Source organism: Ipomoea nil, unplaced genomic scaffold (genome assembly GCF_001879475.1).
Source record: "Ipomoea nil cultivar Tokyo-kokei standard unplaced genomic scaffold, Asagao_1.1 scaffold2761, whole genome shotgun sequence".
Lineage (NCBI taxonomy): Eukaryota > Viridiplantae > Streptophyta > Magnoliopsida > Solanales > Convolvulaceae > Ipomoea > Ipomoea nil.
Window position 1 is genome coordinate 3,353,530 of NW_017619189.1, and position 63,440 is coordinate 3,416,969.

The window sequence follows — 63,440 nt, forward strand, 5'->3', positions numbered from 1 at the left end:
TCGGTCACATCAGTCAGATTTGCCATCTTTGCATATTCATCCAACTCCTCAAGTGAGAGAGTGGGTTCGGGTGACTGAGTTAAGGGCCGAGAGTGAACCATAGTGACATCTTTAGAAGATTGTTCACTAGGTTGAGGAACTTCATAAGATGTTTGCTCATTAGACCTTTTCATCATCAGAATTCTCTCTTTAGCAAGCCGAGTGGCTTGTTCCATGCAGTAAGCCTTCTTAGCCCTGGACTCGTTGACCAATTTGTCATGAGTTTCCTTGTCCTTTGGTGCTGTGTTGGGCATGGAGTAGGTTACGATGACCCTTTCCCCATCTTCTTCCAGCCTTATGATGGTGGCATTCGGAAGCTTGTTGGCTTCTTGCATATGATGTTTTAGACGTTTGGCCCTTTTTTCAACTTCGTCGCTCTTTTCCTTCCCCTTATCCATTCCTGCAATCTTTATCTTTCTCTAAGATCTTGTGAATGAGTAAAGCTCATGAAATAGAAGAATAATATATAGGCAAAAGATAACGTGCGAATCTTAACAAAATCTATTAGATACTGACATCATATTTGCATGATAGAGTCATAAACTAAAAAGATCATGAACAAGATAACATCACAATTTGTCACCGTGGCCTAACAAAGTTATTCAAGCTTTCTTTTTCTTGCTGCTTGCGGTGGACTTGAGAGGAGATGCTATCTTGGTGGGGGTGCCTGAGGGTGAGTAGTCAAAACTATCGCTTAGTTCCAGCACACTGTTTTCTTTGATATATCCAATGGGGTTGCCAACAGAGTAGAAGGATTCTCGTGACTCATTATCGGACGTGTTACAGAGAAGGCTTCGTATGTGTTGAGCGTGTTCAAGGAACTGATTGAGCTGTTGCTCAGTCACTAGTGGCTCACTGATAACTTCACTCTTTCCTTCTCGTGCCTCCGTAATGGTTCTTTCGCTTCCCGTACTCATTCCTGCACATGCAAAAACAAACACTAGAATTTTCGTTAGATGAGAAATTTATTCTCATAGTGTACTTCATTTATAAAGATCCTTGCGTGTGAGGATGAATCAAATCTTTTGATTTTCGAGAGCAAGAATCTTTGCAGATCTGATTCTCTTAGCTTTATGTCATTTCAATCATTCCGAGTTCATGCCTTAAAGAAGAGAATCTTGCTTCACTTAAGGGTTTCGTGAGTATATCTGCAAGTTGATCATCAGTATTAACATACTCAAGAGATATGTCCTTTTTCTCGACATGATCACGAATGAAGTGATACTTGATGTCAATATGCTTGGTCCGAGAGTGCAGCACAAGATTATTCGTAATGGCGATAGCACTCGTGTTATCGCATTTTATGCTCACTTCTCGTGCATTTATGCCATAATCTCTCAATTGGTGTCTCATCCATAAGATTTGAGCACAGCAGCTTCCAGCTGCTATGTATTCGGCTTCAGCCGTACTTGTGGCAATAGAGTTTTGCTTTTTACTAAACCAAGACACAATTCGTCCTCCTAAGAACTGACAGGTTCCTGAGGTACTTTTTCGATCAATCCGACATCCAGCGAAATCAGCGTCTGAGTATCCAACTAGATCAAATGATCCATCTTTTGGATACCAGAGACCGACACTTTGCGTTCCCTTAAGATATCTTAATATCTTTTTAGTTGCGCTTAGGTGACTTTCTTTCGGCTTAGCTTGAAATCGTGCACATACACCAACAGCAAACGAAATGTCAGGTCTGCTTGCTGTCAGGTATAGGAGAGAACCAATAATACCTCGAAAGTTTGTTTGATCAACATCCTTTCCTTCATTATCAATGTCCATTCTGAGGGATGTGCTCATTGGAATTTTAACCGAACTTTTTCCATCAATGCCAAATTTTCGGATTAAATCCTTGGTATATTTGGCTTGATTTATGAATATTCCATCTGGGCATTGTTTGACTTGCAAACCCAGAAAATAGTTCAGTTCACCCATCATACTCATCTCAAATTTGCCTTTCATAAGATTGGAGAACTTTTCACACAAGATTGGATTCGTGCTTCCGAAGATAATGTCATCAACGTAGATTTGTACCAAAAGAATATGGTCATTATCTTTTATACGAAAGAGTGTTTTATCAACCACTCCTTTCGTGAAGCCGCAATTGATAAGAAAGTATGAGAGAGTATCATACCAGGCTCGTGGAGCTTGCTTTAAGCCATAAAGAGCCTTTTTGAGATGATATACCTTTTTCAAGCTCATTATTGATTGCAAAGCCAGGTGGTTGTTCAACATACACCTCTTCTTCAAGAAGTCCATTTAGGAAAGCGCTCTTGACATCCATTTGATAGACTTTGAAGTTCTTATAGGCTGCAAAAGCTAGAAATATGCGAATAGGCTTCCAATCTAGGCTACAGGGGCGAAGGTTTCATCAAAATCAATACCTTCTTCCTGGCAATATCCCTTAGCAACAAGACGAGCTTTGTTCCTAACAATGAGCCCATCTTCACTCATTTTGTTTCTAAACACCCATTTAGTTCCAATGACATTCTGATGAGATGGTCTCGGGAACAAGTTCCCACACCTTATTTCGTTCAAATTGATGGAGCTCTTCTTGCATGGCTATTACCCAGTCTGGGTCTTTTAGAGCTTCTTCTATGGTCTTTGGTTCCATTTGTGACAGGAAACATGCCATCATACTTTCGTGCAAAGAGGCTCTTGTTCTTACACCTTCTTGAATATTTCCAATAACCTGATCTGATGGATGATCTTTTAACCATCGAAGGTCTGGTTCAAAAACATCTTGTTGATTTTGAGCATCCATTTCAGGAATATAAGGTAGATCAATGTAAATCATTGGTTCAGATGTTGTCGATAGATGTAGGATCATTCTGTTGAATTCCAACCTTTTCTTGAGACACAGGTTCGGGTTCATGAACCTTTAGATGATATTTCGTGTAAGACGAGAGTATGTCTTCTTCGTCTGAGGTATTTTCGTCAACAGGTTGCTGAGGATTTTGTTTTGATTTGATTGAAGTTTTACATCCTGATGGGTTCATCTCAGATTGTTCATCAAATTAAACTTGACATGAATGGATTCCTCAATTACCATTGTTCGTTTGTTTAGAACTCTGAATGCTTTGCTTACAGAGGAATATCCCATGAATAACCCTTCATCAGCTCTTTCGTCAAACGCTCTTAGATGATTCTTTCCGTTGTTATGTATGAAGCACCTGCAACCAAAGACATGAAAATAACCGATACTAGGTGTTTTACCTTTCCATAACATATATGGTGTCTTGTTGTGAGATTTATTGATCAAGGATCTATTTTGTGTATAGCATGCCGTGTTTATAGCTTCAGCCCAAAATCTCTTAGGTAGTCCAGAGTGAGAGATCATTGTTCGTGCAGCTTCTTTCAAAGTTCTGTTTCTTCTTTCAGCTACTCCGTTTTGCTGAGGAGTTCGTGCTGCCGAAAGTTGGTGGAAAATCCATTTTGCTGCACAAAATTCCTTTATGACTTTGTTGACAAATTCCGTTCCTTGATCTGATCTTATTCATATTATTATGAGCTCCTTTTCTGTTTGAAGTTGTCTCAAAAGATTTGGAAGAACTGTTTCTGTTTCACTCTTCTTTTTCAAGAAAAGCACCCATGTATATCTTGTGTAGTCATCTACTATAATGAGAGTATACTTTCTTCCACTCAAACTTGCTGGATCAACTGGTCCAAATAGGTTCATATGTAGAAGGCTTAGAGATCGAGAGTTTGCATCTGCATCTTTTGACTTGAAGGATGACTTGAATTGTTTTCCTTTTTGACATGCCTCACATATTTTATCTTTCGTGTAAGATGCTTCGAGTAGCCCTCTTACGAGATTTCTCTTGGCAAGCTTGTTTATCGTCTTCAAATTCAGATGACTTAGTTTGTTGTGCCATTCTTGATTGAGATCTGTATTACTTTTGGCTACAAGGCAAACGTTAGCATTAGAAGAATTTAAAGATAATACATACATATTCTTCTTTCGTTGTCCTGTTAAAGCTGTCTTGTTATCTTTCGTGTTCACGATTTTGCATTCGTCTTTGAGAAATTCTACTTTGTATCCTTTGTCACAAAATTGACTTGTGCTTAGAAGATTGAACTTCAGTCCTTCAACATAAGAGACATCTTGAATTGTTATTCCCTTGTTGATGATGTCCCCTTTTCCACGAGTTTTGCCGCTATTTTCACCTCCAAAGATAACCTTGGGTCCATCTAATTCCTTAAAGTTGCTCAACATTGTTTTGTCACCAGTCATATGTCTTGAGCATCCACTATCAATATACCATATGACCTGTTTTTCCTGCATCAAAGATTATGTGTTTTTAGGTACCCATTTAGTTTCGGGTCCTTGGGGGTTAGCAGTCAATTTTGGAACCCACATCAACCTAGAGTATCCACGACTCATCCTTGGTCCTCTATATCCATTAGATGTACGATAATCATAATGGATGCTGGCAAAGACTTTAGCATTATATTTCTTACGTTGATCTTCTTGAGGAAGATTTTCATAATGCTTGAGATGATTGGTTTGTTTACACAGATGAACCATTTCAAATACTGCTTTTGGGAGAGGTTCTGGGTAATCAAACCAATGTTCTTCTGATGGCCCAGTCCATCCATTGCCTTACCCAGATCTTTTGAAGGATCTTTCGGGTTGTCTGATTTGTCCGCTTCTTGTGATTCCTTGTGCAGGATTCTTTCGTGTGAATTTCGGACGATGTTGCCTCTGGTTAACATTCGTCTTTTTATTGGATTGAGTGTTCCAGTTAGGCTGACCCTTTTTATGGCGTAGATTCTGTTTATTGCCATTTGGTCCATTCCTTTTGACATAGACTTGTCTAGGATTGCCATTACTAGATTTCTTCTTTCCAGATTCCACAATTCGTTGTACAGCCATACCTTTCGGTTGGCTTGTTGATTGTGGTGTTTCGACATTGTTAGCTACCATCATAGGCTCAGACACCTGGGTGGGTCCTTGAACAAATGCGGCCTCGAAGCTTTCGTGTGAATATGCATTCGCGGATTTGTTCAATTCGACTTGTGAAGAGGAGCTGGGGTTAAAACCAATTCCAGTTCTTTCCCCGGGCAGTCTGGATTCATTCATCATTCTATCCATTAGGTTGGATGAATTATTGAATTTATCCAAAACTTCAAGCAGTTCTTGCTCTCTCTTATCTTTTGCTGTGCACTGCTCCTTTAGAGCGAGAACATCTTTCTCAAGCTGCTCCTTAGCAATGACTAGCACATTGTTCTCAATACGAACTTGCTTTAGTTCATTATAGCTAAGCATGAGCCGAGAGTTCTCCTCCTTGAGTTTGGAATAATTGCTATTTATCACATTGAACCTCCTTATCATTTCAGTGACAGATTCATTGGAGGTAAGACTTCTCACAGAACTCGATTCAGCTGAATAACAAGATGATGAATGAGAATTTACCTCGTCTTCATCTGCCATGAGACATAGTTCGTCTGACTCTTGACTAAATAGGCACAGCAGTCCTTTCTCCTCATCAGCGCTTTCGTCTTCTGAGCTAGAGCTTGAGGAGCTACTTTCGGTTGCGACTGTGTCAGAAGTTTCGTTCACTACCATTGCCTTCCTTCTTCCTTCCATTCTAGAGTTTGATGACTCAGGTTTGTCGCTTCTTTTATATTTTTCTCCAGTCTCTTTTGAAGGACTTGTGGTAGCATTGTTATCTTGGTGTTTGCTCACTAAGGGATGTGGACAGTTCGCCTTGAAGTGTCCTGGCTTTCGGCAATTGTAGCACAGCAGCTGAGAGTCCATGGTTTCAGTTTTTGAGGTTTGAGGAAAGTTCTCGTGCTTCTTTCGGTGGCTCGAACGTTGTAGGTCTTGAAAGTTGTTCTTTCTCATGAATCTTTTCATTTTCCTGATAAATAGTGCATATTGTTCATCAGATAAAAAATCACAAGTGTTAGATTTTGACTTGTTGGATGTTGATGCTGATTGATTTGCCACGAGAGCAATGTTTCTTGTTTCTGAATCTTCGGCATCTTTTGGTTCATGTTCGAACTCATAAGCTTTGAGATCACTGAAAATTTTGGCAGTGCTTGTTGTTTTCATGTCTCGACTGTCCCTCATTGCAATAACCTTCATTTCCCATGATTTAGGTAGACCACGAAGGATCTTCAGATTCATTTCCTTCTCAGTAAGTTCTTTTCCAAGATCTGATAAATCGCCCATCAGTCTGGTGAATCTGAGTTCCATATCCATGATTGATTCGTTTGGCAGCATTTTGAAATTTTCAAATTTTTTCATAGCCATTGTCAGCTTGTTGTCCTTTTCTTGCTCGTCTCCTTCTCCCAAACTCATTAGTACATTCCACACTTCCATAGCATTCTTGCATTTTCGGGCTCTGGGAAACAGGGAATCATCCAGAGAGTTGTAGAGAATATTTCTTGCTACATTGTCCAGATTCACTCTTGTTCTTACTTCTGAGGAGTACTGGTCTTTTGGCTTTAGTATCATTTGTGGAGCTCCTACTCCCTGTGCGGCTGCTTGAGCATTTGCCATCATGATTGTGATTGGTCCGCTTGTTATGACGTCCCACATTTCATCATGAATGGAGCATAGGAGAGCCTGCATTCTTAACTTCCAGTCATCAAATTTAGCAAGACTAAATGCAAGTTGTTTGGAGCGATGAGCATGTTCCTTTTCCATTTGTTTTAAAAAAAAAACGTGCAAAGAAAATATGCAAGATTTTCAAGAGATTTTTGAATAGAGATCTACCAGGCAGTAAATGCAAAGCCTTTACCGATCAAGGTATAGGCTCTGATACCACTTGTTGGTCCCGATAGAATGAGATGAGAGTCTAGAGGGGGGGTGAATAGACTCTTTTCGTTAGAAGCCCTAAACGTCACCTTTCGGTGTCTTGGCGCAGCGGATAAGATAGATTTGTTTTAGATACTTTGCACGAGTTTGTGTAATTAGACAAACTTTCGGTAATGATAATAAAGGAATGATAAGAATGCAAAAAGAAAAGCGTAAGTAAAGAGTTAGAGGAGACATGAGATTTTATAGTGGTTCAGCCAATGTTGCCTACTCCACTCTTCTTCCACAACTGTTTGAAGGATTGCACTATCACTCTTAGTACAAGTACACAAAGACTTCCTTGATCACTAAGCCGGACAACCTTTGTAGATTTTTCAATTCCTCGAGTTTACTCCGCCTCTATCAACTTCTTCTCCTGAGTTGAGGTTGGTAGAAAATGATTTCTTGTATTCTCCAACGATGAGGTCTTGACTCTGAGATATGATTGCTTCAACTGATATCAAGACTTCCTTGAGGTGTAAGACAAATGATTCTTCAAGTAACTTAGCACCTCAAAACTGGTTCACAAAAGCTTTTAGTGAATTGTAGACTTTTCAAGAGCTTTTGTAAGAGAGTAAGTCGAGTGATAATGAACCAGCACCTTCTTAGCTGATGAAGGTGGGCTTTTATAGGTGATGAAAATTCATCCGTTGGAGGGAGATGAAATTTTCAAACCCTTTAACCATTGGACAAGGACCGGGGAGCTTCATGCATTAAATGCTCCATTAATGAAGTTGTACCATGTAGCCGTTGAAGGTATGGTAAGCATTAGGGTTTTGTCCTTTAGCTCCAAGAGACGGTACATCTTCATTTAATGCTTCTTGAAAAGTGTGTCCCATAAGATGAAGTCCTTATTGTCCTAGGATGTTGTCAAATCAGACAGGTGAAACATTCTTCTCGTTGTTGAAGAGAAGTAATGCTTGATAAAGATCGTCTTTCACAAACACTGTCCTTTCGTGCTTGTTAACAACTCCTGCTTGACTCTCGTTGTTGTTCTTCATGTCTCGTGTCTTCTTTCGCCTTGGAGACCCTAACATCTAGTCATAACTCATTTTCGTGTGTTTGTCTAGCTTAACACGAATTACAGAGGAGTTATGGCAACTCTCGTCTAGGACGAAAGCAGCAAAACAAAAAGCTAATGGTTAGGGGTCTACTTTTCTACATTACATTGGTATCATCAAAATCCTAATACAATGTTCCTAACATTATACATATGTCCTCAATTAGTTTCTGAATTGTTTATTTAGTGGTTATTTTAGTTTCTCACCTCAAGTTTATGTTAAAATTAACAATTATATAATGAATCGTAAATTTACAAATTTATTATTAGCTACCCTCAAAACACAAAACAAATACGTTTTGAACTAATAATCATTTCTTGTATGTAATATATATTACTTTTCTTCTTTGCTTCAGTATAAATTCATGTCAATAATTCTTAATGAAATAAAATAATTCTATAGCTAAATGTTTATAAAATGATTAAAGGAAGCTAAGAAAATACCAGTAATAAAGTGAAGAAAAAAAATAACTAAGGGCTAATTTCATTGTTGGCCCTAGATTTATAGGTGACAATCCACTTTAAGTTTTTTTTTTTTAATTAGAACATCCACTTTTGGTCCTAGTATTATTGTGGCATAATCATTTTTTGTCCTTTATCGACAAAACAATTTAAATGTTGTGAAATACAAAGGCATTTCGATCTTCAATTATAGAATTTTTTTTCAACAAAATAAACAAAAAAAAAATATAACGGTTCAACCTACATTGTATAATGAAGATTGAAATGTCTTTATATTTAACAACATTTAATTTCAACGATTTTGTTAAAGGATAACTAAAAATGGTCATGACACAATAATAGTAGGACTAAATGGGGATGTTTTAATAAAAAAAATGACTACAAGTAGACTGCCACCTATAAATCTATGACAAACAATGGAATTATCTTTCAAAGTAAGGGGGGCTCCTTGTGCGCAGTGAGCACCGGTCTAGCCTCTGTGGTTCATGTTCAGTTGAGTAACCATGATTTACATCCTCCCAAATGCTCTGTCGGGCCGGGGTGTGGGGTGCCCTTAGGGTTGGGGTTCAGCCTTTTGGAAGAATGACAAAGAATGGAATTAACTCTACTTTTTAAGTCAAAATAATACATATGCATTTCTTTAATTTAGAATTATGTGTCTACAATGTCTTTATTCAAAAAAAAAATTATTCATTATCAATAAATTAAATAAGAGAATTAATTTCATTAGTTATATTGTCTTTATTTTTCTCCAATATAAAAATTCTTTACTGTTGGTCCCGATAGAATGAGATGAGAGTCTAGAGGGGGGGGGGGGGTGAATAGACTCTTTTCGTTAGAAGCCCTAAACATCACCTTTCGGTGTCTTGGCGCAGCAGATAAGATAGATTTGTTTTAGATACTTTGCACGAGTTTGAGTATTTAGACAAACTTTCGGTAACAATAATAAAGGAATGATATGAGAGCAAAAAGGAAAAGCGTAAGTAAGGAGATAGAGAAGACACGAGATTTTATAGTGGTTCAGCCAATGTTGCCTACTCCACTCTTCTTCCACAACTGTTGGAAGGATTGCACTATCACTCTTAGTACAAATACACAAAGACTTCCTTGATCACTAAGCCTGACAGCCTTCGTAGGTTTTTCAACTCCTCGAGTTTGTGAATAATATGTTTACTATTATGATTATATTCCTCTTGTAATAAAGTATTTAATATGTGGTGTTAGACTAGTCAGCTTAGAATAGTCTATTAGTCAGGAGACTTTTACGTGTAGCTTTTATCTATAGCATTAGTCTCTCTCTGTAACTGAATTGGAATAGAATCGCATTTCATCTGGTATCAGCTAAGCCGTAGGTTAGATCCTCCCCTTTTCTATCCCTCCCTATCGTTGATCCTCTCCCGACCGTCGACCACCCCTTTCCACCTCCGATGTCAACAAACTCCTCTGAGAGGACTGTGTCCGCCGGCGCACCACCGTCTGCCACCACTACAAACACCCTATCTACAGCCCACCACTTCGTCTCCATCAAACTCACCTCCCGGAATTTCCTCTTTTGGCGCACACAGCTCGTGCCCTTTCTCCGGGGACAGGGTCTGCTTGGTTACGTAGACGGAGAAACCCCCTGCCCACCGCCGACGATCGACTCTTCGCCATCCGACGCCTCCGGCGCCACCACGACTGTACCTCAGGAAAATCCAGCGTACAGGTTGTGGACACAGCAAGATCAGTCCATTCTCTCTCTTCTGATTTCATCCCTATCAGAAGAGGTGATGTACTTGGCTGTTGGTAGGAACACATCGCGTGAGGTCTGGCAGTCCATCACTGCCGCTCTCGGTTCGTCGACTCGTGCGCGTTGCCTAAATTTACTTGGGCAGTTCCAATCGTTGCGTCAGGGCAACAGCTCACCGGCAGAGTTTCTAGGCCGTGCGCAGCTTCTAGTCGAAGACCTCGCGCTCGCTGGCCGGCCGGTATCATTAGACGAACAGAATTTGTTCGTTTTCCGGGGTCTACGCCCGGAGTTCAGGGCCATTGCGGATGATTACCCGGCGCCGGCCTCTGGAGTCGCGCATTCCGGTCTGTACACTGCTCGTGGCGGACGCGGCAATGGCGAAGGGAATTCCCGTGGTGGACGCGGCCGAGGAGGTCGTGGCGGGAATGGACGTGGCGGCCGCAATGGTCGTGGAAATTCGCCGAAGTGCCAGATTTGTCGGGCTCTCGGCCACACTGGCGTACACTGCTTCAAGCGTTACAACGCTCCGGCACCGCCTGCCCAGGCCAATCTCACGGTCGCTGGAGATGAGTCCGCAACAAGTGCAGTTGGTAATTGGTTCCCGGATACGGGAGCATCCGCTCATGCCACGCCCGACGCGTCAATGATGTCTCAATCTGATGAGTACAACGGGAATGACGTTCTAAGAGTCGGTAATGGCACAGGTTTGATTATTTCACGCGTTGGTTCTGCATCTATTCCATCCGTGTCTAAGCCTCTTAAATTGTCTAATATATTACATGTTCCCGAATTATCTGTTCCATTACTTTCAGTTCAAAGATTCACTAACGAAAATAATGTATTCTTTGAATTTCACAAAGATTGTTTTTTTGTGAAGGATTCAATCACCCGGCAACCCTGCTTAAAGGACCCACTTCTGGAGGGCTATACACACTTCCGCTGTCTCGGTCACGTTTCGCATTCATAAGTTCCCGAACCACTCCGGACATGTGGCACCGCAGACTTGGCCACCCACATAATCGAGTCCTAAATAAAATTCTCCAAACGTGTCCGGTTGACAATAAACCCAAAGCTGTTGGCGTTTGCACCGCATGTCATCTCGAGAAATCTTGTCGATTCCCGTTAGATAGGGTCAATTCTAGTAGTGCAAATGTATTAGATTTACTTTACACAGATGTTTGGGGACCATCTCCCGTTATTTCTAGTACTAGTTTTCGGTATTTTCTCCTGTTTGTAGACGATTATTCCCGCTTTACCTGGTTTTATCCTTTACGGGTAAAGACGGATGTATACAAATGTTTTGAGTCGTTTCGAGTCATGGTAGAACGGCAATTCTCGCGTTCTATCAAATCCATTCAATCCGACCTGGGGGTCGAATATCGCAAATTACATAACACTTTTCAATCCCTAGGTATAAACCATAGATAGTCATGTGCTTACACGCACGAACAGAACGAAAGGGTAGAGCGCCGGAATAGACACATAGTTGAAATCGGGTTAGCTCTACTCGCTGAAAGTAAAGTCCCTCTACAATACTGGGACTATGCTTTTGAAACTGCCACCACTTTAATCAACTACATGCCGTCTGCCGTTCTACAGTTCCACAGTCCATACTCACGTCTCTTTAATATATCTCCCCCATACACCTTTTTACGAGTATTCGGGTGCCGGTGCTATCCCTATCTACGGCCCTATAATCGCCACAAGATAGAGTATCGATCCGCGCCCTGTGTCTTCTTAGGTTACCCACCGTCCTATAGGGGATATAGATGCATGGACTTAACAACTGGAAAAATCTATGTCTGTCGTCATGTCCGGTTTGACGAAACTACCTTTCCTTTTTCAGATAAAGTCGTGCAGCACACACCGCAACAAGTTGCAGCCGTTACACCTTGGGCAGCTGGCCCCATAGTAACGCAATCTATATCATCGGTTGTGGTTGCACCGGAACCCATACCCTTGGCTAGTGAACCCGCGCCCTTGGCTATTAGACCACCCGCAAGGGGACGGCGGAGAAAGCCACCGGCTCCACCCGTGCCTCTCACTGTGCGCCTTCGACGTATGACACATGGTACGGATGAAGAATTTCACGCTCTAAATGCAACTGTAGACCCAACCTGCTACTCTCAAGCCGTTGGGCACCCGCATTGGCGTGATGCCATGGACCAGGAGTTTAATGCACTCCTTCACAACAATACTTGGCAATTAGTCCCAGCAGAATCACATATGAACATAATTGGGTGCAAATGGGTATTTAGAACTAAACACAATGCAGATGGGTCCGTTGAGAGATATAAAGCGAGGTTTGTGGCCAAGGGGTTTAATCAGGTCGCGGGGGAAGATTTTTTCGACACTTTCAGTCCCGTTGTTAAGCCGACTACAGTACGGTTGTTGTTCTCTCTTGCTGTGTCATATAACTGGACTTTACGGCAGCTTGATGTTCATAACGCATTCCTGAATGGACATCTAGCTGAAACTGTCTACATGAAGCAGCTACCTGGGTATGAAGATCCCACGCACCCGGACCACGTTTGCCGTCTACAGCGCTCTCTTTATGGCCTCAAACAGGCACCTCGGGCCTGGTTCAAGAGGTTGCATGACTTCTTACTCTCTACAGGTTTTTTAGCATCCAAGACGGATGTCTCGCTTTTTTATTATACCACTGGTACATCTCGGGTTTTTCTATTAGTGTATGTGGATGATATAATCATGCTGGGAAATGATTCTGCACTTATTGACACTCTTCTCAAGCAATTGTCCACGACATTCAAGATTCGAGACTTGGGGACACCTGGATTCTTCTTGGGTATTGAAACGGTGAAGGTAGACGGGGGATTACTACTATCACAACGTCGTTACATGGGTGATATTCTCACACGTGCAGGTATGAGTGATTGTAAGCCGTTAGTCACACCTGCCGCGGTCACTCAAGCTGTTCCTCCTTCTGATCAACCGTATGACAATCCGACTCAGTATCGTCGTATTGTGGGGGCTTTGCAATATTTAACGATCACACGGCCCGACTTATCATATGCAGTTAATAGGCTGTGTCAGTTCATGCACTCACCGACAGACGATCACTGGGGTCTTCTGAAGCGAGTTCTCCGTTATGTTAAAGGTACTCAAGACTATGGTCTACGTTTATCTCCGTCTACGTCGACTGCTCTGCATGCCTTCTCAGATTCCGATTGGGCCGGGTGTCCAGTTGACCGAAAGAGTACAAGTGGTTATGCTGTGTTCCTTAGTTCCAACCTCATCTCGTGGTTATCCAGAAAACAGCGCACAGTTGCTAGATCGTCTACTGAAGCAGAGTACAAAGCTCTTGCAGATGTATCCGCAGAGGTTACGTGGGTTGTGTCTCTTTTACAGGAACTGGGCTTACACTCTGGTCAGCCGTCTACTCTGTGGTGTGATAATCTGGGCGCCACGTATCTCTGTGCTAATCCAGTTTTTCATGCTCGAACAAAACATGTGGAAATAGATTATCACTTCGTACGAGACAAAGTCACTTCTGGGGATTTTGTTGTCAATTTTGTGTCTACTAAAGATCAACTTGCAGACATCTTCACCAAGCCACTCCCGGGCCCGCGCTTCCAGCTTCTTCATGACAAGCTCAATGTGGTAGCACACCCACCTTGTGCTTGAGGGGGTGTGTGAATAATATGTTTACTATTATGATTATATTCCTCTTGTAATAAAGTATTTAATATGTGGTGTTAGACTAGTCAGCTTAGAATAGTCTATTAGTCAGGAGACTTTTACGTGTAGCTTTTATCTATAGCATTAGTCTCTCTCTGTAACTGAATTGGAATAGAATCGCATTTCATCGAGTTTACTCCGCCTCTATCAACTTCTTCTCCTGAGTTGGGGTTGGTAGAAAATGATTTCTTGAATTCTCCAACGATGAGGTCTTGACTCTGAGATATGATTGCTTCAAACAGATGTCAAAACTTCCTTGGTGTGTAAGACAAATGATTCTCAAAGTAACTTAGCACCTCAAAACTGGTTCACAAAAGCTTTTAGTAAATCGTAGACTTTTCAAGAGCTTTTGAAAGTGAGTAAGTCGAGTGATAATGAACCAGCACCTTCTTAGTTGATGAAGGTGAGTTTATATAGGTGATGAAAATCCATCCGTTGGAGGGAGATGAAATTTTCGAACCTTTTAACCATTGGACAAGGACCGGGGAGCTTCATGCATTAAATGCTCCATTAATGAGGTTGTACCATGTAGCGGTTGAAGGTATGGTAAGCATTAGGGTTTTGTCCTTTAGCTCCAAGAGACGGTACATCTTCATTTAATGCTTCTTGAAAAGTGTGTCCCATAAGATGAAGTCCTTATTGTCCTAGGATGTTGTCAAATCAGACAGGTGAAACATTCTTCTCGTTGTTGAAGAGAAGTAATGCTTGATAAAGATCGTCTTTCACAAACACTGTCCTTTCGTGCTTGTTGACAACTCCTGCTTGACTCTCGTTGTTGTTCTTCATGTCTCGTGTCTTCTTTCGCCTTGGAGACCCTAACATCTAGTCATAACTCATTTTCGTGTGTTTGTCTAGCTTAACACGAATTACAGAGGAGTTATGGCAACTCTCGTCTAGAACGAAAGCAGCAAAACAAAAAGCTAATGGTTAGGGGTCTACTTTTCTACATTACATTGGTATCATCAAAATCCTAATACAATGTTCCTAACAATTTCCCCCTTTTTGATGATGCCAAAACCTATACTCTTCTTATAAGGCTGATAAAAGTTCCATAAGGATTTTTTTTTTATAAAAACAGCCATACTTGAGAGTTTACAAGTCTTTTTCTAGATTAAAGCGTTAATAAGCGAGACAAGGACAAGTGACTCAAACAAGTGACACGAGATGTGTGACAATGAGAGTTTCATATATAAAGGTGTGATCATTACAAAAACTTTATAAAGAGAAACATAACGAAAGTTAACTTACATTTCTAAAAGCTTTGATTTCTGTTGTTCAGCTTCCTTGAGTTCTTGGTCATCCTTTTCCTTTTGTTGCTTTAGCATCCTGTTGAAGTCAATTTTCTCATTGATTTTTGCTCTGAAGACTTTAATAGGATTAATCCTGACAAGCTCTTCATGTTCTCCTTTGATGTTCAGACCAGTGTAATTGTTGTAGGCTTCCCGAATGTTGCTTCCTTCAACAATACCATACTTCCACCACGAGATCAGTTCAAACGAATTCATGCCTTCTTGGTAGCTCTTTCCTGATTCCTTGTGCACTTTGAAAGTTGCATTATGCATGACATTTTGTGGGGAGTCTTTGGTTACATTAGAAAGGTCTTCAATGAGATTCCTGATCCTTTCTCTTTCCTTTGCTTCATCTTCTCTTCTCTTTCTTTCTTCATCGTGCTTCCTCCACAGTTCTTTGTTTGCTCTTTTGATTCTCTCATTTTGAGTGCTCATGTGATTTTGTCTTGTATAATTGTCTTTTGTTTTCAACCAAATGGGATTATTGCAACCCTCGAATCGTTTGCCACTGCCTTCTTCATATGGGACGAAGTCCACAAAGTTTCCTATGCCATCCATAGTTACTTTGTTGTCTCTCAAGAGTTTCTGCCTAAATTTCGTCTGTTCTCTCTTTGGCAGTCCTGTGAAGATGTATTTGGCTTCAGAACCAAATGATTGTCGATGCTTAATTTGTTTGGAGGATTGGTATCGACCATGATATCTTGGCTTCGAGGAGTGGTAACCACGAGACTTGGAAGGTGGATGAGATGGATTCGCGTTCCTTTGGTCAAAGTCTCTTGGTGTCCGAGAGGGAGAATGTCGTGCTTCACGAGCTTGATCTTTTGTGCTATCTCTCGGCTGATCATCATCCTTTTCTTTGTCACCATTTCTCTTTTTCGGCTGATCATCATCCTTATCTTTGTCATCATTTCTCTTTTCCCCCTTTTTGGCATCATCAGCACAGGTGGTAGGAGGAATGGAGGAGACCTTGTTGATTGTAAGCAAGATATCCTGAGCGTACCCGAGAATTTGAAGTGCATATTCGCCCAGTAGTTACGAATTGTCCTGATATGTGTCAATCTTTGTACAGGCCAAATCCACACGCTCTTTGAGACCAAAGTGAGAGTGTTTGATTTCGTGCTGTTGTCGCGCAACTTTGTTCAAAGAAGCTTCGAGATCATAAAGTTTCTTTGTCATTCGCTCAAGGACCTTGTGATCTGATTGGCTTTGTTGCTGCGGTTGAGGCTGTGCTGGAGGTGGAGACCGAGGTTTAGATTGTGCTGCTATCAGAAAATCGACCTTCTTGCATAGATCATCCATAACTTTCGTGTCCTTTTCTCGTAAAGCAAGATATTGCCTATGGATGGTCTCGGCTGAATGAACAGTTCCTCTCATGATGTTCATGATAGTCCGTGGGGACTCTGCAGGGGATTCTTCCTCAATGTTTGTTGGTGATGTGTCCATGTGATCATCTTGAGGTGGTGCTTCCCGTTTTCCACCACTAGCTGAGCTAAGAAGAATTGGTGAAGCTTCCAGTTTGCCCTCACGCATACTTTCGTTTCCTCACTTGATTGGAGTCTCGTCTATGGGTTGGATATGCGGAACAATGGCACGAGACAGATCTTCGAGATGAGAAGTTGAAACTTCTTCCGAGTCATCAATGTCAGATGGTAGACTTCTTAAGGGAGATCTTTAAGGGTATCTTCGGGGTCGGTTTCTTGAGCACCTCCATTGCCCAACTGATCATCATTATCATCATCGTCATCATCATCATCATTCTCATCATCAGCATCGTCAACATCATCATTATTATCATCAACATCGTCATCTTCATTACTCTCGCCTTCTTCAATCTCTCGTCCAAGCTCATCTTTCGTGCCACTGACATTACAATTTGGATCATTTTGGTGTTCCTTCTCTAAAGTGGTCTTGATCTTTGAAAGAAACATGGCATATCGAAGTTGCTTCATTTCTTCTTCATAAACTGGATCCATGGGTGGCTTGTTGAGCTCGATGCAGATTGGAGCTTTATCTCTCCCGAGAGTGCAATTTGTCATCTTGTAAGAGAAAACGCGATTGATTTCTTCAATTCGAAGAGCTTTTGAAACATCATCAGTGCCAATCCATGCGAGTGCGAAGTCTTCTTCATCCTGCATTGCTTCAAAAGTTTCAAGAAAGGTCCGTAGGGGAGCAGTGCGCCACTTTTGCCACTGCAGAACTCGTTTGTAATCCCTTTCAATGGATGCTCTAAGCAATTGTTCTCGTGTACGGTGAGAAACCTTTACTTCAGGAGCTGGAGCTGACGGTTTTGGTATATCCGGAGAAATTACTTGCACAACGGCTACCTCGTCTACCAACACAGGTTCTTGTGTCAGAATTACCTGCTCTGTATTGGTAGGTTCTTGTGGCAAACAAGGCAAAGATATCAGAGCATCAGTCGCCTCTTTCGTCTTTTCTGGTGACCCAGGTTCTTGTGGAAGACTTAAGCGACTGGCCTCCAAGTCTACATTAGCAGGTTCTTGTGTCAGCTCTCGAAGGAGTTGATCTGCCAAAGTAGGTTCTTGTGGATGGTGGTCTTGAGGAGAACCGAGATCAGACTTGGGTTCTTGATCATCAGGAATTTTCTAAGGAAGAACACCTTTCGGTTGAACTTCCCCCTCAAAAAGTGCTTCATTCGTGATTATTCCCCCCTGTGGGGATGCATCTTTCGTGTCTTCTTCTTTCGGTGTAGAAGATTCCTTCGGGAAAGATTTCGCCTTGACGGGAGACCGAAAGTGACTCTTTTTGATAATTCTGGAGAGAATCAAATTATCTTCGTCTTCGGATGAGTCTTTGACAACGATTGTTTCTGGTAGAGGGGAGGATGGAATAGGATCGTTCTTCTCTTGTGGAGATTTTGAAGGGATTGGAACAGCTGAAGTTTCTTCCGCCTTTTTCGCCTTGCTCCGAGAGGAGTGCTTTTCTCGTTTTTGTCGTTTCGGCTTGGGTTGATCATCTTCTGAAACCCTAGGTGTTCTTGATTTTCTCTTGGCTTTGACTTGCTCAATAGGGATTCCCAACTCCAACGCCTTCTGCTTGTCATACCCCGACGGTTTTTGTTTCATGTGACATGCTTCCTGTCCAGGCCGAATTCCTGGGTGTAGAACGACTCCTTTCGTTGCCAGAAGATGGCTTATCACAAAACCATATCCTAACTTTTTCGCAATGTCTCCTGGACTTTTTCGATGAAAGGTGATGGTGTGAACAATATTGTTGAATATGATCTTCGACCAATCGACTTTAAATCCATTCAAGAAGGCATGCAGCATTTTCAACTTCTCCTTCGTCACATCATCAGTGCCCGAGGTCTTGTGATCGACGAGTTTATTGAAGATATCAACAGTGAACTCATAATCTAGCCGGAACCATTTCTTCTTCAACGGCCATGTGATTTCTGCCTTGGATGGTGCGTGTTTGTACTTGATGGATTCGTAGAACTCCTCTGGGTCGAGATGATAATAGATAATATCTGTCTTGTAAGACTCATCTCTTTGTGGAAACCCGTATGTTGATCGAACGTCCTCCGAGGTGAGAACCACATGATGATTATTGACTCTGGAAGTGATAGTCAGATAATCAGAAGATATTGAAGCATTCATATAAAACCGGGTTACATCAACCGGGTGCCAAACAGTATACAGGTGTGTGATGAAGCTATATAATCCTGTTTCTGTGAGGAGATGTATGATGTTTTCACCAAATTTTCTATCCAGGATATACTCAAGGAATCCATGCGCGTCCCACATATTTCCCCCTACGATGAAGGGTACTCTGGATTCAATGAATCTCAGGTTCTCAGTTGGAAAGCTTGGGACTTCCAAGTTGGTAGGAGTTTCTGGTTCAGGGTTAGATGGTGATGCTTGTGGATTTTCTGCCATAGTTGAGGATTCGAGAGAGACAAAGGGTTATGAAGAATGAGAGTGAGAAAGGTAGGGTAAAAGGATCAAAAAGGTTTAGGAGGGGTTTTATAGAACTCCGGGTATCCGGGTATGGATGATCCATTTAGAGATGAAAGGTTTAAAATTCAAAACACTCCCGGTTTTTCTTCTCCAAAAGGTAACTGATCATCATGGGAGAGTGATAAGATCGTGTGCAGATCAAAAACGATCATTCCCTCATTTAATGAGGTGAGAGAAAAACACTCGAGTGCTTATGGGTGCATTAAATGCACGTCACATCATGTATCAGACAAAGTGGGAGAGTGGACCACTTTTCTCGGCCACATGATCCCACTAGGATTCATCTGAACGGTTGGAAATAAAAGCTTAAAGCATTAAGCATGTTTAGTTATGATTCCAAACCCGAAAGAAGATAGAGATTTCATAACAACAGACTTGTAAGACAGATAAAATTCGAACAAGTCGTTTTTACATCAACAGAAATGCCTCTCCCGAGAGAATTATTACACAGAACAATACGCAACATAAATAATTACAATCTCTCGTGCATTTGAAGGCAGACTTCCCTTCTACACATTGCAACCCTTCTTCTTTCGTTCGTACTCAAGGTATTCCCTCTTTCGGATCTCATGAGCAAAGACTTCAGCAATGAGGGTCTCATGATCTGCTCCCAAGGATTCTCTAGAGAGACCTCGTCTCTCCATGTCATTTAGTTCAGCCATTGCCTTGGCCTTAGCAAAAGAGTACAGTGCACGATATTTCTCTTCGTGCTTTAGAAGAGGGGTATGTTCAATAAGAGAGTAGAACTCTGAAATTTCAGGTTCTTTCTCAGATGATGAGCCTTTCTCGACCGAAATCCCGAAATCACGGTGAGACATTTTTCCAGTCTCAGATAAGCTCTTGGATGAGAGTGTCTTTTCTTTTCCTTTATCCATGAGTTGAAGAAAGAGATGAGTGAGTTCATAGTAGATTGAGAGAGCCCATTAAATAGATAGACCGAACCTCTCAAAAGGTGTGTCCAACTGTCTTAACCAAGACACTGTTTAGGGAATATATTCTTTTTCAAGAATTTTGTCCTTGATTCGAGATTATTAGACAGGTGATAGATAAGACATATAAAGTCTCAATCAAAGGAAACCAGAGCCAGTTAAGTTTTATTCATCATAGACCCGAGAGAAGAAAGTACATAGGATAAGATACAACAGACAAAAGATCAAATTTTCTTCCTCTCGTTTTTCTTGACTCCAGATGGTTCACCTTTGCCCTTTTTCAAATCTCCCAGCATTTGCTTGAACCATTTCCCGGTTCGTGGGTAGTTTGAGCCAGAAGAGGATTCAGGTTCTTCCTCCTGATCATATTTCTCCATTAAGTCTTCTTGTGCCAGAAAAACCATATAGTCTGGGTCTGGAATCTTGGTAGGATCTTTCGAAGTCTTCTCTTCACTTTCAACAATAAAACCCGCCATATCATCATACTTAAGAGACGAGTCGGAATCAGAAGGAATTTCCACCGGTGCTTGTGGACTGTTACCAGGGTAGAGGTCACCCTGTTCCTCCCTGAGACGTCTGGCACCTTCTTTCAGCTTGTGGGAATCACCTCTGGTGAAAGGTTTCTTTGGAGCCATGGTAAAGAGAAGAGGAATGAATATAATGTGAAGAATTCGCCTCCTTTTATAGGAAGAAATCCACATAGCTCATGTGTCTGTTACACATTAATTTCAACGTTACAATTAATGCTCATAACTGTAGTCAAGAAGTTATCAGTTCCAAGCAGGACTTTGACTGTTAACTTGTTTCTTTATGAAACTCCAACTTCAATGAACTTTTAAAAAATAATGTAACGTATAAAATTATGGCCATTTTGACAAGAAACCGTATGAGTGATGAGCTTTCCTGTGATTTGAACAAGTAACGTATAAAGTTAGGCATAGACAAGATAAGCAGTCATTTTAAGTACGAAAAGATAGCATTTTCATTAGATCACGAGGATTCCAGGTCACGGGAGTACAGCATACAAAAGCTTAGAGAAAACGATAAGGCACGTGAAGTTCCAGACGTGTCATCTCTTCGGTCACCTCAGTCAGATTTGCCATTTTCGCATATTCATCCAACTCCTCAAGTGAGAGAGTGGGTTCGGGTGACTGAGTTAAGGACCGAGAGTGAACCATAGTGACATCTTCAGAAGATTGTTCACTAGGTTGAGGAACTTCATAAGATGTTTGCTCATTAGAACCTTTCATTATCAGAATTCTCTCTTTAGCAAGCCGAGTGGCTTGTTCCATGCAGTATGCCTTCTTAGCCCTGGACTCGTTGACCAATTTGTCATGAGTTTCCTTGTCCTTTGGTGCTGTGTTGGGCATGGAGTAGGTTACGATGACCCTCTCCCCATCTTCTTCAAGCCTTAAGATGGTAGCATTCGGAAGCTTGTTGGCTTCTTGCATATGATGTTTTAGACGTTTGGCCCTTTTTTCAACTTCGTCGCTCTTTTCCTTCCCCTTATCCATTCCTGCAATCTTTATCCTTCTCTAAGATCTTTGTGAATGAGTAAAGCTCATGAAATAGAAGAATAATATATAGGCAAAAGATAACGTGCGAATCTTAACAAAATCTTTTAGATACTGACATCAAATTTGCATGATGGAGTCATAAACTAAAAAGATCATGAACAAGATAACATCACAATTTGTCATCGTGGCCTAACAAAGTTATTCAAGCTTTCTTTTTCTTGCTACTTGCGGTGGACTTCAGAGGAGATGCTATCTTGGTGGGGGTGCTTGAGGGTGAGTAGTCAAAACTATCGCTTAGTTCCAGCACACTGTTTTCTTTGATATATCCAATGGGGTTGCCAACAGAGTGGAAGGATTCTCGTGACTCATTATCGGACGTGTCACGGAGAAGGTTTCGTATGTGTTGAGTGATGCGTAGTATATTTGCAAACAAATAATTCTCGGAGTACGAGTTATCGATCCACAGGGAAGTGGTTGTATCAAGCACTAGTTACTAACTTATTCATTAGAGCTAATCCTAACAATTACTTAGATGATTGATTGGCATAAAATAAATAAAATAAAACAGAGGTTCAGGATTTTGAAAACAATTAGAGAGAAGTTGAGATTCACGGGATTCAAGTATTTAATCACCTAGTGCCAATTATCGTTTGCAATATTTAGTTTGGAATTAAGATTTGTGTGGGAATGCAAAGTGGAATCGAATTACTCCCGTAATCTCTATTCCTAGTGAATTTCCACTCCCATGGCTTAAACACCCAATAAGATCAAAGATCAGCATTCAATTATTCCTAGTTACTACCATCTCCCAATGAGAAATAATCTAGAATAAACTTCCCCTAATAAGTTCCCCTTTCCCAAGGACCAACCATTAGGTGCAATCGTGTGTGCCCTAATTTATGCCCCAACTCCCATTGGTGACACAAACATGGCTATGAAGCTAGTAACTATGGCCATTAATTACATGCATCAAACAATATTATCACGATTGCAACACAAGTATTAAACCCAAATAATAATATTTTAAAGAAACTGAGAGCTCAGGCACATAGGTTCATAAACACTTTTACCCAAGAATCTCTAAAGAATTTAGCCAAGCATGACTAAATTATACATAGCAAATATAAATAAAGAATTACAAATCATCAAAAGAGTACAAGAATTAACCAGACGATTTTCCCAAATCTCCCTAGTCTTCTTCTTGCTTTCCAAGACAACTTGTGGCTCTTGATTTCTCTCCTTCTTGTCTCCAAGAATCTCTGAATTCTCTCTGTGTCCGGTACTCGTTATTAGGGTTGAGGAAGGAGGGATTTTATAGTGGGTACAAAGTTGAGATGAAATAGGAATCTTGTACCAAATTGGACTCAAATTCTAATTCCTATATTTAAATAAAGAAATTGTCGTCTTTAATGATATTTAGAATTTGGAAGATTCCTTGAATTGCTAACTTTTAATATGGGGATATGAGCCTTGAAATCCGCGCAATTGATATTAGGAAAAGAGATCTCGCGCTTGTATTGAATTTTGCCCAGCTGCGCCACTTTAAGCATCTGTTTTTTTATCCGCGTCACTTTAAGCGTCTGTGTTTATCCCAGAAACAGACGTATATTCGACGCGTCGAGACTTCCTGTGCGCGAATTGATTAGCTACTGGAAAATTTCGACGTGTCGAGCCCTTGGCTCGATGCGTCGAATCCACTGGGCCCCGAACTCATCCAAAATTGCTACAAACTCATCCTTGAACTCCCCTTGGTCATATCTTTGACCTAAAATGGTTCAAAAACACTAACAAACACCGTAAAATATTCAAAACAAGTGCGAACCATAATTAAATGATAATAGCAAGGAAAACATGTATTAAATAAGCAAAATTAAAGAGCTTAATTACTGTGATGATTCAAAATAACCATAAAAACAAGCACAGATGTGATTACATCATTGAGCGTGTTCAAGGAACTGATTAAGCTGTTGCTCAATCACTAGTGGCTCACTGTGAATTTCACTCTTTCCTTCTCGTGCCTCCGTAATGGCTCTTTCGCTTCCCGTACTCATTCCTGCACATGCAAAAACAAACACTAGAATTTTCGTTAGATGAGAAATTTATTCTCATAGAGTACTTCATTTATAAAGATCCTTGCGTGTGAGGATGAATCAAATCTTTTGATTTTCGAGAGCAAGAATCTTTGCAGATCTGATTCTCTTAGCTTTATGTCATTTCAATCATTCCGAGTTCATGCATTAAAGAAGAGAATCTTGCTTCACTTAAGGGTTTCGTGAGTATATCTGCAAGTTGATCATCAGTATTAACATACTCAAGAGATATGTCCTTTTTCTCGACATGATCACGAATGAAGTGATACTTTATGTCAATATGCTTGGTCCGAGAGTGCAGCACAGGATTATTTGTAATGGCGATAGCACTCATGTTATCGCATTTTATGCTCACTTCTCGTGCATTTATGCCATAATCTCTCAATTGGTGTCTCATCCATAAGATTTGAGCACAGCAGCTTCCAGCTGCTATGTATTTGGCTTCAGCCGTACTTGTGGCAATGGAGTTTTGCTTTTTACTGAACCACGACACAATTCGTCCTCCTAGGAACTGACAGGTTCCTGAGGTACTTTTTCGATCAATCCGACATCCAGCGAAATCAGCATCTGAGTATCCAACTAGATCAAGTGATCCATCTTTTGGATACCAGAGACCGACACTTTGTGTTCCCTTAAGATATCTTAATATCTTTTTAGTTGCACTTAGGTGACTCTCTTTCGGCTTAGCTTGAAATCGTGCACATACTCCAACAGCAAACGAAATGTCAGGTCTGCTTGCTGTTAGGTATAGGAGAGAACCAATAATACCTCGAAAGTTTGTTTGATCAACATCCTTTCCTTCATTATCAATATCCATTCTGAGGGATGTGCTCATTGGAATTTTAACCGAACTTTTTCCATCAATGCCAAATTTTCGGATTAAATCCTTGGTATATTTGGCTTGATTTATGAATATTCCATCTGGGCATTGTTTGACTTGCAAACCCAGAAAATAGTTCAGTTCACCCATCATACTCATCTCAAATTTGCCTTTCATAAGATTGGAGAACTTTTCACACAAGGTTGGATTCGTACTTCCGAAGATAATGTCATCAACGTAGATTTGTACCAAAAGAATATGGTCATTATCTTTTATACGAAAGAGTATTTTATCAACCACTCCTTTCGTGAAGCCGCAATTGATAAGAAAGTATGAGAGAGTATCATATCAGGCTCGTGGAGCTTGCTTTAAGCCATAAAGAGCCTTTTTGAGATGATACACCTTTTCAAGCTCATTATTGATTGCAAAGCCAGGTGGTTGTTCAACGTACACCTCTTCTTCAAGAAGTCCATTTAGGAAAGCGCTCTTGACATCCATTTGATAGACTTTGAAGTTCTTATATGCCGCAAAAGCTAGAAATATGCGAATAGCTTCCAATCTAGCTACAGGGGTGAAGGATTCATCAAAATCAATACCTTCTTCCTGGCAATACCCCTTAGCAACAAGACGAGCTTTGTTCCTGACAATGAGCCCATCTTCACTCATTTTGTTTCTAAACACCCATTTAGTTCCAATGACATTCTGATGAGATGGTCTCGGGACAAGTTCCCACACCTTATTTCGTTCAAATTGATGGAGCTCTTCTTGCATGGCTATTACCCAGTCTGGGTCTTTTAGAGCTTCTTCTATGGTTTTTGGTTCCATTTGTGACAGGAAACACGCCATCATACTTTCGTGCAAAGAGGCTCTTGTTCTTACACCTTCTTGAATATTTCCAATAACCTGATCTGATGGATGATCTTTTAACCATCGAAGGTCTGGTTCAAAAACATCTTGTTGAATTTGAGCGTCCATTTCAGGAATATAAGGTAGATCAATGTAAATCATTGGTTCAGATGTTGTGATAGATGAAGGATCATTCTGTTGAATTCCAACCTTTTCTCGAGACACAGGTTCGGGTTCATGAACCTTTAGTCGATATTTCGTGTAGGACGAGAGTATGTCTTCATCGTCTGAGGTATTTTCGTCAACAGGTTGCTGCGGATTTTGATTTGACTTGATTGAAGTTTTACATCCTGATGGGTTCATCTAGGATTGTTCATCAAACTTGACATGAATGGATTCCTCAATTACCATTGTTCATTTGTTTAGAACTCTGAATGCTTTGCTTACAAAGGAGTATCCCATGAATATCCCTTCATCAGCTCTTTCGTCAAACGCTCTTAGATGATTCTTTCCGTTGTTATGATTGCTTCAACGATGAGGTCTTGACTCTTAGATATGATTGCTTCAAACAGATGTCAAAACTTCCTTGAGGTGTAAGACAAATGATTCTCCAAGTAACTTAGCACCTCAAAACTGGTTCACAAAAGCTTTTAGTAAATCGTAGACTTTTCAAGAGCTTTTGTAAGTGAGTAAGTCAAGTGATAATGAACCAGCACCTTCTTAGTTGATGAAGGTGAGTTTATATAGGTGATGAAAATCCATCCGTTGGAGGGAGATGAAATTTTCGAACCTTTTAACCATTGGACAAGGACCGGGGAGCTTCATGCATTAAATGCTCCATTAATGAGGTTGTACCATGTAGCGGTTGAAGGTATGGTAAGCATTAGGGTTTTGTCCTTTAGCTCCAAGAGACGGTACATCTTCATTTAATGCTTCTTGAAAAGTGTGTCCCATAAGATGAAGTCCTTATTGTCCTAGGATGTTGTCAAATCAGACAGGTGAAACATTCTTCTCGTTGTTGAAGAGAAGTAATGCTTGATAAAGATCGTCTTTCACAAACATTGTCCTTTCGTGCTTGTTGACAACTCCTGCTTGACTCTCGTTGTTGTTCTTCATGTCTCGTGTCTTCTTTCGCCTTGGAGACCCTAACATCTAGTCATAACTCATTTTCGTGTGTTTGTCTAGCTTAACACGAATTACAGAGGAGTTATGGCAACTCTCGTCTAGGACGAAAGCAGCAAAACAAAAAGCTAATGGTTAGGGGTCTACTTTTCTACATTACATTGGTATCATCAAAATCCTAATACAATGTTCCTATTCAAAAAAAAAAATTATTCATTATCAATAAATTAAATAAGAGAATTAATTTCATTGGTTATATTGTCTTTATTTTTCTCCAATATAAAAATTCTTTACATTCAAATTCATCAATTAATTATATTCGCTACATTGTCCCTACAATGTCTTTGTTAAAAAATAATTATTCATTATAAATAAATTAATTAAGAGAAATAATTGTATTAATTATATTGTCTTTATTTGTATCCAATGTAAAAATTCTTTAAATTCAAATTCATCAATTAATTGTATTCACTACATTGTCTATTATCTTTTTTTGTACAATATTTTTTTTAATTAAATATCAAAGTTATAATATAAAATAATGATATATATTTATTTAACAAGTATTTTATTAATACCAAGGACTTCTTTTATCTAGGATGATTGCCCAACTGTGAGACATAGACAACATTCTATTTGTTTGTGCATTGAATGTGTGTCTAACTTAGACTTAATGGTCTTGAGGAAGTTACACGAAAGATTTCCTTTATCTTTCGTTGTTGTTGCGGATCAAAAAACAATTTCCTTATCATTCGAAGTTTACACGAGAGCTAGACCCTTCTATCTTTCGGTCTGTGTTGTTCTCTCGGTCTTCTCTTGTTCTTCACTTCTTTTCGTTGACCTAAACTAATGGTCACAACTCAGATTCGTGTATGTATGCTAGTTAGCCGAATCACATAGTGAGTTGCTAAATCTTTCGTCTAACACGAAAGATCAAATATAGCGAAAATAAAAGAGTTGTCTACGATCCTAGTAATATTGGTATCATCAAAATCTAAATACACTGGTTCCTAACAGTTTCATCACCGAAACCCTAATAAACTGTTGTTCTAGTTGAATATCCGTTGTTAGTTTCAGATGCACTAACATGACGAGTTCAGCAAGTATTTAATAGTGATCTTTTAAAATTTAGAGACATACTTGTCTTCTAATATAAAGTTGAAGTGTCCAGTTGACTATTTCCCGTGGATTTTAAATTTAGAAAGAAGAATAGGCTATGAAGTAGTCATGTGTGGCACACAATAAGCAAACCTTTTGGAGAAAAATTATCATTACCTTCATTGCAAAGTTATGAATTGCTTCACGAAACTAACAATCGAGTTTAGTGGTTTCGCCATTAATAGTCCTAAACTTTTGTTTTGAGCATCCGTCATCCTCCGAATTTCAAAAATGACCTCCGCTAGTCCTTTCGTTAAGTTTCTCCGTCTCAACCGTGAAATCTTAAGAGCACAATAGTCTTGTTGTTTTTATATTTGTGATTTTTTTTTTTGATAGGGAATATTTCTGATTTTTTTTTAAAGGGAATATTTGTGATTTTTTTTCTAAACCTTAGTAAAAAAACACTATAAAAGAACCTCCACATTTTCTTCTTCTTCTTCAATTCTTCTTCAAACCATCTATCTATCACACCTTTAATTTGCTTTGCAAAGCTTAGCTTAGCTTAAACCTCTAATCTAAACTAATCTACTTGACAATGCTTGTCCATATCCTCCTCATTGTTTTTCTTTACAACCTCCGTAACCAAAACCAATACCTCAGCCAGCCATGCCATCCCCTTTCCCCCCCACCAGCATTTCAACGTTAAAGAATCGGTTTCTCAGGCAATCAAACTCCATCCCCTGCCAAAAACCCAGGAGGAATTCATCAATGAAAGCCGCCATAAAGGGGAGGAGGGTAGTTGGAAGCTCAAGCTCCTGCACAGAGATAAATTGCCCTTTCCCCATTTTACCGACTTCCGCCGCCGATTCGGATCCCGGATGAAAAGGGACGCACACAGAGTTGCCGCCCTCATTCGCAGAACTCGCGGCGGCGGCAATGGGAGAGCCGCCGAGTATGAGGTGGAGGAGTTCGGGGCGGATGTGGTTTCCGGTATGGATCGAGGGAGTGGAGAATACTTAGTGAAGATTGGGGTCGGGAGTCCGGCAAAAAATCAATATATGGTGATTGACTCCGGGAGTGATATTGTGTGGGTTCAGTGTCAACCCTGTAAGCAATGCAAACATCAATATGACCCGCTGTTCGACCCGTCTTTCTCAATATGTTAACAAATATTGGGGCTAAAACCCACGAACCATTTGAGCTGTCAATAGAAATCTAGATGCCTTCTTGCTGGATGTTCCCTTAGATGGATAGTCTGGTTGGGGATGGAACAAATGCAAAGAAAAATGTGCCCCTTTCATCAACTGGTATTAAAACGTTCCTAGCTGGAATGGTCAGGATCAGGCCACCTATTAGGAAAAATGATACGGTTGGTACCAAAACCGTAACGAACCCATTTAAATCGTAGCATGTGTCTAATATTGAGACGCTGGGTGCCCGAGGAAGGTTGGCGGTTTGTGTCATAAATGCGTCGCCCAATGCTGTGTACGCCACTCGAGGTATAGAATCGGAGCCTTTATATCTATAAATATTAGATTTTTTTTTTTAAAACATAAATAATAGAACTTGAGAAGTAGTTTTTGTATTCTTCGGTTAGTTGTGTAATTGATTAACTAATTTTGAACCTTAACACCTTAGGTTAGGAGTAGTAGTCCTATGGACGTGATGAAGTGGTACTGATCTCTTACAGTACACATACACTTATATTCTATGCTGATCTGGACTGTGACTTGATTGTGTTTATGTTATTTGAAGAGATCTTCCTTTTAATTGTTTCTGGGCTTCTGTAATTTCAGATTGGGTTTGAGCTTTTGTCTTTTGAATTTTGTATCTTGGGGGTTTGTCTTAATTCTACTACTTGTGTGTCTCAGACGGTGGCATACGCGGCATTGCACGAGGCATTTATGACGAAACTGCCAGCCTTCCTCGGGCACGCCCAGCATCTCAATATTGGACACATGCTAGGACTTAAACCGGTTTGTTACAGTTCTGGCCAACCGTATCATATCTCCTGATGGGTGGCCCAATCCTGACCATTCCAGCTACGAACATTTTTATACAAGTTGATGAAAGGGGCACGTTTCGCTTTGCATTTGCTCCATCCCCAACCGGACTATCCATCATAGGGAACATCGAGCAAGAAGGCATCCAGATTTCCATTGATGGCTCAAATGGTTTTGTGGGTTTTGGCCCCAATATTTGTTAAACTATTGAGAGAGACGGGTCGAACACCGGGTCATATTGATGGTAGGCATTAGTTACAAGGTTGACACTGAACCCACACAATATCACTCCCATAGTCAATCACCATATACTGATTTTTCGCCGGACTCCCGACTCCAATCCTCACAAAGTATTCTCCACTCCCTTGATCCATACAGGAAACCACCTCCGCCCCGAACTTCTCCACCTCATACTCGGCGGTTTTCCCACTGTCGTCGCTGCGAGTTCTGCGAATGAGGGCGGCCACTTTGTGTGCGTCCCTTTTCATTCGGGATCCGAATTGGCGGCTGATGTCGGTAATATGGGAAAAGGGCAATTTATCTCTGTGCAGGAGCTTGAGCTTCCAACTACCCTCCTTCCCCTTATGGCGGCATTCATCGATGAATTCCTCCTGGGTTTTTGGCAGGGGATGGAGTTTGATGGCCTGAGAAATGGATTCTTTAACGTTGAAATGCTGGTGGGTGGGAAAGGGGATGGCGTGGCCGGCTGAGGTATTGGTTTTGGTTTCGGAGGTTGTGAAGAAAAACAGTGAGAGGGGGATATGGACAAGCATTGTCAAGTAGATTAGTTTAGATTAGAGGTTTAAGCTAAGCTAAGCTAAGCTAAGAATTGCAAAGCAAATCAAAGGTGTGATAGATGGTAATGAATAAATGTATTTGCTTTCAATGGAATCGGTTAGTTGTAATCTCTTAATTTTTAATGATTTCCGTGTTTTCAGATTTGTAATTTGTTTAATTTTAGTGATTTCAATGTCTTCAAATTTGTATGTGGGTTAATTTTTATGATTTCAATTACTTCGAATTTGTAAGGTTCATTTGAGGTTTAGTTTTACAATTCAAATCGTGGTATAATATGCACTCGGTTATATACCATACATAATACGAATAATTTCTTAAATTATTTTTTAAAAATAAATTCATTAAATTTAACGTGTCTAAAAATTATGTTGATATACATCCAGATATTGCCTTTGCGGTTAACCAACTCGGTAGACATACGAGTTTTGTGTTACGCACTAGAAGGCAATAGTGAGAGTTATGAGATACTTAAGGTATGCTCGTGACTTTGGACTGCACCAAGTGTGGATATCTAGCTGTACTTGGAAAGTATAGCACGTTAACGGGATATTAAAGGATGCTAAATCCATTAAAGGATACGTGTTTACGTGGGCCAGTGCAGTTGGTTGTATGGAAATTTGCAAAACAATTTGTGATAGCTATGATCCATGACGGGATCTAAGCTGAGAGCCTTAGACCCGTGTCGCGAGCGAGTAGGCCAAATGGCTATGCCATTTGTTCGGGAATGTTCCTAGAGGTAAACTCGTACTTCCAATTTGTGTGTGTTGTGATAGTCAAAGCCAAAATTGGTTAAGTACAGAGTTAGATGTAGAATGGTAAGTCTAGACTTATAAGTCATAGACATAATACCATTAAACAATTTCTCACAACATGCGTTATCTCTATTGACTAAGTGATATCAAAAGATAACGTAGCGGCCTCTTACTCGCTAACCCGAGGGTACGCAAATGGTTATGGAGAAGTTGGAACGAGTGATGGGTCTAAAGCCCTTGGACTAAAAGTTCTATAATGAATTTTGATGTTGGATTATTATTACTAGTTTTTTACGCGCATTGCGCGATTGGGATAATGCCTAATGTTTTTTTTTTAAATAAGTACTTTAAAGTATATCATGACAATATTATATTGGAATTGTTCATGCATAGATAATTGAGTGTTGAATTTGCGTATTTAAATATGTAATTCTAAGTTTACATATGCAAGATAATATAGTCAAGATTAATTATAATTGTCAATAAAATAATTGTATAGGTATGGTTGAAACCAAATACGGGGCATAAGGGAGGACAAATAAAAATTAGGGCATAAAATATTAAATATATACTAATATCAAAGAACTAACTGCTGATTGCCAAATAAGAACATTGCGAGGTAGTTTCCCACTTCAAATTGTTGTGTGATTTTAACACTCTTTTTGTCAATAAATCCCCAAGTAGTTAATATTATTGGCTTAATTATATATTTTGTATTTTTTTATTTTTAAAAACAATTATTATTATTATTATTATTATTATTATTATTATTATTATTATTATTATTATTAAATATATGTATACCCTTAGGTCATTTTACATGTTAATCTAACTAGCTATTTTTTTCAAATATCTTTTTATCAATCATTGATATAATTCACAGGTCAAATCCGCTAATATAATCAACTAACGCTAACCACTACTAACTGCTGATTGTCAAACAAGGATGTTGCGAGATAGTTCTCACTTCAATATGTTGTGTAATTTGAATACTCTCTTTGTCAACAAATCACTCAAGTAGTTAATATGATTGGCTTTATTATTATTTTTTTAAATTTTTTCATGGTATTAATAAAATACTAGGTAAATAAATATATAGCATTATTTTTTATTATAAATTTGATATTTAATTTAAAAAATAGCATAGAAAAAAGATAATAGACAATGTATTGAATATAATCAATTGATCAATTTGAATGTAAAGAATTTTTACATTGGAGAAAGATAAAGACAATATAACTAATAAATTTATTTGTCTTAATTAATTTATTGATAATTAATATTTTTTTTTAATAAAGACATTGTAGGGACAATGTAGCGAATATAATCAATTGATTAATTTGAATGTAAGAATTTTTATATTGGAGAAAAATAAAGACAGTATAACTAATGAAATTAATTCTCTTATTTAATTTATTGATAATGAATAATTTTTGTTTTGAATAAAGACATTGTAGACACATAATTCTAAATTAAATAAATGTAAATGTATTATTTTTTGTTGTAGCTAGTAAATTATTATTTACTTTAATAAGTGTAAAATAGAGATTATGCCAACTTTGATTGGGATGGGGTTCGAAACTAAGACCTTTCTCATTGAAATCAAATAATTCTAAATTAAAGAAAAGCATATGTATTATTTTTTGTTTTAGCTGCTAAATTATTAATTAATTTAATATGAGTAAAATATAGTAGTTATTATGCCAACTTGATTGGGATGGGGTTCGAACCTAAAACCTTTCTTATTGAAATCAATGAGTAAGTTAACGGTGAACTAACATAAGTTAACGAAAAAGTTAACGGATAATCATATTCATTAAGGATGAATTAGGAAATCTTATGAAAAAATTAAAATCTGATCAATCTGAGCCATTCATTTGATTAAAATGTTTGACCGTCATTGTTTCTACCCATTATAGGCCTTCTCTCTTGGGCTCTTATTAGTATAGTAGATTATTATTATTATTATTATTACTATTATTATTATTATTATTATTATTATTTTTAATTTTAAAAGTAAACTGTAGAAGATACCATACAATGTAAGAGCTATATAGTATGAATTTAAGTTCCAATAATCATAGACGACAAAGAATATGTTGTTTTTGTGGAGAGAAAGTTCGAGCCACGTGACTATGTTGTCCTAACTCTTCTCTTTTCAATCTCCTCTGTCTTCAATTCTCTTAATTTTTGCAGAATGTTTTCAACATATTCCATTCAGTTGCATCAACACAACCTACCTAGCATTCTAAATTCTTTCCAAATTCCCTTCCTCAGAATATTAATCTAAGGCCTCATCCACCCCAAATATCTTATCACCATCCCTTCAAGGAATTGGAACTTTGTGTAAAGTAAATATATCTTGCACTCTTCATTTGTTGTTCATATTCATTCTAATCAAACTTTTTAAATAACAGCAAGTAGTACGTCGAATTTAAATATAAAAATTTCCACCCAGATCACCTCAAAGTGCAATTCGAGTTGGGTGTGAATTGTGAGGTGTACATGCATTAACCAACACACATTTTGTGGATTAATATTTTTTTTATAAGGTATTTGTAGTAAAAATTAACTAAAATGACATTTAAAGTGATCATTTTGAGGTATAATTTTAAGTAGGTCTACTTCTTATTTGAATTAGGTCAAATTAGATTCGGGTTCTCCTAGTGGAGATGATGAATTTGATATATTATTAATTTATTATACGCACAAGATGAATAATGGATGAATTAGAAATTGATTCTCAAAGTATACGTACTCATTTGAGTTATGAGAAATGGAGTTAGGAAGAATTTTAAGTAGCATTATTCCCGCATTGGAAATGGATGTAGGTTTGCCCTAGTACAAGTACAATTCAACTTTTTCAGGATTTTGACCTTATGAAATTTTTGAATTTTAACATTAGATTTATTTTCATTAAAATTGTCAATCATGCATGCTAATGAATTCAATTGGGTAGAACGTCTAAGAACTTTTGACACCTCAAAATTCTTATTTTCTTCCCATAAAAAAGAAACTCATTCTACCCTTAAATTTCTACGAACAGTTTCGTATAAATTAAGTTCAAAGTGTTTATGTTTATCTTTGTTCAAGTTAGTTGAGAACATATACATTTTAGTGTTCAAATATAATTTTGTAATTCATTGTATTCTAGAAAATAAAAACTTCAACGCTTCTTGCACATACATTAGGAGGATGGTGGATGAAGCAAATCAGTTTTAAGGAAATCCGAACATTATTGCTGATGGTGGATGCTATAGAGAGCGCTATAACATAAATTTTTGTAGTTGTATGTTTTAATTTTCTTTCTATATATCTTTTTCTGGAGTAAAATAAATAAATATCATTTTTTTTTTATTTGCATGTTAATATTCGTTGTTATTCAAATCGTTGTTATCCAACATTTTGAATAACAACTAATGGGGCTGTATTCAGTCAAGACTTTTAAATACTTTTATAGTGATGGATTTTAAATGACTTTTGTAGAGTTTTTGTATTCCATAGCTATCTTTGATTTTGAGGTTTTTGTCCTAAATTTCAAAGTTATTCCATAGCAATCCGATATGTTGTGCTGTTTGCAGCAAAAAGCAACAGCGAGCAATGTTAAAAGTTGTTTTGTATCCTTTACCTAGAAAGGAATATAATGCAATTAACGATGGATAATGAAAGATTAAAATTTTGTGGCTCTTAAGATAATGATTCCATTTAGTGACAGCGATGTTTTGGTCCCAAACTCCCAAAGACAGCAAAGAGAGAAAAGAGAGCCGTGAGGTTGTTAGCCTCTTGTTTTACGGGGCAATCACCACAATTAAATTAATCCTACTGTTAGTTTAATAATTAAAAGGTTTCAATTTAATTTGATTATCAATATGAGCATCTTATTGGTCTTCTTAATTAATTAGATTTGGATAGTTATGAACGGCAAATTATACCGTGCAGTGTGTTTAAACTTTTGATTGCTATTTTGTTATATAATGTTTAGATTTTGGATTTTAACTATGTGAATATGTATTGTTTTGTACTATGTTTGGAAAAATAAGAAATGTTAAAAAATTGGGGTTCTTAAACTGAACCGAATTAATGTTAAACTGAATGATATCAATTTTTTTAAAATTGAAATACTGAAATCGGAAAAAATCGAATCAAATCTCAAAACGCCTACCCCTAGTGTACTACTTAACGGGAGAGTATTGTAACAATGTTGCATATATGAAATTTGCTTTTCACATACACTGCATGCAAATTGTAATATATACACTAAAAAGAAGGGGGTAATTTTAGAAAATTATATGTTATCTGCAACGTGAAAAAAAAGATTCTTATTTATTCGTAATTAAAATAGGTTGTAAACACCTTTCTAAAAGCCATTATATATATTTCATGTATGAATTCCAACATAGGTTGTAAACACCAAATTAAAGGTAGATCAGAGCCCCTAATGATTGTTTCACATGTCGACAAAGTTGTGGTGACTCCCTCTTCTCATCATTTCAACACACCAAACTTGTATTACTTAGAATAACTCTTCAATTCGACCTCACCAAAATACAGATTGATAATCTTAATCACATATAAACTATTTTATAGAGTCTATTAAAATCTTAGGAAAAATGGCACTTTTTCTCCTGAGTTATATATACTTATAGCACTTTTCCCCCTGAATTTTTCAAGTGGCTGTTTTTCCATCTGAAATGTTAAATCGACATATTTACCTTTAAAATAAATATTTCATTTATTTTTCTTATCCAATCCACAATTTGGTTCAAACCAAATAGACACGGTAGCAACCAAACCAAAATATTCCAATTACAATTTAGAACCGAAACCCGATATTTAGAGATTGTTATAATCGCGAACCGGAACGGCCGATTCATGTTTCGAACTAAAAAAATAAAATACATTTATTGTTGAATTTAGACTATTTTAAAATATAAAATCTAAAATTTTAAAATATAGACGGTTCAAAATCGCAAATTGAATCCGGAACTGTCGGTTCACGGTTCAGGATCTAGTTTTTTTTTATTTATAATTTTAATAAACTGAAATCCAAATATTGGGTTCTAGATCTGAATCATAATCGGAAACTTTTAATTCGATGGCAATAGTGTCCGGTTCAGTTCGAATCGGTCGTGGTCATTCCTACTGATTGTGGTCATTCCTACGTATATGCAATAATTTGTTGGAGAAGAAAAATAAATAAAATATTTTCTTTAAGGGTAGAAATGTCAATTTAATATATCAGGAGGGGGGAAACCGCCACTTATTGATTAATTGAGGGGGCTAATGTGCTTACAAAAATAATTAGGGGGCGGGGGGGGGGATGATATAAGTATATAACTCAGTGAGAAAAAGTGGTATTTTTCCAAAATCTTATATTTTATATTGTTTTTCTCTTCTTTCCTATTAGCGAGTTCCGACCCTTTTGTTCGAAATTTCTTCGTTTGTACTGAACCACTTATTTTGTACAATTTTATGGATTTTTGTTCATTACCAAGTACATGTATTTTGAATAGAGATAAAGTTACATATACATAATTGAGAAATTGACAATTTTAGTCTCTCAATTATGCTATATAATGGTAAACTTAACCCCTAATTATACATATGTCCTCAATTAGTTTCTGAATTGTTTATTCAGTGGTTATTTTAGTTTCTCACCTCAAGTTTATGTTAAAATTAACAATTATATAATGAATCGTAAATTTAAAAATTTATTATTAGCTACCCTCAAAACACAAAACAAATATGTTTTGAACTAATAATCATTTCTTGTATGTAATATATATTACTTTTCTTCATTGCTTCAGTGTAAATTCATGTCAATAATTCTTAATGAAATAAAATAATTCTATAGCTAAATGTTTATAAAACGATTAAAGGAAGCTAAGAAAATACCAGTAATAAAGTGAAGAAAAAAAATAAATAAGGGTTAATTTCATTGTTGGCCCTAGATTTATAGTGACAATCCACTTTAAGTTTTTTTTTTTTTTTTTTTTTTTTTTTTTTTTAGAACATCCACTTTTGGTCCTAGTATTATTGTGGCATAATTATTTTTTGTCCTTTATCGACAAAACAGTTTAAATATTGTGAAATACAAAGGCATTTCGATCTTCAATTATAGAATTTTTTTTTCAACAAAATAAACAAAAAAAATATATATAACGGTTCAACCTATGTTGTATAATGAAGATTGAAATGTCTTTATATTTAACAACATTTAATTTCAACGATTTTGTTAAACGATAACGAAAAATGGTCATGACACAATAATACTAGGACTAAATGAGGATGTTTTAATAAAAAAAAAAATGACTAAAAGTGGTCTGCCACCTATAAATCTATGACAAACAATGGAATTACCTTTCAAAGTAAGGGGCGCTCCTTGTGCGCAGTGAGCACCGGTCTAGCCTCTGTGGTTCATGTTCAGTTGAGTCACCATGATTTACATTCTCCCAAATGCTCTGTCGGGCCGGGGTGTGGGGGGCCCTTAGGGTTGGGGTTCAGCCTTTTGGAAGAATGACAAAGAATGGAATTAACTCCACTTTTTAAGTCAAAATAATACATATGCATTTCTTTAATTTAGAATTATGTGTCTACAATGTCTTTATTCAAAAAAAAAAATTATTCATTATCAATAAATTAAATAAGAGAATTAATTTCATTAGTTATATTGTCTTTATTTTTCTCCAATATAAAAATTCTTTACATTCAAATTCATCAATTAATTATATTCGCTACATTGTCCCTACAATGTCTTTGTTAAAAAATAATTATTCATTATCAATAAATTAATTAAGAGAAATAATTGTATTAATTATATTGTCTTTATTTGTATCCAATGTAAAAATTCTTTAAATTCAAATTCATCAATTGATTGTATTCACTACATTGTCTATTATCTTTTTCTTGTACAATATTTGTTTTAATTAAATATCAAAGTTATAATATAAAATAATGATATATATTTATTTAACAAGTATGTTATTAATACCAAGGACTTCTTTTATCTAGGATGATTGCCCAACTGTGAGACATAGACAACATTCTATTTGTTTGTGCATTGAATGTGTCTATTCAAGTCTAACTTAGACTTAATGGTCTTGAGGAAGTTACACGAAAGATTTCCTTTATCTTTCGTTGTTGTTGCTGATCAAAAAACAATTTCCTTATCATTCGAAGTTTACACGAGAGCTAGACCCTTCTATCTTTCGGTCTGTGTTGTTCTCTCGGTCTTCTCTTGTTCTTCACTTCTTTTCGTTGACCTAAACTAATGGTCACAACTCAGATTCGTGTATGTATGCTAGTTAGCCGAATCACATAGTGAGTTGCTAAATCTTTCGTCTAACACGAAAGATCAAATATAGCGAAAATAAAAGAGGTGTCTACGATCCTAGTAATATTGGTATCATCAAAATCTAAATACACTGGTTCCTAACAGTTTCATCACCGAAACCCTAATAAACTGTTGTTCTAGTTGAATATCCGTTGTTAGTTTCAGATGCACTAACATGACGAGTTCAGCAAGTATTTAATAGTGATCTTTTAAAATTTAGAGACATACTTGTCTTCTAATATAAAGTTGAAGTGTCCAGTTGACTATTTCCCGTGGATTTTAAATTTAGAAAGAAGAATAGGCTATGAAGTAGTCATGTGTGGCACACAATAAGCAAACCTTTTGGAGAAAAATTATCATTACCTTCATTGCAAAGTTATGAATTGCTTCACGAAACTAACAATCGAGTTTAGTGGTTTCGCCATTAATAGTCCTAAACTTTTGTTTTGAGCATCCGTCATCCTCCGAATTTCAAAAATGACCTCCGCTAGTCCTTTCGTTAAGTTTCTCCGTCTCAACCGTGAAATCTTAAGAGCACAATAGTCTTGTTGTTTTTATATTTGTGATTTTTTTTTTTGATAGGGAATATTTCTGATTTTTTTTTAAAGGGAATATTTGTGATTTTTTTTCTAAACCTTAGTAAAAAAACACTATAAAAGAACCTCCACATTTTCTTCTTCTTCTTCAATTCTTCTTCAAACCATCTATCTATCACACCTTTAATTTGCTTTGCAAAGCTTAGCTTAGCTTAAACCTCTAATCTAAACTAATCTACTTGACAATGCTTGTCCATATCCTCCTCATTGTTTTTCTTTACAACCTCCGTAACCAAAACCAATACCTCAGCCAGCCATGCCATCCCCTTTCCCCCCCACCAGCATTTCAACGTTAAAGAATCGGTTTCTCAGGCAATCAAACTCCATCCCCTGCCAAAAACCCAGGAGGAATTCATCAATGAAAGCCGCCATAAAGGGGAGGAGGGTAGTTGGAAGCTCAAGCTCCTCAGAGATAAATTGCCCTTTCCCCATTTTACTGACTTCCGCCGTCGATTCGGATCCCAAATGAAAAGGGACGCACACAGAGTCGCCGCCCTCAATCGCAGAACTCGCTGCGGCGGCGGCAGTGGGAAAGCCGCCGAGTATGAGGTGGAGGAGTTCGGGGCGGATGTGGTTTCCGGTATGGATCAAGGGAGTGGAGAATACTTAGTGAGGATTGGGGTCGGGAGTCCGGCAAAAAATCAATATATGGTGATTGACTCCGGGAGTGATATTGTGTGGGTTCAGTGTCAACTCTGTAACCAATGCAAACATCAATATGACCTGGTGTTCGACCCGTCTTTCTCAATATGTTAACAAATATTGGGGCCAAAACCCACGAACCATTTTAGCTGTCAATAGAAATCTAGATGCCTTCTTGCTGGATGTTCCCTAAGATGGATAGTCTGGTTGGGGATGGAGCAAATGCAAAGCAAAATGTGCCCCTTTCATCAACTGGTATTAAAACGTTCCTAGCTGGAATGGTCAGGATCAGGCCACGCATTAGGAAAAATGATATGGTTGGTACCAAAACCGTAACGAACCCGTTTAAATCTTAGCATGTGTCTAATATTGAGACGCTGGGTGCCCGAGGAAGGTTGGCGGTTTGTGTCATAAATGCGTCGCCCAATGCTGCGTACGCCACTTGAGGTATAGAATAGGAGCCTTTATATCTATAAATATTAGATTTTTTTTTTAAAACATAAATAATAGAACTTGAGAAGTAGTTTTTGTATTCTTCGGTTAGTTGTGTAATTGATTAACTAATTTTGAACCTTAACACCTTAGGTTAGGAGTAGTAGTCCTATGGACGTGATGAAGTGGTACTGATCTCTTACAGTACACATACACTTATATTCTATGCTGATCTGGACTGTGACTTGATTGTGTTTATGTTATTTGAAGAGATCTTCCTTTTAATTGTTTCTGGGCTTCTGTAATTTCAGATTGGGTTTGAGCTTTTGTCTTTTGAATTTTGTATCTTGGGGGTTTGTCTTAATTCTACTACTTGTGTGTCTCAGACGGTGGCATACGCGGCGTTGCACGAGGCATTTATGACGCAAACTGCCAGCCTTCCTCTGGCACCCAGCATCTCAATATTGGACACATGCTAGGACTTAAACCGGTTTGTTACAGTTCTGGCCAACCGTATCATTTCTCCTGATGGGTGGCCCAATCCTGACCATTTCAGCTACGAACATTTTTATACAAGTTGATGAAAGGGGCACGTTTCGCTTTGCATTTGCTCCATCCCCAACCGGACTATCCATCATAGGGAACATCGAGCAAGAAGGCCTCCAGATTTCCATTGACGGCTCAAATGGTTTTGTGGGTTTTGGCCCCAATATTTGTTAAACTATTGAGAGAGACGGGTCGAACACCGGGTCATATTGATGGTAGCATTAGTTACAAGGTTGACACTGAACCCACACAATATCACTCCCATAGTCAATCACCATATACTGATTTTTCGCCGGACTCCCGACTCCAATCCTCACAAAGTATTCTCCACTCCCTTGATCCATACAGGAAACCACCTCCGCCCCGAACTCCTCCACCTCATACTCGGCGGTTTTCCCACTGTCGCCGCTGCGAGTTCTGCGAATGAGGGCGGCCACTCTGTGTGCGTCCCTTTTCATTCGGGATCCGAATTGGCGGCTGAAGTCGGTAATATGGGAAAAGGGCAATTTATCTCTGTGCAGGAGCTTGAGCTTCCAACTACCCTCCTTCCCCTTATGGCGGCTTTCATCGATGAATTCCTCCTGGGTTTTTGGCAGGGAATTGAGTTTGATGGCCTGAGAAACGGATTCTTTAATGTTGAAATGCTGGTGGGTGGGAAAGGGGATGGCGTGGCCGGCTGAAGTATTGGTTTTGGTTTCGGAGGTTGTGAAGAAAAACAGTGAGAGGGAGATATGGACAAGCATTGTCAAGTAGATTAGTTTAGATTAGAGGTTTAAGCTATGCTAAGCTAAGATTTGCAAAGCAAATCAAAGGTTTGATAGATGGTAATGAATAAATGTATTTGCTTTCAATGGAATCGGTTAGTTGTAATCTCTTAATTTTTAATGATTTCCGTGTTTTCAGATTTGTAATTTGTTTAATTTTAGTGATTTCAATGTCTTCAAATTTGTATTTGGGTTAATTTTTATGATTTCAATTACTTCGAATTTGTAAGGTTCATTTGAGGTTTAGTTTTACAATTCAAATCGTGGTATAATATGCACTCGGTTATATACCATACATAATACGAATAATTTCTTAAATTATTTTTTTAAAATAAATTCATTAAAATTAACGTGTCTAAAAATTATGTTGATATACATCCATTTTTTTTTAAAGATTGATATACGTAAATTAAGCCAATTTCATTTACCGTGGCTTGAATCCTTGTAAAGGATGATAATCAAGTGGTTTGGACACCGTTAGATACTAACGTACAACTAGCCAATAATCACGAAGATTGTACTTCTCATGGAGAATACATTCAGATTATTGGTAGTTTAATTGTATCAAATGGGTTGTACTAGGCCAGATATTGTCTTTGCGGTTAACCAACTCGGTAGACATCCACTTTATGTTTTTTTTTTTTTTTTTTATTAGAACATCCACTTTTGGTCCTAGTATTATTGTGGCATAAACATTTTTTGTCCTTTATCGACAAAACAGTTTAAATATTGTGAAATACAAAGGCATTTCGATATTCAATTATAGAATTTTTTTCAACAAAATAAACAAAAAATATATATATAACGGTTCAACCTACGTTGTATAATGAAGATTGAAATGTCTTTATATTTAACAACATTTAATTTCAACGATTTTGTTAAACGATAACGAAAAATGGTCATGAAACAATAATACTAGGACCAAATGGGGATGTTTTAATAAAAAAATGACTAAAAGTGGACTGTAACCTATAAATCTATGACAAACAATGGAATTACCTTTCAAAGTAAGGGGTCTCCTTGTGCGCAGTGAGCACCGGTCTAGCCTCTGTGGTTCATGTTCAGTTGAGTCACCATGATTTACATTTTCCCAAATGCTCTGTCGGGCCGGGGTGTGGGGGGCCCTTAGGGTTGGGGTTCAGCCTTTTGGAAGAATGACAAAGAATGGAATTAACTCTACTTTTTAAGTCAAAATAATACATATGCATTTCTTTAATTTAGAATTATGTGTCTACAATGTCTTTATTCAAAAAAAAAAAATTATTCATTATCAATACATTAAATAAGAGAATTAATTTCATTAGTTATATTGTCTTTATTTTTCTCCAATATAAAAATTCTTTACATTCAAATTCATCAATTAATTATATTCCCTACATTGTCCCTACAATGTCTTTGTTAAAAAATAATTATTCATTATCAATAAATTAATTAAGAGAAATAATTGTATTAATTATATTGTCTTTATTTGTATCCAATGTAAAAATTCTTTAAATTCAAATTCATCAATTGATTGTTTCACTACATTGTCTATTATCTTTTTTTGTACAATATTTTTTTAATTAAATATCAAAGTTATAATATAAAATAATGATATATATTTATTTAACAAGTATTTTATTAATACCAAGGACTTCTATTATCTAGGATGATTGCCCAACTGTGAGACATAGACAACATTCCATTTGTTTGTGCATTGAATGTGTCTATTCAAGTCTAACTTAGACTTAATGGTCTTGAGGAAGTTACACGAAAGATTTCCTTTATCTTTCGTTGTTGTTACTGATCAAAAAACAATTTCCTTATCATTCGAAGTTTACACGAGAGCTAGACCCTTTCTATCTTTCGGTCTGTGTTGTTCTCTCGGTCTTCTCTTGTTCTTCACTTCTTTTCGTTGACCTAAACTAATGGTCACAACTCAGATTCGTGTATGTATGCTACTTAGCCGAATCACATGGTGAGTTGCTAAATCTTTCGTCTAACACGAAAGATCAAATATAGCGAAAATAAAAGAGGTGTCTACGATCCTAGTAATATTGGTATCATCAAAATCTAAATACACTGATTCCTAACAGGTTCATCACCGAAACCCTAATAAATAGTTGTTCTAGTTGAATATCCGTTGTTAGACTCAGATGCACTAACATGACGAGTTCAGCAAGTATTTAATAGTGATCTTTTAAAATTTAGAGACATAATTGTCTTCTAATATAAAGTTGAAGTGTCTAGTTGACTATTTCCCGTGGATTTTAAATTTAGAAAGAAGAATATGCTATGAAGTAGTCATGTGTGGCACACAATAAGCAAACCTTTTGGAGAAAAATGATCATTACCTTCATTGCAAAGTTATGAATTGCTTCACGAAACTAACAATTCTTTTTGAGATATATTTTTTAATTGAAATTTTTATATTTAATAAAGAGTAAATACTAGTCAAGGGTCCTCGAGTTTAGTGGTTTCGCATTAATAGTCCTAAACTTTTGTTTTGAGCATCCGTCATCCTCCGAATTTCAAAAATGACCTCCGCTAGTCCTTTCGTTAAGTTTCTCCGTCTCAACCGTGAAATCTTAAGGGCACAATAGTCTTTTTGTTTTTATATTTGTGATTTTTTTTATAGCGAATATTTCTGATTTTTTTTTTTTTGAAAGGGAATATTTGCGATTTTTTTTCTAAACGTTAGTAAAAAAACACTATAAAAGAACCTCCACATTTTCTTCTTCTTCTTCAATTCTTCTTCACACCATCTATCTATCACACCTTTAATTTGCTTTGCAAAGCTTAGCTTAGCTTAAACCTCTAATCTAAACTAATCTACTTGACAATGCTTGTCCATATCCTCCTCATTGTTTTTCTTTAAAACCTCCGTAACCGAAACTAATACCTCAGCCAGCCATGCCATCCCCTTTCCCCCCACCAGCATTTCAACGTTAAAGAATCGGTTTCTCAGGCAATCAAACTCCATCCCCGGCCAAAAACCCAGGAGGAATTCATCGATGAAAACCGCCATAAAGGGGAGGAGGGTAGTTGGAAACTCAAGCTCCTGCATAGAGATAAATTGCCCTTTCCCCATTTTACCGACTTCCGCCGCCGATTCGGATCCCGGATGAAAAGGGACGCACACAGAGTCGCCGCCCTCATTCACAGAACTCGCGGCGGCGGCAGTGGGAAAGCCGCCGAGTATGAGGTGGAGGAGTTCGGGTCGGACGTGGTTTCCGGTATGGATCAGTGGAGAATACTTAGTGAGGATTGGGGTCGGGAGTCCGTCAAAAAATCAATATATGGTGATTGACTCAGGGAGTGATATTGTGTGGGTTCAGTGTCAACCCTGTAACCAATGCAAACATCAATATGACCCGGTGTTCGACCCGTCTTTCTCAATATGTTAACAAATATTGTGGCCAAAACCCACGAACCATTTGAGCTGTCAATAGAAATCTAGATGCCTTCTTGCTGGATGTTCCCTAAGATGGATAGTCTGGTTGGGGATGGAGCAAATGCAAAGCAAAATGTGCCCCTTTCATCAACTGGTATTAAAACGTTCCTAGCTGGAATGGTCAGGATCAGGCCACCCATTAGGAAAAATGATACGGTTGGTACCAAAACCGTAATGAACCCGTTTAAATCGTAGCATGTGTCTAATATTGAGACGCTGGGTGCCCGAGGAAGGTTGGCGGTTTGTGTCATAAATGCGTCGCCCAATGCTGCGTACGCCACTTGAGGTATTGAATCAGAGCCTTTATATCTATAAATATTAGATTTTTTTTTTTAAAACATAAATAATAGAACTTGAGAAGTAGTTTTTGTATTCTTCGGTTAGTTGTGTAATTGATTAACTCATTTTGAACCTTAACACCTTAGGTTAGGAGTAGTAGTCCTATGGACGTGATGAAGTGGTACTGGTCTCTTACAGTACACATACACTTATATTCTATGCTGATCTGGACTGTGACTTGATTGTGTTTATGTTATTTGAAGAGATCTTCCTTTTAATTGTTTCTGGGCTTCTGTAATTTCAGATTGGGTTTGAGCTTTTGTCTTTTGAATTTTGTATCTTGGGGGTTTGTCTTAATTCTACTACTTGTGTGTCTCAGACGGTGGCATACGCAGCGTTGCACGAGGCATTTATGACGCAAACTGCCAGCCTTCCTCGGGCACCCAGCATCTCAATATTGGACACATGCTAGGACTTAAACCGGTTTGTTACAGTTCTGGCCAACCCTATCATTTCTCCTGATGGGTGGCCCAATCCTGACCATTCCAGCTACGAACATTTTTATACAAGTTTATGAAAGGGGCACGTTTCGCTTTGCATTTGCTCCATCCCCAACTGGACTATCCATCATAGGGAACATCGAGCAAGAAGGCCTCCAGATTTCCATTGACGGCTCAAATGGTTTTGTGGGTTTTGGCCCCAATATTTGTTAAACTATTGAGAGAGACGGGTCGAACACCGGGTCATATTGATGGTAGCATTAGTTACAAGTTTGACACTGAACCCACACAATATTACTCCCATAGTCAATCACCATATACTGATTTTTCGCCGGACTCCCGACTCCAATCCTCACAAAGTATTCTCCACTCCCTTGATCCATACAGGAAACCACCTCCGCCCCGAACTCCTCCACCTCATACTCGGCGGTTTTCCCACTGTCGCCGCTGCGAGTTCTGCGACTGAGGGCGGCCACTCTGTGTGCGTCCCTTCTCATTCGGGATCCGAATTGGCGGCTGAAGTCGGTAATATGGGAAAAGGGCAATTTATCTCTGTGCAGGAGCTTGAGCTTCCAACTACCCTCCTTCCCCTTATGGCGGCTTTCATCGATGAATTCCTCCTGGGTTTTTGGCAGGGGATGGAGTTTGATGGCCTGAGAAACGGATTCTTTAACGTTGAAATGCTGGTGGGTGGGAAGGGGGATGGCGTGGCCGGCTGAGGTATTGGTTTTGGTTTCGGAGGTTGTGAAGAAAAACAGTGAGAGGGGGATATGGACAAGCATTGTCAAGTAGATTAGTTTAGATTAGAGGTTTATGCTAAGCTAAGCTAAGATTTCCAAGGCAAATCAAAGGTGTGATAGATGGTAATGAATAAATGTATTTGCTTTCAATGGAATCGGTTAGTTGTAATCTCTTAATTTTTAATGATTTCCGTGTTTTCAGATTTGTAATTTGTTTAATTTTAGTGATTTTAATGTCTTCAAATTTGTATTTGGGTTAATTTTTATGATTTCAATTACTTCGAATTTGTAAGGTTCATTTGAGGTTTAGTTTTACAATTCAAATCGTGGTATAATATGCACTCGGTTATATACCATACATAATACGAATAATTTCTTAAATTATTTTTTTAAAATAAATTCATTAAAATTAACGTGTCTAAAAATTATGTTTATATACATCCATTTTTTTTTAAAGATTGATATACGTAAATTAAGCCAATTTCATTTACCGTGGCTTGAATCCTTGTAAAGGATGATAATCAAGTGGTTTGGACACCGTTAGATACTAACGTACAACTAGCCAATAATCACGAAGATTGTACTTCTCATGGAGAATACATTCAGATTATTGGTAGTTTAATTGTATCAAATGGGTTGTACTAGGCCAGATATTGCCTTTGCGGTAAACCAACTCGGTAGACATACGAGTAACCCTAGTGTTACGCACTAGAAGGCAATAGTGAGAGTTATGAGATACTTAAGGTATGCTCGTGACTTTGGACTGCACCAAGTGTGGATATCTAGCTGTACTTGGAAAGTATAGCACGTTAACGGGATATTAAAGGATGCTAAATACATTAAAGGATACGTGTTTACGTAGGCCAGTGCAGTTGGTTGTATGGAAATTTGCAAAACAATTTGTGATAGCTATGATCCATGACGGGATCTAAGCTGAGAGCCTTAGACCCGTGTCGCGAGCGAGTAGGCCAAATGGCTATGCCATTTGTTCGGGAATGTTCCTAGAGGTAAACTCGTACTTCCAATTTGTGTGTGTTGCGATAGTCAAAGCCAAAATTGGTTAAGTACAGAGTTAGATATAGAATGGTAAGTCTAGACTTATAAGTCATAGACATAATACCATTAAACAATTTCTCACAACATGCGTTATCTCTATTGACTAAGTGATGTCAAAAGATAACGTAGCGGCCTCTAACTCGCTAACCCGAGGGTACGCAAATGGTTATGGAGAAGTTGGAACGAGTGATGGGTCAAAAGCCCTTGGACTAAAAGTTCTATAATGAATTTTGATGTTGGATTATTATTACTAGTTTTTTGCGCGCATTGCGCGATTGGGATAATGCCCAATGTTTTTTTTTTTTTAAATAAGTACTTTAAAGTGTATCATGACAATATTATATTGGAATTGTTCATGCATAGATAATTGAGTGTTGAATTTGCGTATTTAAATATGTAATTCTAAGTTTACATATGCAAGATAATATAGTCAAGATTAATTAAAATTGTCAATAAAATAATTGTATAGGTATGGTTGAAACCAAATACGGGGCATAAGGGAAGACAAATAAAAATTAGGGCATAAAATATTTAATATATACTAATATCGAAGAACTAACAGCTGATTGCCAAATAAGAACATTGCGAGGTAGTTTCCCACTTCAATTTGTTGTGTGATTTTAACACTCTTTTTGTCAATAAACCCCCAAGTAGTTAATATTATTGGCTTAATTATATATTTTGTATTTTTATATTTTAAAAAACAATTATTATTATTATTATTATTATTATTATTATTATTATTATTATTATTAAATATATGTATACCCTTAGGTCATTTTACATGTTAATCTAACTGGCTATTTTTTTTCAAATATCTTTTTATCAATCATTGATATAATTCACAGGTCAAATCCGCTAATATAATCAACTAACGCTAACCACTACTAACTGCTGATTGTCAAACAAGGATGTTGCGAGATAGTTCTGTTGGTCCCGATAGAATGAGATGAGAGTCTAGAGGAGGGGGTGAATAGACTCTTTTCGTTAGAAGCCCTAAACTTCACCTTTCGGTGTCTTGGCGCAGCGGATAAGATAGATTTGTTTTAGATGCTTTGCACGAGTTTGCGTAATTAGACAAAATTTCGGTAACGATAATAAAGGAAAGATATGAAAGCAAAAAGAAAAGCGTAAGTAAAGAGATGGAGAGGACACGAGATTTTATAGTGGTTCAGCCAATGATGCCTACTCCACTCTTCTTCCACAACTGTTGGAAGGATTGCACTATCACTCTTAGTACAAATACACAAAGACTTCCTTGATCACTAAGCCGGACAGCCTTCGTAGGTTTTTCAACTCCTCGAGTTTACTCCGCCTCTATCAACTTCTTCTCCTGAGTTGAGATTAGTAGAAAATGATTTCTGGTATTTTCCAACGATGAGGTCTTGACTCTGAGATATGATTGCTTCAAACAATTGCCAAGACTTCCTTGAGGTGTAAAAAGATTCTTCAAGTAACTTAACACCTCAAAACTGGTTCACAAAAGCTTTTAGTAAATTGTAGACTTTTCAAGAGCTTTTGTAAGTGAGTGAGTTGAGTGATAATGAACCAGCACCTTCTTAGTTGATGAAGGTGAGTTTATATAGGTGATGAAAATTCATCCGTTGGAGGGAGATGAAATTTTCGAACCTTTTAACCAGTGGACAAGGACCGGGGAGCTTCATGCATTAAATGCTCCATTAATGAGGTTGTACCATGTAGCCGTTGTAGGTATGGAAAGCATTGAGATTTTGTCCTTTAGCTCCAAGAGGTGGTACATCTTCATTTAATGCTTCTTGAAAAGTGTGTCCCATAAGATGAAGTCCTTATTGTCCTAGGATGTTGTCAAATCAGACAGGTGAATCATTCTTGTCGTTGTTGAAGAGAGGTAATGCTTGATAAAGATCGTCTTTTACCAACACTGTCCTTTCGTGCTTGTTGACAACTCCTGTTTGATTCTTGTTGCTGTTCTCGTGTCTTCTTTCGCCTTGGAGACCCTAACATCTAGTCATAACTCATTTTTGTGTGATTGTCTAGCTTAACACGAATTACAAGGGAGTTATGGCAACTTTCGTCTAGGACGAAAGCAGCAATTGAAAAAGCTAATGGTTAGGGGTTTACTTTTCTACATTACATTGGTATCATCAAAATCCTAATACAATGTTCCTAACAATTTCCCCCTTTTTTGATGATGCCAAAACCTATACTCTTCTTATAAGGCTGATAAACGTTCCATAAGGATAATTTTTATTATAAAAAACAGCCATACTTGAGAGTTTACAAGTCTTTTTCTAGATTAAAACGTTAATAGGCGAGACAAGGACAGATAACTCAAACAAGTGACACGAGATGTGTGACAATGAGAATTTCATATAATAAGATGTAATCATTACAAAACTTTGTAAAGAGAAACATAACGAAAGTTAACTTACATTTCTAAAAGCTTTGATTTCTGTTGTTCAGCTTCCTTGAGTTCTTGGTCATTCCTTTCCTTTTGTTGCTTTAGCATCCTATTGTAGTCAATTTTCTCATTGATTTTTGCTCTGAAGACTTTAATGGGATTAGACCTGACAAGCTCTTCATGTTCTCCTTTGATATTCAGGCCAGTGTAATTGTTGTAGGCTTCCCGAATGTTGCTTCCTTCAACAATACCATACTTCCACCACGAGATCAATTCAAACGAATTCATGCCTTCTTGGTAGCTCTTTCCTGATTCCTTGTGCACTTTGAAAGCTGCATTATGCATGACATTTTGTGGGGAGTCTTTGGTTACATTAGAGAGGTCTTCAATGAGGTTCCTGATCCTTTCTCTTTCCATTGTTTCATCTTCTCTTCTCTTTCTTTCTTCATCGTGCTTCTTCCACAAATCTCTATTTCTCTTTTGATCCTCTCGTTTTGGGTGCTGATGTGATCTTGTCTTGTATGATTATCTCTAGTTTTGAGCCAGATGGGGACATTGCAACCCTCAAAACGTTTGCCACTGCCTTCTTCATATGGGACAAAGTCCACAAAGTTTCCTATGCCATCCATAGTTACTTTGTTGTCTCTCATAAGTTTCTGCCTTAAGTTCGTCTGTTCTCTCTTTGACAGCCTTGTGAAGATGTATTTGGCTTCAGATCCAAATGATTGTCTCGGCTTGATTTGTTTGAGGATTGGTATTGACCATGATATCTTGACTTTGAGGAGTGGTAACCACGAGATTTGGAAGGTGGATGAGATGGATTCGAGTTCCTTTGGTCATAGTCTCTTGGTGTCCGATAGGGAGAGTGTCGTGCTTCACGAGCTTGATCTCTCGGCTGATCATCATCCTTATCTTTGTCAACATTTCTCTTTTCCCCCTTTTTGGCATCATCAGCACAGGTGGTGGGAGGAATGGAGGAGACCTTGTTGATTGTAAGCAAGATATCCTGAGCGTACCCGAGAATTTGAAGTGCATATTCGCCCAGTAGTTACGAATTGTCCTGATATGTGTCAATCTTTGTACAGGCCAAATCCACACGCTCTTTGAGACCAAAGTGAGAGTGTTTGAGTTCGTGCTGTTGTCACGCAACTTTGTTCAGAGAAGCTTCGAGATCATGAAGTTTCTTTGTCATTCGCTCAAGGAGCTTGTGATCTGATTGGCTTTGTTTCTGCGGTTGAGGCTGTGCTGGAGGTGGAGATCGAGGTTTAGATTGTGCTGCTATCAGAAAATCGACCTTCTTGCATAGATCATCCATAACTTTCGTGTCCTTTTCTCGCAAAGCAAGATATTGTCTATGGATGGTCTCGGCTGAATGAACAGTTCCTCTCATGAGGTTCATGATAGTCCGTGGGGACTCTGCAGGGATTCTTCCTCAATGTTTGTTGGTGATGTGTCCATGTGATCATCTGGGGGTGGTGCTTCCCGTTTTCCACCACTAGCAGAGCTAAGAAGAATTGGTGAAGCTTCCAGTTTGCCTTCACGCATACTTTCGTTGTTGTGGCTTGATTGGAGTCTCGTCTATGGGTTGGATATGCGGAACAATAGCGCGAGATAGATCTTCAAGATGAGTAGTTGAAGCTTCTTTCGAGTCTTCACTGTCAGATGGTAGTTTTCTTTAGGGAGATCTTTGAGGGTAGGTGTCATAATCAGGACCGATCAAGATGGTATGACTGTCTTTGGGATCGATTTCTTGAGCACCTTCATTACCCAACTGATCATCATTGTCATCATCATCATCATCATCATCATCATCATCATCATCATCATCATCATCGTCAACATCATCATCATTGTCATCTTCATCTTCATCTTCATTCTCTCGTCTTCTTCAATCTCTCGTCCAAGCTCATCTTTCGTGCCACTGACATTACAATTGGATCATTTTGGTGTTCCTTCTCTAAGGAGGTCTTGATCTTTGATAGCAACATGGCATATCGAAGTTGCTTCATTTCTTCTTCATAAACTGGATCCAAGGGTGGCTTGTTGAGCTCGATGCAGACTGGAGCTTTATCTCTCCGAGAGTGCGATTTGTCATTTGTAAGAGAGAACGATTGATTTCTTCAATCGAAAGCTTTTGAAACATCCTCAGTGCCAATCCATGCAAGTGCAAAGTCTTCTTCATCCTGCATTGCTTCAAAAGTTTCAAGAAAGGTCCGTAGAGGAGCAGTGCGCCACTTTTGCCACTGCAGAACTCGTGTGTAATCCTTTCAATGGATTCTCTAAGCAACTGATCTAGTGAACGCGAGAAACCTTTACTTCAGGAGCTGGAGCTGAAGGTTTTGGTATATTCGGAGAAGCTACTTGCAACGGCTGCCTCGTCTACCAACACAGGTTCTTGTGTCAGAATTACCTGCTCTGTATTGGTAGGTTCTTGTGGCAAACAAGGCACAGATATCAGAGCATCAGTCGCCTCTTTCGTCTTTTCTGGTGACCAGGTTCTTGTGGAAGACTTAAGCGACTGGCCTCCATGTCTACATTAGCAGGTTCTTGTGTCAGCTCTCGAAGGAGTTGATCTGCCAAAGTAGGTTCTTGTGGATGGGGTCTTGAGTAGAACCGAGAACAGACTTGGGTTCTTGATCATCAGGAATTTTTTCAAGAAGAACATCTTTCGGTTGAGCTTCCCCCTCAGAAAGTGCTTCATTTATTATTTCCCCCTGTGGGGATGCACTTTCGTGTCTTTTCTTTCGGTGTAGAAGATTCCTTCGGGAAAGATTTCGCCTTGACGGGAGACCGAAAGTGACTCTTTTTGATAATTCTGGAGAGAATCAGATTATCTTCGTCTTCGGATGAGTCTTTGACAACGATTGCTTCTGGTAGAGGGGAGGATGGAATAGGATCTTTCTTCTCTTGTGGAGATTTTGAAGGGATTGGAACAGCTGAAGTTTCTTCTGCCTTTTTCACCTTACTCCGAGAGGAGTGCTTTTCTCGTTTTGTCGTTTCGGCTTGGGTTGATCATCTTCTGAAACCCTAGGTGTTCTTGATTTCCTCTTGGCTTTGACTTGCTCAATAGGGATTCCCAACTCCAACGCCTTCTGCTTGTCATACCCTGACGGTTTTTGTTTCATGTGACATGCTTTCAGTCCAGGCCGAATTCCTGGCGCAGAATGACTCCTTTCGTTGCCAGAAGATGGCTTATCAAAACCATATCCTAACTTCTTCGCAATGTCTCCTGGACTTTTTCGATGAAAGGTGATGGTGTGAACAATATTGTTGAATATGATCTTCGACCAATCGACCTTAAAACATTCAAGAAAGCATGCAGCATTTTCAACTTCTCCTTCGTCACATCATCAGTGCCTGAGGTCTTGTGATCGACAAGTTTATTGAAGATATCAACAGTGAACTCATAATCCAGCCGGAACCATTTCTTCTTCAACGGCCAAGTGATTTCTGCCTTGGATGGTGCGTGATTGTTCTTGATGGATTCGTAGAAGTCCTCAGGGTCGAGATGATAATAGATAATATCTGTCTTGTAAGACTCATCTTTGTGTGGAAACCCGTATGTTGATCGAATGTCCTCCGAGGTAAGGACACATGATGATTATTGACTCTGGAAGTGATAGTCAAATAATCAGAAGATATTGAAGCATTCATATAAAACTGGGTTACATCAATCGGTGCCAAACAGTATAGAGGTGTGTGATGAAGCTATATAATCCTGTTTCTGTGAGGAGATGTATGATGTTTCACCAAATTTTCTATCCAGGATATACTCAAGAATCCATGTGCGTCCCACATATTTCCCCCTACGATGAAGGGTACTCTGGATTCAATGAATCTCAGGTCCTCAGTGGGAAAGCTTGGGACTTCCAAGTTGGAAGGAGTTTCTGGTTCGGGATTAGATGGTGATGCTTGTGGATGTTCTGCCATGTTGAGGATTCGAGAGAACAGAGGGTTAAAGAGAATGAAGAGAGAAAGGTAGGGTAAATAGATAAAAAAAGGTTTAAGAGGTTTTATAGACTCCGGGTATCCGGGTATGGATGATCCATTTTAAAATTCAAAACACTCCCGGTTTTTCTTCTCCAAAAGGTAACTGATCATCATGGGGGAGTGATAAGATCGTGTGCAGATCAAAAACGATCATTCCCTCATTTAATGAGGTGAGAGAAAAACACTCGAGTGCTTATTGGTGCATTAAATGCGTCACATCATGCATCAGACAGAGTGGGGGAGTGGACCACTTTTCTCGGCCACATGATCCCACTAGGATTCATCTGAACGGTTGGAAATAAAGCTAAAAGCATTAAGCATGTTTAGTCATGATTCCAAACCCGAAGAAGATAAATTTCAAACATTGGACTTGTGAGACAAATAAAGTCAAACATGTCCTTTTACCAACAAATGCTCTCCCGAGAGAATTATTACACAGAACAATATACAAAAAACAGTTACAATCTCTCGTGCATTTGAAGGCAGACTTCCCTTCTACATATTGCAACCCTTCTTCTTTCGTTCGTACTCAAGTATTCCCTCTTTCGGATCTCATGAGCAAAGATCAGCAATGAGAGTCTCATGATCTGCTCCAAGTTTCTCTAGAGAGACCTCGTCTCTCCATGTCATTTAGTTCAGCCATTACCTTGGCCTTAGCAAAAGAGTACAGTGCACGATCTTTTCTTCGTGCTTTAGAAGAGGGTAATTTCAATAAGAAAGTAGAACTTTTGATTTCAGGTTTTTCTCAGATAGATAGACCGAACCTCTCAAAAGTGTATTCAACTGTCTTATCCAAGACACTGTTTAGGAACATATTCTTTTTCAAGAATTTTGTCCTGAATCGAGATTATTAGATAGTGATAGATAAGCATATAAGTCTCGATTAAAGGAAACCAGAGCCAGTTAAGTTTATTCATCATAGACCCGAGAGAGGAAAGTACATAGGATAAAATACAACACACAAAAGATCAAATTTTCTTCCTCTCGTTTTTCTTGACTCCAGATGGTTCACCTTTGCCCTTTTCAAATCTCCCAGCATTTGCTTGAACCATTTCCCGGTTCGTGGGTAGTTTGAGCCAGAAGAGGATTCAGGTTCTTCCTCCTGATCATATTTCTCCATTAAGTCCTCTTGTGCAAGAAAAGCCATATAGTCTGGATCTGGAATCTTGGTGGGATCTTTCAAAGTCTTCTCTTCACTTTCAACAATGAAACCCGCCATATCATCATACTTAAGAGACGAGTCGGAGTCAGAAGGAATTTCCACCGGTGCTTGTGGACTATTACCAGGGTAGAGTCACCCTGTTCCTCCCTGAGACGTCTGGCATTTTCTTTCAGCTTATGGGAATCACCTCGGTGAAAGGTTTCTTTGGAGCCATGGTAAAGAAAAGAAGGATGAATGTAATGTGAAGAATTCACCTCCTTTTATAGCAAGAAATCCGCATAGCTCATGTGTCTGTTACACATTAATTTCAACGTTACAATTAATGCTCATAACTGTAGTCAAGAAGTCATTAATTCCAAGCAAGACTTTGACTGTTAACTTGTTTCTTTATGAAACTCCAACTTCAATGACTTTTTTTAAAAAAAAAATTGTAACTCATAAATTATGGCACTTTTGATTGGAAAACGTATGAGTGATGAGCTTTCCTGTGATTTGGACAAGTAACATATAAAGTTAGGCATAGATAAGATAATCAGTCATTCTAAGTACGAAAGGATAGCATTTTATTAGATCACGAGGATTCCAGGTCACGAGAGTACATCATACAAAGGCTTAGAGAAAACGATAAGGCACGTGAAGTTCCAGACGAGTCATCTCTTCGGTCACATCAGTCAGATTTGCCATCTTTGCGTATTCATCCAACTCCTCAAGTGAGAGAGTGGGTTCGGGTGACTGAATTAAGGACCGAGAGAGAACCATAGTGACATCTTCAGAAGATTGTTCACTAGGTTGAGGAACTTCATAAGACGTTTGCTCATTAGAATTTTTCATCATCAGAATTCTCTCTTTAGCAAGCCGAGTGGCTTGTTCCATGCAGTAAGCCTTCTTAGCCCTGGACTCTCTGACCAATTTGTCATGAGTTTCCTTGTCCTTTGGTGCTGTGTTGGGCATGGAGTAGGTTACGATGACTCTTTCCCATCTTCTTCAAGCCTTAAGATGGTAGCATTCGGAAGCTTGTTGGCTTCTTGCATATGATGTTTTAGACGTTTGGCCCTTTTTTCCACTTCGTTGCTCTTTTCCTTCCCCTTATCCATTCCTGCAATTCTTCTCTAAGATCTTGTGAATGAGTAAAGCTCATAAATAGAAGAATAATATATAGGCAAAAGATAACGTGCGAATCTTAACAAAATCTTTTAGATACTGACATCATATTTGCATGATAGAGTCATAAAAAAAAAAATCATGAACAAGATAACATCACAATTTGTCACCGTGGCCTAACAAGATTATTCAAGCTTTCTTTTTCTTGCTACTTGCGGTGGACTTGAGAGGAGATGCTATCTTGGTGGGGGTGCCTGAGGGTGAGTAGTCAAAACTATCGCTTAGTTCCAGCACACTGTTTTCTTTGACATATCCAATGGGTTTCCAACAGAGTGGAAGGATTCTCGTGACTCATTATCGGACGTGTCACGAAGAAGGTTTCGTATGTGTTGAGCGTGTTCAAGGAACTGATTAAGCTGTTGCTCAGTTACTAGTGGCTCACTGAAAACTTCACTCTTTCCTTCTCGTGCCTCCGTAATGGTTCTTTCGCTTCCGTACTCATTCCTGCACATGCAAAAACAAACACTAGAATTTTTGTTAGATGAGAAATTTATTCTCATAAAGTACTTCATTTATAAAGATTCTTGCGTGTGAGGATGAATCAAATCTTTTGATTTTCGAGAGCAAGAATCTTTACAGATCTGATTCTCTTAGCTTTATGTCATTTCAATCATTCCGAGTTCATGCCTTAAAGAAGAGAATCTTGCTTCACTTAAGGGTTTCGTGAGTATATCTGCAAGTTGATCATCAGTATTAACATACTCAAGAGATATGTCCTTTTTCTCGACATGATCACGAATGAAGTGATACTTGATATCAATATGCTTGGTCCGAGAGTGCAGCACGGGATTATTCGTAATGGCGATAGCACTCGTGTTATCGCATTTTATGCTCACTTCTCGTGCATTTATGCCATAATCTCTCAATTGGTGTCTCATCCATAGGATTTGAGCACAGCAGCTTCCAGCTGCTATGTATTCGGCTTCAGCCGTACTTGTGGCAATAGAGTTTTGCTTTTTACTAAACCAAGACACAATTCGTCCTCCTAGGAACTGACAGGTTCCTGAGGTACTTTTCGATCAATCCGACATCCAGCGAAATCAGCGTCTGAGTATCCCACTAAATCAAATGATCCATCTTTTGGATACCAGAGACCGACACTTTGCGTTCCCTTAAGATATCTTAATATCTTTTTAGTTGCGCTTAGGTGACTTTCTTTCGGCTTAGCTTGAAATCGTGCACATACACCAACAGCAAACGAAATGTCAGGTCTGCTTGCTGTCAGGTATAGAAGAGAACCAATAATACCTCGAAAGTTTGTTTGATCAACATCCTTTCCTTCATTATCAATGTCCATTCTAAGGGATGTGCTCATTGGAATTTTAACCGAACTTTTTCCATCAATGCCAAATTTTCGGATTAAATCCTTGGTATATTTGGCTTGATTTATGAATATTCCATCTGGGCATTGTTTGACTTGCAAACCCAGAAAAGTAGTTCAGTTCACCCATCATACTCATCTCAAATTTGCCTTTCATAAGATTGGAGAACTTTTCACACAAAGATTGGATTCGTGCTTCCGAAGATAATGTCATCAACGTAGATTTGTACCAAAAGAATATGTTATTATCTTTTATACGAAAGAGTGTTTTATCAACCACTCCTTTCGTGAAGCCACAATTGATAAGAAAGTGTGAGAGAGTATCATACCAGGCTCGTGGAGCTTGCTTTAAGCCATAAAGAGCCTTTTTGAGATGATATATTTTCAAGCTCATTATTGATTGCAAAGCCAGGTGGTTGTTCAACATACACCTCTTCTTCAAGAAGTCCATTTAGGAAAGCACTCTTGACATCCATTTGATAGACTTTGAAGTTTTTATAGGCTGCAAAGGCTAGAAATATGCGAATGGCTTCCAATCTAGCTACAGGAGCGAAGGTTTCATCAAAATCAATACCTTCTTCTTGGCAATACCCCTTAGCAACAAGACGAGCTTTGTTCCTAACAATGAGCCCATCTTCACTCATTTTGTTTCTAAACACCCATTTAGTTCCAATGACATTCTGATGAGATGGTCTCGGGACAAGTTCCCACACTTTATTTCGTTCAAATTGATGGAGCTCTTCTTGCATGGCTATTACCCAATCTGGGTCTTTTAGAGCTTCTTCTATGGTTTTGGTTCCATTTGTGACAGAAAACATGCCATCATACTTTCGTGCAAAGAGGCTCTTGTTCTTACACCTTCTTGAATATTTCCAATAACCTGATCTGATGGATGATCTTTTAACCATCGAAGGTCTGGTTCAAAAGCATCTTGTTGATTTTGAGCGTCCATTTCAGGAATATAAGGTAGATCAATGTAAATCATTGGTTCAGATGTTGTGATAGATGAAGGATCATTCTGTTGAATTCCAACCTTTTCTTGAGACACAGGTTCGGGTTCATGAACCTTTAGTTGATATTTCGTGTAGGACGAGAGTATGTCTTCTTCATCTGAGGTATTTTCGTCAACAGGTTGCTGAGGATTTTGATTGATCCTGATGGGTTCATCTCAGATTGTTCATCAAACTTGACATGAATGGATTCCTCAATTACCATTGTTCGTTTGTTTAGAACTCTGAATGCTTTGCTTACTGAGGAGTATCCCATGAATAACCCTTCATCAGCTCTTTCGTCAAACGCTCTTAGATGATTCTTTCCGTTGTTATGTATGAAGCACCTGCAACCAAAGACATGAAAATAACCGATACTAGGTGTTTTACCTTTCCATAACTCATATGGTGTCTTGTTGTGAGATTTGTTGATCAAGGATCTATTTTGTGTATAGCATGCCGTGTTTATGGCTTCAGCCCAAAATCTTAGGTAGTCCTGAGTGAGAGATCATCGTTCGTGCAGCTTCTTTCAAGGTTCTGTTTCTTCTTTCGGCTACTCCGTTTTGCTGAGGAGTTCGTGCTGCCGAAAGTTGGTGGAAAATTCCATTTTGCGCACAAAATTCCTTTATGACTTTGTTGACAAATTCCGTTCCCTGATCTGATCTTATTCGTATTATTTTGAGCTCCTTTTCTGTTTGAAGTTGTCTCAAAAGATTTGGAAGAGCTGTTTCTGTTTCCTTCTTTTTTCAAGAAAAGCACCCATGTATATCTTGTGTAGTCATCTACTATAACAAGAGTATACTTTCTTCCACTTAAACTTGCTGGATCAACTGGTCCAAAGAGGTCCATATGTAGAAGCTTAGAGATCGAGACTTTGTATCTCATCTTTTGACTTGAAGGAAGACTTGAATTGTTTTCCTTTTTGACATGCCTCACATATTTTATCTTTCTTGTAAGATGCTTCGGGTAGCCCTCTTACGAGATTTCTCTTGGCAAGCTTGCTTATCGTCTTCAAGTTCAAATGACTTAGTTTGTTGTGCCATTCTTGATTGAGATCTGCATTACTTTTGGCTACAAGGCAAACGTTAGCATTAGAAGAATTTAAAGATAATACATACATATTCTTCTTTCGTTGACCCGTTAAAGCTGTCTTGTTATCTTTCGTGTTCACGATTTTGCATTCGTCTTTGAGAAATTCTACTTTGTATCCTTTGTCACAAAATTGACTTGTGCTTAGAAGATTGAACTTCAGTCCTTCAACATAAGAGACATCTTGAATTGTTATTCCCTTGTTGATGATGTCCCCTTTTCCACGAGTTTTGCCGCTATTTTCACCTCCAAAGATAACTTTGGGTCCATCAAATTCCTTAAAGTTGCTCAACATTGTTTTGTCACCAGTCATATGTCTTGAGCATCCACTATCAATATACCATATGACCTGTTTTTCCTGCATCAAAATTATGTGTTTTTAGGTACCCATTTAGTTTCGGGTCCTTGGGGGTTAGCAGTTAACTTTGGAACCCATATTAACCTAGAGTATCCACGACTCATCCTCGGTCCTTTATATCCATTTGAAGTGCGATAATCATAATGGATGCTGGCAAAGACTTTAGCATTATATTTCTTACGTTGATCTTCCTGAGGAGGATTTTCATAATGCTTGAGATGATTGGTTTGTTTACGCAGATGAATCATTTCAAATACTGCTCTTGGAGAGGTTCTGGGTAATCAAACCAATCTTCTTCTGATGGCCCAGTCCATCCATTGCCATACCCAGATCTTTTGAAGGATCTTTCGGGTTGTCTGATTTGTCCACTTCTTGAGATTCCTTGTGCAGGATTCTTTCGTGTGAATTTCGGACGATATTGCCTCTGTTAACATTCGTCTTTTTATTGGATTGAGTGTTCCAGTTAGGCTGACCCTTTTTATGGCGTAGATTCTGTTTATTGCCATTTGGTCCATTCCTTTTGACATAGATTTGTCTAGGATTGCCATTACTAGATTTCTTCTTTCCAGATTCCACAATTCGTTGTACAGCCGTACCTTTCGGTTGGCTTGTTGATTGTGGTGTTTCGACATTGTTAACTACCATCATAGGCTCAGACAACTGGGTGGGTCCTTGAACAAATGCGGCCTCGAAGCTTTCGTGTGAATATGCATTCGTGGGTTTGTTCAATTCGACTTGTGAAGAGGAGCTGGGATTAAAACCAATTCCAGTTCTTTCCCCGGGCAGTCTGGATTCATTCATCATTCTATCCATTAGGTTGGATGAATTATTGAATTTATCCAAAACTTCAAGCAATTCTTGCTCTCTCTTCTCTTTTGCTGTGCACAGCTCCTTTAGAGCGAGAACATCTTTCTCAAGCTGCTCCTTAGCAATGACTAGCACATTGTTCTCAATACGAACTTGCTTTAGTTCATTATAGCTAAGCATGAGCCGAGAGTTCTCCTCCTTGAGTTTGGAGTAAGTGCTATTTATCACATTGAACCTCCTTATCATTTCGGTGACAGATTCATTGGAGGTAAGACTTCTCACAGAACTCGACTCAGCTGAATAACAAGAGGATGAATGACTATTTACCTCGTCTTCATCTGCCATGAGACATAGTTCGTCTGACTCTTGACTGAATAGGCACAGCAGTCCTTTCTCCTCATCAGTGCTTTCGTCTTCTGAGCTAGAGCTTGAGGAGCTACTTTCGGTTGCGACTGTGTCAGAAGTTTCGTTTACTACCATTGCCTTCCTTCTTCCTTCCTTTCTGGAGTTTGATGATTCAGGTTTCGCTTCTTTTATATCTTTCTCCAGTCTCTTTTGAGGGACTTGTGGTAGCATTGTTATCTTGATGTTTGCTTACTATGGGATGCGGACAGTTCGCCTTGAAGTGTCCTGGCTTTCGGCAATTATAGCACAATAGCTGAGAGTCCATGGTTTCAGATTTTGAGGTTTGAGGGAAGTTCTCATGCTTCTTCGGTGGCTCGAACGTTGTGGATCTTGAAAGTTGTTCTTTCTCATGAATCTTTTCATTTTCCTGACAAATAGTGCATATTGTTCATCAGATAAAAAATCACAAGAGTTAGGTTTCGACCTGTTGGATGTTGATGCTGATTGATTTGCCGAGAGCAATGTTTCTGTTTCTGAATCTTCGGCATCTTTTGGTTCATGTTCGAACTCATAAGCTTTGAGATCACTGAAAATTTTGGCAGTGCTTGTTGTTTTCATATCTCGACTGTCCCTCATTGCAATAACCTTCATTTCCCATGATTTAGGTAGACCACGAAGGATCTTCAGATTCATTTCCTTCTCAGTGAGTTCTTTTCCAAGATCTGATAAATCGCCCATCAGTCTGGTGAATCTAAGTTCCATATCCATGATTGATTCATTTGGCAGCATTTTGAAATCTTCGAATTTTTTCATAGCCATTGTCAGCTTGTTGTCCTTTTCTTGCTCGTCTCCTTCTCCCAAACTCATTAGGACATTCCACACTTCCATAGCATTCTTGCATTTTCGGATTCTGGGAAACAGGGAATCATCCAGAGAGTTGTAGAGAATATTTCTTGCTACATTGTCCAGATTGCTCTTGTCTTTCTTCTGAGGAGTACTGGTCTTTTGGTTTAGTATCATTTGTGGAGCTCCTGCTCCCTGTGCGGCTGCTTGAGCATTTGCCATCATGATTGTGATTGGTCCGGTGGTTATGACGTCCCACATTTCGTCATGAATGGAGCATAGGAGAGCCTGCATTCTTAACTTCCAGTCATCAAATTTAGCAAGACTAAATGCAAGTTGTTTGGAGCGATGAGCATGTTCCTTTTCCATTTTTTAAAAAAAAACGTGCAAAGAAAATATGCAAGATTTTCAAGAGATTTTTGAATAGGGATCTACCAGGCAGTAAATGCAAAGCCTTTACCGATCAAGGTATGGCTCTGATACCACTTGTTGGTCCCGATAGAATGAGATGAGAGTCTAGAGGGGGGGTGAATAGACTCTTTTCGTTAGAAGCCCTAAACGTCACCTTTCGGTGTCTTGGCGCAGCGGATAAGATAGATTTGTTTTAGACTTTGCACGAGTTTGCGTAATTAGACAAAATTTCGGTAACGATAATAAAGGAATGATATGAAAGCAAAAGAAAAGCGTAAGTAAAGAGATAGAGAGGACACGAGATTTTATAGTGTTCAGCCAATGTTGCCTACTCCACTCTTCTTCCACAACTGTTGGAAGGATTGCACTATCACTCTTAGTACAAATACACAAAGACTTCCTTGATCACTAAGCCGGACAGCCTTCGTAGGTTTTTCAACTCCTCGAGTTTACTCCGCCTCTATCAACTTCTTCTCCTGAGTTGAGTTGGTAGAAAATGATTTCTTGAATTTCCAACGATGAGGTCTTGACTCTGAGATATGATTGCTTCAACATTGCCAAGACTTCCTTGAGGTGTAAAAGATTCTTCAAGTAACTTAACACCTCAAAACTGGTTCACAAAAGCTTTTAGTAAATTGTAGACTTTTCAAGAGCTTTTGTAAGTGAGTAAGTTGAGTGATAATGAACCAGCACCTTCTTAGTTGATGAAGGTGAGTTTATATAGGTGATGAAAATTCATCCGTTGGAGGGAGATGAAATTTTCGAACCTTTTAACCAGTGGACAAGGACCGGGGAGCTTCATGCATTAAATGCTCCATTAATGAGGTTGTACCATGTAGCCGTTGAAGGTATGGGAAGCATTAGGGTTTTGTCCTTTAGCTCCAAGAGGTGGTACATCTTCATTTAATGCTTCTTGAAAAGTGTGTCCCATAAGATGAAGTCCTTATTGTCCTAGGATGTTGTCAAATCAGACAGGTGAACATTCTTCTCGTTGTTGAAGAGAAGTAATGCTTGATAAAGATCGTCTTTCACCAACACTGTCCTTTCGTGCTTGTTGACAACTCCTGTTTGATTCTTGTTGCTGTCTCGTGTCTTCTTTCGCCTTGGAGACCCTAACATCTAGTCATAACTCATTTTCGTGTGTTTGTCTAGCTTAACACGAATTACAAGGGAGTTATGGCAACTTTCGTCTAGGACGAAAGCAGCGATTGAAAAAAGCTAATGGTTAGGGGTTTAC

The 63,440-nt window shown here is 38.5% G+C and overlaps 1 protein-coding gene and 4 pseudogenes across 1 annotated transcript; 2 read left to right on the top strand and 3 right to left on the bottom strand.

The window, feature by feature from the left end:
* Positions 1–29,675: 29,675 nt before the first annotated feature.
* Positions 29,676–30,277, bottom strand: LOC109157070 (annotated as a pseudogene).
* An 8,900-nt stretch (positions 30,278–39,177) lies between these two features.
* On the top strand, positions 39,178–39,711 carry LOC109157071 (protein ASPARTIC PROTEASE IN GUARD CELL 2-like; the record flags this gene model as incomplete). Its single annotated transcript, XM_019304950.1, has 1 exon — positions 39,178–39,711. A coding segment is annotated over one exon (534 nt), but the record flags the coding sequence as incomplete, so codon positions are not given.
* An 852-nt stretch (positions 39,712–40,563) lies between these two features.
* LOC109157083 lies at positions 40,564–41,339 on the bottom strand (annotated as a pseudogene).
* Positions 41,340–44,203: 2,864 nt separating this feature from the next.
* Positions 44,204–45,028, top strand: LOC109157081 (annotated as a pseudogene).
* Positions 45,029–45,462: 434 nt separating this feature from the next.
* LOC109157080 lies at positions 45,463–46,339 on the bottom strand (annotated as a pseudogene).
* Positions 46,340–63,440: the final 17,101 nt, after the last annotated feature.